Genomic DNA, 72,089 nt, shown 5'->3' with positions numbered 1-72,089 from the left:
CATAAATTTTTAATTTTAAAATTCTTTTCAACAACTTACCTTTCAAAATACAATTCTAAACTTTTTTTCAAAAACTATAGCGATCCCGGTTTGTCCTTCCTTTATTTATTGTATTTCGGACTAGGTTCTGCGGTTGTGTTGTTGTCTCATTCTCATTTCCATCCTTTACTCTTTGTATTTGAGTCTTGGGTTGTGTTGGGCATGTTTGAAACAAGTTGGTTGTGCTTTGAAACCAAAAGTTGATGCCCAGAATTTGGCCTTTACGCTCGAGCGGGGCTTTTGACGCTCGAGCGGGCCCTTTGTTGCTGTTTTTCTGCCCGAGCGGGCGTTTTGACGCTCAAGCATGAATTTCCATCTCCCAGTATTTTTTCTCTGCAGGTCTTCGGACGCTCGAGCGGGAGTTTTGACGCTCGAGCGTGAACCTTTGATTTTGTTACTCCGCTCGAGCGGAGAGTTTGACGCTCGAGCGGGGACCACCGCCTGCAAAACTTCTGCAGATGTGCAATCAACGCTCGAGTGGCATTTTTCACGCTCGAGCGTGAGTCTGTGTCTAACGCTCGAGCGGGACGTTCCACGCTCGAGCGGGGAGTGCAGTATATCAGTCTGAGTTTCACCTTTTTGGATCACTTTTTGATTTCATTTCTCTCTCTTGCTTTTCGAAAACCACCATTGGAGAGCTTATCTCTCTAAAACCTCACATTCTCTCTAAGAAATCATCTAGCCCTAGTGATCTCCCACCTTTGGGCCTTTATAAAAAGTGTTGATCTTGGTGTGGGCTATCTTTTGATCTGAAAATCTTGGAATTTGGAGCACTTTGAGTTTTCATCATCTTCTCCGTTGAGCTCCGAAATTTGAGGTAGGGATTCCTACTCATCTTTATGATCTTTAACCTAAATGTAGGGCTTTTTGTATAAATGGTTTGGTTTGGGAAGTTAGGATTTGTAATGTGTTATATTGAAAAAGAGGGGTTTTGTCTTTTTGACTCATATATATATATTTGGGGTCGTAAAAAGAGATTATTGATGTTGTTTGTGATATTTGAACCTTTGGGTCAATATTTGGAAAAAGAGGGAAAATGCCATGTTTGGGCATATTTGGGTCATTAGTGTAATTAATGACATTTATCATGGAATCATGAAATTGAGTTGGAAATAATGAAATTGGTATGATATGAGATGGAATAGTGGAGTTGGATTTATTAATCACCCACCTTTGAAAATTGTTGATAAATTATCTGTTGATGTAATTACTTTCTGTTTAGAAATAATTGCTTTGGGCTATCGGTGGAGGATAGTCTTGATTGTTGTAGACAATGCATGATGATTAGGTAAACTAAAACGAATCAATTGAATATGTCATCGAATATGACGGTTGGAACAATACATCAAATTTATGTATTGATTGATTATGTATATGATATGTGTTTATATACATTGTACTGTATGAGAGGAGATAGGGGATGTACTCCACGATTTAGGGGAAGATAGGGGATGGACTCCTAAACCAGATGTTGTTTGGGAGGAGATAGGGGATGGACTCCATCGACACAGCAAATATGTGTATCTATTGAAGTATTGATATAGCAAATCTGTGTATCATATGTGAATGTGAAGTATAGAAGTGTTTTGTTTGAGATTGATACAGCAATTATGTGTATCTATTGTGAAGTAGGAAGTGTTTAATTTGAGTTGTTATCTCAAGTGAAATGGAAGTACTGTTGATATGAGATGTAATCTCATTTAAATTGTTTGACCAGGTTCTGAGCCATAATTATGAACTGAGAAATTGGATAAGAAATGGAAAGTGAAATGAAATATGGACACATTTGTCATGTAATTGAAATGGGATATGAATTGATTTATGTTAGTTAAACATTTATCGAATGCTAATGTTTTAGTTATTGCTCATATTATGTTTAGCATATCTCTACTGGACGTTGGCTCACCCTATATGGAACATCATTTTCAGGTTCAGGTAGTATGCCGCCTCCGAGGTCATAGCTTGGATGGTTGTGGGAGTTAAAGACTCTTTTGTTTATTTTTGTGTATTACATGTATATCAAGCCAATGACTTATTTTGTGTAGAGTTAGTACTCTTTCTTTTATAACCAAGTGTTGGCTTGGAAAGTTGTAAGCCTATGGGGCATTTACTTTTGTTGTCAACATGTAATAATTTTGGATTAAACACTCTGATAAATAGAAATATGTTTATTTCTCTCACATTTTATGGATGTCGTGAATGCATGATTTATGGGTTTATTTTGAGGGCGTTACAAAAACTAAACCAAGCGGAACCTTTTTTTTTTATAACTTTTTTTCATCTTTAATTATTTATTTATTTTTAAAAAATGGGAAGTTTTATGATTTTGAATTCTAGTCAATTAGATAATCCATAAAAGTTTAAAAAAAATAAAATCAATTTTACTAAAGGCATAAAAAAAATCACAAAAAAAAAAAAAGTGTCACAAACAGTTTTTTTTTTTTTCAAATTTTTCTTAGTTTTTAGATTTTTTTACACTAAATAGACTGCAAAAGTTTTAAAAAAAACGACACAAATTTGAAAGAGAACTTTTTTGATAAATTCTGTTTCTAAAAGTATTATTCCATTCAACTCATATTCTTTTTTACTATTCCATTAGATTCTATTTGAGGTAAGAAGACCAAAACACTCTCAATCTCTCCTACTCCCTATTAATGTTGATATTTAATGTTGATTGTCATTATATTTTGATAGTTCCCATACATTAGGATGTTGACTACCATTATATTCATATTAATTTGAAATGAATTTTTGTCATTGTATTGTCAATTACATGATGTGAATATTCACATGATGTAATTGAAATGAATATTCACATTAATTTAAAATGAATTTTTGTCATTGTATTATCAATTATATGATGTGAATATTCATACTAAAATATACAAATGTGAACGTTCACATCACAACATTAGATGAGAGAATGTTCACATGTTGTGAATAAGAATGTGCTGTCAATTAAAAACATAATGAACGTTATTTTTAATAAGTTGTCAATTAAAAATAAGAAGGTTTACATGTTATGAACGTTCACATCACTATATTAGATGAGAGAAATTTTTTTGAAAAGATGTTGTGAACGTTCACATCAAATAAGAGAGAATATTCACATTATTTTTAATGTGTTGTCAATTAAAAATATATTCACATCAGATGAGGAGAATGTTCACATTATTTTTAATGTGTTGTCAATTAAAAATATATTCACATTATATAATAATATAAAATAATAACATCAATGTTATTTAATTTATGCATGAAATTTCCTATGCCTTGATCATTTTCCTTCTCTCTCCTCCCCCAATATTAAATATTAATATTAAATATACGGGCATAAAAGTCTAAGAAAATAGTGTAAATCAAGAAAAATGACTTTATGAAATAAAAATATAAATACATGGGACTAAGTGGGTTAAAAAATTCTTTCATAGACTTCTTGGGTTAAATTTTTAAATGGGATTTATCAATAAAAATCCCAATTTGAAAATATATATATACTAAAGACAAAAAAAAAAAAAAATAGAAAAAAACACCCTATTTTGTTTTTAATTTTCAAAAATAATTTTATGAGTTTTCAATTCGTATTTTTATATCTTAAATGATTTTTAAAAAAAATTAATCAATTTTTTTTAATTTTTTGATTCACTTAATTTTAATATACTTATAAAGAAAAAAAATTGTAAAAAAATATTTAAAAAATTCATTGAATACTACAAAATACGAAAATGTATTAACTTTTTGTATTTTTTTTTTTTTGAGTATTACTTGTATTTGCTGATTTTTTTTTAATTTAAAAAAATTCATATATAGTAACTTTTTTAAATGTATTTAGATGAAGTATATTTAAAAAAAAATTACATAAACTATTAAAAAAATTACTAAAAAGAAAAAACTCAATTTTTAAACTCAAATTTTCAAAACTAAACATATTTTTTAACTAGATCTCAAACCACAACTACGAGCATCTCTATCAGATTACTTATATTTTATCTTAAAATATTATTAAAAAATTCATTCTCTATTTTAGGAATCACTTTTTCATCTACTTTCCCCAATAAACTCCTTATTCTTTCTTTATTCTATTAAAATAATATTTTTAATTACTTTTAAATTTAAATTTTTTTTTCATAATAAAGTAATAAATACAAATGCAAGAGTACATGCAAGATTATAGCAGGAAGATGGCAGGAAGAAGTGAAGGAAAACAAATAGGGGCGGTCGACCGATCAAGTTAATTTTGGACATTTTCCTTCTTTAGCTCTAGAACTCTCACGGGATGTCCAGGTGGACGCCCAGGAGGACATCTTTCGCTCCTTCAAAACAAAATAAAATAAGAATTTATCAGATATGAGGGAGTCACTATAGCAATACTTATATTTTGGGGTTGGATAGGAGAACTGCTGGGGATAAATTTTAATAGAAAAACTCCTTATTTTGAATAAGGAGGTGATATAAGGGAAGAGATAGGAATGCTCTAACGGATGGGAAAAAGGAAGTCGCTATAAACGGTACAATTGACAAATTGTACTAATTGAAATTATTGAAGTGCTAATAATGCCAGTATCAAACTTTTTATTTTATTTTATTCTGCGGTCTCGTTTGGAATAGATTATTTTAATATTTTTTTTTTATTTTTTATAAATTATGTGTAAAAAAATAGAAAAAGTGGTGTAATAGCTTATAGTGACTTTTTATTTTTTAGACTAAAATGTATAGTTGACAAACGAGGCCTGAGTATAAAAAAAATATATTTATTCTATTTCGTTTGGGTGATTATTTTAGTTGATAATTTTATAAAAAGATATTTAAAAAAATAAAGAGAGTGATATAATTGAATGTTTTATTTTATTGGTTATTTTAACCTAAATAAGTCCATTTTAGCCCATTCCAAACACCCTAACTCTCATTTGGGATAAATTTTTTTAAATTAATTTTTTTATTATTTAATTACTTTAGCCTGATTAAAAAAATTATGTTTAAGATAATTTTTAATTTTTTTGTAATTGATTTGATGGTTATAAGATAAAAAAATTAAATAATTATAATTTAAATTTGATATTTTATTTTATTAATTTTTTATTTTTATTTTTATTTTTTATTAATTATTTTAATCCCAAACTTGCATCCCAAATAAAGCCCTAGAACTTAACTTGCAACCGGATCTAATTGGGCCTACAATAACATGTTTTGCTATACTACCGTTCTTTTTCTTTTCTTTTTTTTATTCGTTTCTCATCTTTTTTTGGACCAATGAGGACTTGGCACGCGGCAAAGCTTCTCATGGAAACTTTGGTGACCTTCGTCTCCTCTTGATAATTATTGGATGGGAGTTTATGCAAGCCATTTGGGAATTTCAATTTTACAAATCACGTAATTCAATATTAGGGGAATCATATAAAAAAAATTATATGACGTATAATTAAATAATTTTTGGATTATAATACAAAAAATTGTTATAATCTACATCATAATATATTATAATTAACAATATAATAGGTCATAACTATTGATTTGAAGATAACTAGGTTGCATATAGAATTTCTCTTATTGAATACTATTGAAATATTATGTGATATTATTTATGTAGTAATCTATATTAATGGCTCAATGAAAAACCATTGCTAGCAAGTTGAGAAATAAGAAGTAACTAGATTAATACAAGTTACGACTTTATAGTTATCAAGAAATTTTTGGAGATGATATTTTTGGATAAGTGTCATAGTGGTCAAAACAAAATCATATATAATATCAAATATAGTGTGAATAAAATTGAGTGTGTAAGTTTAAGGGTGCTTAGAGTGTCAATGTACTTAGTGAATAGTTATGAGTGTCAATGTGCTTAGAGTGTTATGTGCTTAGAGTGTCAATGTACTTAGTGCTTAGCTGTGTCTAATCTGCTTCCACGATTGTGACTCATTATAAGTTTTCTTTTATTTTGTATTTTGGTTTAATCATTATGCAATGATATAAAACTCAAAAATTAATTAAAAGACAAATGCTCTACTGGCCGAACCGAACTTGATCAATTTTGTTATCAGTTTGGATACAATTCCATCCTCCCTCTAGTATTTGGATCTTCTTCTTCCTAAAGAACCCCTATTTGCAAATCTTGCACTAAAAAATAATACAACAAATCTTCAGACTACAAAAAGAAAAAAATTTCTTAACACAAAAAATACATTAACATGTAAGCCCAAATCAAGCTATTCTAAGAAATTTGCTAAGTGTTGAAAGTGTGGCAAATCTGGCCACTATGCAAATAAATGTCTTACTAAAAAGAAAATACATGAACTTGATGTCTCAGATGAATTCAAAAACCAATTAGAATCCTTTGTTCTTCTGGATAAAGAACCCCAACCCCAACCCCAACCCGAATCTGAATATTCTTTAGACAATCCTTCTGATAATGAATTCCAACTTAATGAAATTGATAATGATATTATTACTTCCTCTAATGACAAACCAGAAAACCATCCTGAAGAATCACACGATTGCCCGTGCCAATCAACAATTGATTATTATAAAGCTATTTTAGAAATGAATGGTCTAAGTATTAATGTTCTCACGACACAGGAAAAAATGACATATCAACAAGAAAATCATCAGTATCACCAAGATTTTCTTCTAAAACAAGGACACGAGATTGTAGATTTTGAACATCAATTTTGAGATTGCAAATCCATTTTGTAAATCTTGGATTGTTGGTGTATTTAATGGAGTAAGAACTTTGTTGACTTGATCGAGAACATCTTTAAAATTATATATATCATATTTTAATTATTTAGTAGTAATAACTAAAGGTGCATATAGAATTTCTCTTATTGAATACTTTTGAAATATTATGTGATATTATTTATGTAGTGATCTATACTAATGGCTCAATGAAAAAACATTGCTAGCAAGTTGAGAAATAAGAAGTAACTCGATTAATATAGGTTACGATTTTATAGTTGTCAAAATATCACATAATGAAATTTTTAATAATTTTTTTTGAGAAATTCTATGATACACACCTTAGTTACGATGTTTGTAATATTCGGTTATGATCTATTATGATGTTAGTAATGACTTAGTTATATGCATTGTGATATTAGTTATGACTTAGACCATCTTCAATAATTTATCAAAATTTTCATCTAATTTGATTTTAAATTTGAGTAAAAAGTTTGGTTTGATATGAATTATTCCAATCATTTTATCAAATTCTTTTTAAAAATCCTCCTTTTATCTCAAAATTTTTTATGTCAAATTTGATGAAAAAAATCATCTTCAATGTTTCATCTTTTTAAGTTTTCATCAAATTCAAATTTGATAAAGGATTTGATGAGTTTCTAATTTGATAAAAAAAAAAAAAAAAATGAATCTCCCTTGATTTGATGAACATTTGATGAAAGGATTGGAGATGACTTTTAAATATTTTTTCATCAAATTTAAATTTGATAAGAGAAATATCATAGATTAGAGATGCCCTTAATGAAATATTAATGGAGAAATTGCAAAAACATATAACAGTGGAAAAATTATTATACTAGAGATGAAATGAATTTATAGTACAATTCTGACACATAGAAAACACTTGCACCATACCCATAGGGTGTGTTTGTTTGAATGGACTGGATAAATGGGGATTGGAATCCACCGGACTGTTAGTTCTGGGATACATTGTCCTTGAACTATTTGATTGGACTGGATTTGTATCATATGTTTATTTAGTCACGATATTAGATGTCAGGAAAAGACTATTTGATAGGATAGGATATGAATCCTATGTTTGTTTGAGATATTATGGAGAAGGATAAATATTCAAATGACTATTTACCATTTTCAATTATTTACTAAGTAATAGCAATCTTAAACATATCTTTAATATTTTAATTATTTTTAACTGGATTAAATAAAAATTTATTTTATTTTATTTTTACACAATTAAATAAATTTATTTTTTAAAAATTAAATAAATAAAATATCAATAAAAATATATGTTATTTTTTTAATCAAATTTTTAAATAAATTTATTTCAAAAAATTATAATAATTAAATAATAAAATTAAATAAAACATCTATTAAAATTTAAATAATGAAATTAAATAAAATATAAACAAAATTTTAAAATAAAACATCAATAAAATATTTATAAAAAATTATTTTAAAAAATTAAATAAATAAAACATCAATAAAAATTAAATAAAATTATTTTATTTTTTAATTGAGACATTTAAATTTTATTGAATTTTACTAAATATAATACATAATTAAATAGTAAAAGGTAAAAATGGTCATTTCACCACCTAATCCCATATCCCATTTTTCCCTCCATTTGTATCCCACCCTCCATGAGACGCAATAGTCCAATGGATTTGGGACTATTAGTTTGGAGGGACTAATAGTCCGATGTCAAAGGGCTGGTTTGGCATACCTCAAAAAAAGCAAAAAGTCATAAAGTTACTAAAAAAATTAAAAAATTAAAAAATTATCACTATTCACAACAAAAAAAAATTATAAAAAAAAAAGTACAACTCACATGTCATGTGAGTTGTACTTTAGCTGCCCACCGTTTGTACAAAAGGAACAGGCGGAGAAGCAAACAAGACGGTGCTATTCGGCCCGTGGGGGCCCATCACAGGTCCCGTTTTGATAATCTAAATCGTTCAATGTGTAGAAATCGTCGAGTAGTATATGCCTGTAAAAAAATCACGTTGATTGAATTTCACTAACTGTATGATCAAATCAGGTTTGTATAAAAAATGAATGTTGTTATAGTTAACGGTTGACAAAAAACTAATCCGATCAGATAGCTATCGATATTTGATCTACGTGATTTTTTACAAGCATATAGTACTCGACGAGTTCCACACATTGAACGGTTCCGATTAGCAAAACGGGACCCGTGGTGGGCTCCCATGGGCCGAACAATACCGTCCAATTCAATGCCTGAAAAAGAGGCAACCATCTCCTATACACGCTGCTAGCTAGGACATCCACCGTACTGCCTATTATATCCTAAGCTTCACCTATACACTAATATATACAATTTTTTAATACACATTTTTTTCATAAAAAGTCAAAAAGTTATCCCAAACAATCACTTTTTTTTTTTTAATTTTTTAGTTCAAAAATTCAAAAAGTGCACTTATTTAGGACATCTCAAACATCCAAAATTTTAAATCAAACAACGGACTATTAATTCTTATGAACTAATAATCCAATCTCACCCCTTAATCCCTTAAAACAAACACCACAATAGAGAATTTACACCATACATATAGTAAAATTACACCACTATAAAAATATCAGAAATAGCTTAGACCCTCAGTGGGGGTGACCCCACCACCCCCACTATTTTTTGATTGACTCAAATTTTTTTTTGTTTTTTTTGTTTTTTAGTCTTGCTGTCACAGCCCCCTACATGGAGGTGGGGGGTGCTAAGATCACCCCCTCACTGGGGGTCCTAGCATTGTTGTAAAAATATAAACAATTTTTAACTATCCCACGAATTTGATATTTCTTCAGTATTAATTATGATATAAGTTGCTTGAGTTGTAAGCGTGTCCACAATGCTATATATCCCAAAATAAAACACAACCCACACAAGGTGGCACTTCAAAATTAAGACTCATACAATTGATTGAAAATATTTCCAAGATTCTTGACTCTTCAAATTTTGCAAATCTTCCGTAAAGAATCCGCCTTGAAATTCTAACCTCCAAGCGTCACTAATTGGCACTCCAGCAGAAGAAGACAAAATCCGTAGGAGATAAGGCCTCTCTTCAATTATCAGAAAAATGCACGCCAAGAAAAGACAAAAGATTATGTAGATATTTGTGTCTGTAATTATTTGAGTCTGTCAGTCATAAGGCTTCTCCTTCACTCACTACTTTAATAAAACAGATAACCCCTACCCTGTTTTATTAAAAAAAAAGCTGTGAGAATCCTTACACGTGTCCTGTAATAAATTATAGTGTCAAAAATGGAGGATTGAATGATGTGCGATGGGGCCCAAAGCAGTACCCGGCATCATTATCTAAACCCTCTATTTTATTTTTATTCGTAAAAAGCTTGTCAAAGTAGGCATATAATTGTATACATATAGTTTTGTCTTTATTAGGAAAGCCTAAGTCTAGGCTTGAGTAGGTTTTGAATTTAGGAAAAGTGGAAAAGTTTGGACGTCAAGCTTTGATTTGGAATTTTGTTTTCATCTTCCTTTTGTATTGTATAAATTGGCATGCTTGCCAACGAAAGAGGCAGAATGAAAAATACCCCTTCACTCTCAAAAACCTCTAAGTGTACTTAGTCTTTTAGAATCTCAGAGTCTGTAATATAATCTTTGTAAGTATATTTCTTATAAATATGAAGTGTGAGTAGTTTCTCTTTTTCCTTAAATATTTCAAAAGGGCAACTCTTCTATTCTAAAAATTTATTTTCTTTTTAAAAAAACTAAGTTTATGGAACGCTTGTTTGCTCATTAATATTACATGCTTTGAACTTTCGTAGTATCTGCTGTTTTCTATTTTGTTATTGAGTGACCTTAGCTGAAGAGCCCGTGTGAGCCGTGGTTAGGCGTTGGAGGGCAAATTGTAGGCAGAAAGGGAAAGGTAAAAAATGAAAAATAAAAATATACGATGTTGAACGAAGCTTAGCTTCAAGGTGGGAGTACATGTAATAAAAACAGACATTGCCTAAAAATAGTTTTTCCATAGAAAAGAATTTTAGAATACAAGAAGAGCAACCCAAGTAGAAATATTAAGGAAATATTGTTCATAAAAGAATTTTAAAAAAAAAATCAAAATTGTATGCCTTTAGATGAAGAACTTGGGATTATAATCAGAATCAGTACTGAGCTTATACAAGAATTAGAAGATCAAAAATTAAGGTATCAATTTCTTTTATCATTAGCATCTGGAAGATCCCTAGAAAATTACAGTTTAAAAATTTCTCAAATAAATAGACCGCTAACTGTAAAACAAGAAGCCTTAAAGCTAGCCATACAATAGCTTGAAGACCTATTAGCATAACTGTAAAATTAATTAGATAATTCTCAGCCCAATTTCAAAATAGTGGTAAACCACTAACTCATCCCCCAAAAAATTTGGTGTCAGAGCAGTGTTCGGTTTTAGGACAGTTTAAGTTAGTTCATGCATTTTGCTTATGGTAATAGAGTAGTTTTTATTTTTGGACATTTTAGTTATAAATTTCATGTTATAGTAGCTTGTAATCATTTTAAAGTAGGAGTTAATTTTGTGTATGAAAAAAGTAGAGTATCTAGATTTAGAACTCAGCAGCCATAACCATCGTCTCAGCATAGATAAAACTAAATTTCGTTGTAATTTTGAAAATACTTGTACACATCAGCTTCATAGTGAACATAACCCTCAGTTAAATAGCATCATAGATTATCAGATTAATTTTGCAGAAAATATTAAAAAGGACATAAATAAAATTCGTAATCTTTTTATTTCATCCATAGATCATCTTCGAAATAATCGTAGCATAATCAAAGATCAAGATAAAAAATTAGATCATATCCAATACCAATGTAGTTCAATATTACAAAAACAAATAGATTTAAATTTAGAAAAATTTCCCACTAAATTAGAAATAGAAACTCTAATTTCAGCCACAAATAATAGCAGCTCAAAACAAATAGAGTTAGAATTTAAACAATTAATTGAAAAAATCCATAGTCAAATAAATCAAATAGCTAAACAAATAGAACAAATCAACCAAATTCAAGATAATCTAAAAAAGAAATTAGAAATTTTAGAACAACTTGTAAGATCTTAGTTTATGAGTAGTGATAAGAAAACTAATAGAGACTACCATATTATTTTAAAACAAGCAGAAGATTTTCATAATAACCCAGAAGGAATCAGTAGCTATCAAGGAATAAATCAGTCAGATAAAATATCAGTAAGACAAAATAATATAGAAATTTTATTTCTTATTAGATTGTGTGAAAATTTTGAATATTTATCAGAATAACTACATAGCTTAGAAAATCGTTTAGCTTCTTTAGAAAAAAATAATACTTCAAAAAGGAAAAGGAGTAGAAGGACAAACTAATAGACCCCAATCTCAGGTAAACGAAGAAGATATAGCCAGATATTTTGAAAAGCTTAAATTACCAAGAAAATCCACCTGTAGAATTTACATAAAATAAAAATGTTTAAATAGCTAATGAAAGGAAGTAGTAGTAAAAAGCGTACTGAAAATGAAGATGTTAAAATGGAAGAATTTATAAATGTAGAACAACAAATAGAAAAATTTAAGAAAGAGAAATTAGAATTAATTTCAGCTAAATATATATATATATATATATATAAGCTAGGTAAAATTCATAAAAAATAATATCTATTTAAACACTATGGTGAGCAGATGATTACTGTAACCCATGAAGATGAAAAAATAGAGCTAAATTTGATAAATAGAGAAAGTTATAAATATGCAGTAAAAGAACACCTTAAAATGACTCATTTAGGATTAGTTGTGGTAGGAATTAAAGCTTTAACCAGAGAAAATTTAGGAACTAAAGTCTTTGTATGTCTTTATGATGATAGATTTAATGATGTAAGACAAAGTATTTTAGGCTGCTATGAATTAGATATGAATTCAAAAGAAGGAATAGTTTATTTTACACCAGATTTCTTACTACCAACCTCGACCTTTCATAAAAAGATAAAACTAGGAATAAAGAGTAGAGGATACAATATGAAAAAGGGAGAAAAAAATTTATTAGTTTGCACAGGATTTTTAGGCTTAGCAGTTTCAAAAAGTAATACCCACTATAGACTTACAAATGATCAAATAGTTAAGTTATTAGGCGCAAAAGGAATAAAGGCATTACCAGCTAAAAAATTTAATTCTGAAGATAATGCAACATTAGATTGGAAATTAGGAGACTTTCTAGGACAAAAGAGATTAGCCCCACAAGATAATTTATTATATCAGACAGTAGATGGAAATTATGCGATAAGATTTATTCAGTATACCTATGTAGTACCAGAAAAGTCTGAAGATAATGAATTTAGCAGTATAGATAGGGAAGAAAATCAAGATAATCGTAGTAAAATAAATCAGTTTTATGTAACGACAGAGGAAAAAACTATGTCACAAAATAAGATATATAATATAGATGAGATAAATTTAGAAAAATTTACCCTAGAAGACATGAATAAAATATTAGATGCTAGATATTATGAATACTTAGCCAGAGGAGATACCCATGACGAAGCAGTGTCATTTTTTGATCAAGAATTTCATACAGAATATGTAGATGATATCATAGAAGATAATATACATCCTAGCAAAATATTTAGAATACCAGAACAATCTAACCTAGAAGATACTTTTTATATGAATACAGAAAGCACATGAACTAATAACCCCCAACCAACTGTAGAAGATCCCATAGAACCAATGCATTATGCAGTAGGAGGAAGAAGACCATTAGCCAGTTCAGGATGTAGTCATGCAGATCCAAATAAAAGCTATGAGTTTCATGGAAAGCGTAGGCAACTAGATATGAGTATACAATTACAGCAAGTCAATAATCAAGAAACCCTTTTAGATTTAGCCAAATTCGACCCTCAGATATGACAGGAAGTAATAGAAAGATGGGAAAAAGATGCAGTAAAAGCATGGATGACCAGTCCCTATGAATCAACTGATATGTGGGAATATATGGAGACACTTCTAGGAGATTCAGCTTATAATATTTATTTAACTTTCAAAGGAAAATATGAAGAAACAATTAAACAGCTCAAAGAATTAGGTAATAACCCGTGGAATTTTACCAATTTTATTAAAGAAATACTTATAGGATATGATCCTTCTAGAGGAAATGATTCTGCTCAAAGCGTAGCATTAACTGAGCTAGACCAAATAACGTTTGGAAGTTGGAAACATATTGTACCTTTTAGTAAAGAATACTTAGCCATAGCAGCAAGAACTGGAAAAAGTTTTGATGAAGAAATAGAAAATAAATATTTTAGAAAATTACCTGGAGAACTAGGAAGAGAAATAGAAAATAATTGGTCAGTTTATTATGCAAGTTTACCAGCAAAAATAGCCACAGGAGAAATAAAAATAAGAGGAACTTTATGAATAGGACCTAGAATAGTTTTTACATTTTATAAACTCAGAGAAAAATGTATAGAAGTTAAAATACAGAAAGATTTGAAAAAATAAAGTTACGGCTTTTGTAGCAGTGTAATATATACTCCTCAGCAATATGAAGATAAATATAATAGGAAAAAATACAAAAAATATGGAAAATATAAAAAAGAAAAATATTTGAAGAAAAAATATAGAAAACCAAGGAAAAAACAAAAATTCATTAGAAAAAGTAGAACTTTTAATAGGACAAATTATAAGAGATTACCTAAAGAAAAAAAAGATAAAAGAAAACAAAAATATGTTAGAAAACCCAACAGTAAAAAATGCAATTGTTTTATATGTGGAGAACCCAATCATTTTGCAAAAAACTGCCCAAAACGACAAAGGCCTAATACTAATAAACAAATAAAAAGACTTCATATTTTAGAAGATTTAGAAGAAGATATAGTTAGTATAAATAGCGATGATTCAGAAGTCTATAGCATAGTCAGTGATTATGAATATCAAATAGAAGCCATAAGTTCAGATAGTAATTCAGAAAGTGATACAGATATAGATAATCTTTTAGGACAACTCAACCAGAAAGTAGGACTAACTCCTTCCCAAGATACTTTCTTTATGATGGAATGTAATGCAGATACTGAATGTCAGTATAATTTTCAAATAGGACTAGGATTTGATACCACTAGATGCAGCTATTGTAATTGGTTTCCAGCCAGAGATAAGAGAGCACAATGTTTATTTATGCAGTATAACCTATTGTATAGTCTGTCTTGAAAATTTAAACATGACACATAAGATAACATTAGGAAATACCAGAGAAGATCATAGTCTAGAAAGCAGAGAATTACATTTAACAATTAGAGATTTAGAATTACAAGTAAGGGAACTCAAGTTACAAATACACGAGATAGAAACTAAGACTAGTTTTGACATAGAATGTTTAAAACTAGAAAATAGACAGCTTAAACAGCAGTTAGAACAATTTCACAATAAGTACCCTTTAAAAGACAAACTGATTCAAGAACATATGAATTCATTAGAATTAGTCAACCTAATTGATTCTCAACCCTTTAGTCAATACTCTCAAGCGCAACCAGATAATACATATTTACCATTTAATTACCCAGTTATACCCAAACCAAATTTAGTTGAGATCTCTTGTGTAATCAAATTTGTAGAAAAGACCCTTAGTATAGATGCCATGATAGATACAGGAGCCAGTAAATCACATATTGAACAAGAAGTAGTTCCACCAGGATGGAGCACAACTTTAACAACCCCAGCTTTAGTTAGTATAGCCGATGGCACTAAACAGACATACACACATTGCATCAATGGAGCACAGATTAGTTTTCATCATATAGGTTTTCAAGATCAGCATATAGAATGGTTCCCTTTACCTCAAGTTTGGATTGGAAATACCCGACAGAATCATCCTTTCATCTTAGGACTTAATTTCATACTCAGTTTACAGGGCGACATGTTTTTTAGCCAAAACAACATTCAGTGTGTTTGGTTTGAGTTTTCTGGATTAAGTTTTTTGAAAATTGATTTTTTTGATTTTCGTGTTTTTTTATTTTTAGTGAATATTTTTTAAATTTTAAACACTTTTTTTTACTTTTTTATATGCACTTTACTTAGATGTATCTAAAAAGTAAAAAAATTATGAAAAAATATTTTAAAAAATTAATAAATACATAAAAATACAAAAAATGTACTGAATTCTTGTATTTTTTTTTTGTAGTTTTGGTATTTAGTGAATTTTTAAAAGATTTTTTTACAATTTTTTTACTTTTTAGGTGTATTTATGTTAGGTGTGTCTAAAAAGTAAAAAAATTGCGTAAAATATTAAAAAAAATTCAGTAAAAACAAAAAAATACGAAAAATAAGAAAGTAGAATTTTCTGAAAAGTGTTTTTTGAAAAGTGGAAACAAACAAGGTGATTAATTTCTTCAAGCGAACTGTACCTACACCCACAACATATGCCCTTAGTACCATCGCTCATTCATTAGAGTTGCGTGCAAAGCGTGGTGGTATCCTAGGAGTAGATTCAATCCCCGCTAGTTTTTTATTTCCTAGTAGAAATATTTTTCCCGAACTAGCCCAAAATATATACCTGATGAGATAACAAATACTTTTTTAGAAAATTTAGACATAGAAAATTATGAAAATCTAGAAGATTTTGAAGAAAAAAGAAACTATTGGAATTTAGAAGATTTTTAGCAAACAATTAACCTAGAATTAATTTTTGCAAAAATAAGAAAATTAAAGAAAAAACCAGTGTACAGAAGAACAAAAAATGATCTAGATGAAATTATAAGATTAGCTGAAACAACAGAAATTTTAGGAGAACAGCCAAAAGAAATAAAATTTTAGCTAACTTAGATACCAAAATAAAACACAACCCACACAATCGCAATTTTTATTTATTTGTAATTGATTCAAGAAGAAAAGAAAAAAAAATAAAAAAGTAAAAATTACGTCTTCAATTTAGGCCAAGTTTGGAAAGACTAAATAAGTGCACTTTTTGACTTTTTATGAAATATGAGTTGGATTTGGGTTGGGTTTGAAGTGATGTGTTAGAGAGGTGATGTGACTTAAATAAGATGATGTGACTTAAATAAGATAGTAACTTTTTGACTTTTTAAATTTTTTGGAGGATGCTAAACTTGGCCTTAGAGATCATGAAAATCTCTAACTTTGGGTCCCAAGAATTTTTGGTGAGCGTGTATAAGGTTGCGTATAGTTGTAAGCGTCTGCATAGAATCACCCCTTTTCCTGTCCTCCTAGCTGTGACTTACACTGGAAGACTAGACTTTTTAAAGTCTTTGCCTCTTTGTGTTTTACAAACAAAAAGCTGTCTCTCTTGTTTCCCATTGTTTTTCCAGGCAATGAGTGTTCTCACCCTGGTAAGCTAGCATTGTCTTCTTGAGTTGAAAAACTTGAAAGAGTTAGGCTCTCCTCCCTCACATGGCTGAACATCCTTGGCCTTTCCCCCTCCCTCAAAAACCCTAGCTACCCCTCTTTCCCCTTTCTCCATTGTTGGTCTCCCTAAGCTTGTATACACTCTCTTTACACTTCTAGACAGATCCCAATGCCCCTCTTGGTGCTTCTGGGATCTAAAAGTGACCATTTGAAGAACAAGGAGCTCTCTTGAAGTCTAGTTCACTTGGAAGACTTGTCAATTTTTTTTGGGGGGTAAAACTCATTCCGTTCATCTCATCTCTTTAATTTTGTGGTAAAAAGTAGTGAACTGTAGGATTTTCTAATATATTTGTAAACATGTTTAGGGTGTTCTTAATTTTAATAGCATTTTGTTATTGTGTAAGAGAATTCTTGGATGAGGAATTTTATGATGTTCCTTGTATGTGCTTTATTTTCAATATTAGGTAATTTCAAAAATCATGAAAATGGGATGTTTGATGCTACTACTTGTTAGATGCCATGCCTAGGATGTTTTATTTTGAAAGTCTATGAAAAATGGAGCACTTGAAATTAATTTATCTTGAATGGCATGTTAGAGCATGGTTATCATAATCATGATGCATATCATAAGATCTTACAATTGTATAACCCCAGTTGGGCCAAACAATCGGGATCACATTAGGATCTTAAATTGTAGAATCGTACCACGATCCTGATTCTACTACAATACCATATCTACAAGTTTTTTTTTTTTTTTTTTCCTTCTTATATATGTATATCTATATAAAAAATTTGACCATAAAGCATCTCCTCTAATAAATTTTAGCATAGAAGATGCCTTATATCAAATTATCATTTTTCTTTAATGATTTTGAAATTATTTTACATACATTATCATTATAGATAAATTTTTATTTCATTTTGCATTGAAATTAGAATCTTACGATTCTCGATCTAATTCTACGATCCGATCCAGGACTCCTTCCCAAAGATCCCACATAGGATCCCGATTTCAACAATCTTGTGTTAGATGGTTGTTAAAATCGAGATCGATCTTAGGATCGGTGAGAGAATCTTGTGAATCGGATTGTAGGGTCGGATAGAAGATCTTAAGTCGTACTTCTTATTAAAAATAAGGTAAAAATGCAAATAGGGATGATACATACTAAAAATAAGGTGAAAAATCACAATTCTACACTATCCCACACTATCCTACTTGCGATCCTACTATAACACCAATTTGGATTGTTTTGACAATTTAGGATTGTATGATCCTATGATTTGGATTGTAATTTTGATAACATTGATGTAAATTGAAATTTTTGGAGAATTAGGTGCAGTCTATGATGATAGGCATCTAATTTATTCAGCTATGCAAGCCCAACAGAGGAAAATAACTTGAAGTGAGTACATATTTTTCATCTTCTTTGTCACAAATAAAAACTCATTCATACCCACAATTTTTTGTAACAAATTTATGCACAAAACTTCTCTTCCCTAACTGTCCTGAATTCTTGCTGCACCATCACACTGTGTAGCAACGTAACAGTGGTATCAGAGCATTGAAGATCTTACAAAACAAAACAGCTAAGGTTTAGGTTCAAAGAATGGCAGCAAGTTCCAGCATTACAACCTTCAAATTTTCGTCAGCCGTACTACCGATTTTTGATGGAGAAAATTATGATTTTTGGAGCACTCTAATGAGAACCTTTTTCATCTCAGAAGATCTGTGGGATTTGGTTGAAAATAGCTACGAAAGCCCTCAAAGCCAAGAAGAATATTCAGCATGGTCGGAGGCAAGGAAGGAGAAGTTGAAAGAACATAAGATGAAAGATGCCAAAGCCTTGTACTACATTCAACAAGCAATCACGAAAACAATTGCTCCAAGGATAATGGCTGCAACAAAATCTAAAGAAGCATGGGAGATTTTGAAGAATGAGTTTCAAGGATCGGAGAATCAGTTATTGGAGCAATCTTTTCAAACAAAGATGAATATGTCAGAGAATAAGGATGGAGGAAACAAGAAACAAAATCAAGGCAATCAATTTCAGAGAGGCCAATCTAATAGTGGCCACGAAAGAGGAAGGGGAGGAAAAAGTCATACTCAATGGCCTGCAAGAGGTATATCACAATCTGAATCTCGCTGTAAATTTTGCAAGAATACTAATCATGGAAGCATGGACTGCCATTTCCAAAAATGCACAAGATGCAAGAATCCTAACCATCTTGAAAAAGATTGTTGGTTTCGTATAAAGGACGGAGCTAACTTTTCAGAAAAGCGTGAATTTTCAAACCAACAGTTCTATCCTTACATCAACACTCAACAAGAAGCACAAGACACGTGGTATATTGACAGCAGATGCAGCAACCATATGATGGGAAACAAGAGCAGCTTTGTTAGATTGGATGAAGGAGAAAAATCCAAAGTAGAGCTTGGAGATGGGAAGATTCAGAACATTGAAGGAAAGGGCACCATTGCTGTGCAAACAAAGGGAGGTAATACCAAGCTAATATATGACTTTTTTTTTGTTCAGAGTCTAACTTAAAATCTATTACTTGAGGCCAATTGATACAAAAAAGGATATTTGGTGAAATTTGATGAAGATGAATGCACTATACTTGATAGGAAGAATAATATGAAATTGTTCGAATAAATATGGCCACTAATAAAGTGGTTACTCTCACAACGCTAGTAAAGGCAAGCTATGCCTTAAAGGCTGAAGACATGGATCAATCTATGATATAGCATTTGAGGTATGGTCTTTTGTCACACTTATCTACAAACCAACCCAACACCCCTATATGTATATGCAAAAATTACTTGCACGCTTTCTCACAAACAATCTCTCCCTAACCTTATATACCATTAATCAAATAATACTCACCCTTCATTTTTATCGCATATTTTTCCTTAATTTGACTCTTTTGTATATTAATTTGTAGAGTATAATTTTGAATAACATTATGCATTGATTAGTTTGTTGGTTTTGTGTTGGGATTTGGAACAAATAATAAATTTTTTGGTTGAAATTCAAAAATAATTTTTTTCGTTGAACTTCAAAAAAAAAAAAAAAAAAAAAAAAAAAAGATAAATGAAGGTTGTATGCTCACCAATATTATTTTTCATTTTGTATTTATAATCCATTCAACTTGTTCGAACCATTGGTTTGAAATCGCCGAAATATTCGAGCAACTTGCTAGTTTTGGACGTGGTTGGCTGGTAGCAGATTAAAAAATTCTCAATTCAGTTGATATTTTTCCCCAAAATCAATCGTGCACACCCCTGCTCCAAAGTTACGTCATCACGTAAAGTTTCACGTGATTGCGCCTTTTTGGGCGTTGGCACAATGCCAGGGGAGGTTCTATTCCCACATCCTATTTTTTTGTTAGTTGACATCATTGTTCAATTCACACACAATTTTGGTTTTTTATTTTTTGTTCAGTTCACACCACTTAATCCCCATAATATCCTCATCTTCAACCTTCAAACCCTAACCTAACCTAACCCTCTCACCTCCTCCCCTGTTGCTCTCCATTACTCCTACCAGTGGTGTGGGGTGGCAGTTGGGGTTTTGTAGTGGCAAGGGGTGGCAGTTGGCGATGGTGGGGTCGGGAGGGAAGGTGTGTATCTTTTGTCATTAATGGTAATTTTTTTGGTGGGGCAAAATTTTAATTAAAAAAAAATGGTGTGAACTGAGAAAAATGATGGTGTGTAGAAGCTCCTCAATGTGAAGGACCACCAAATGACGTCTCTAACAACAAACATTTCTATTAAGGAAGTTTCTTGGAAGGTACAAAGATGCTATTTGCAAGGCATTCACTTAGCCGTCGAACAATCTTAAACCCACTTGGATGGAATTAATACGAATGGCTTAATATGCATAATGAATCCTGGATAATCCAAATCCAAATGCCACTCAAGCCAAGCTTATCTATTTCTTAGTATATATGAAGCTGTTCTATTATGAATTTTTTTAATAAAATATTTTTATTTTTGAACTTAAACTAATTTGGTACTCCATTTTTTAATCAAATTTTAGGAGACCATATTGCCAACTTTGCATAACTTTACTAAGGCAATACTTGTCTAGCCAAACTTACAGAATTTGTAGTTGTTATGTATATGTTAGGATCTTGCTATAATATATTTCATGGTGAACTTTGTTAGAATTAGGAAATAGTGATATTATAATTATAGTAGTGTGTATGAAATCTGTGATTATGTCAATCACAGATTTAATGTCTCTTTTTTATTTTTTTTATCTTCGTTTCCTATTTTGTTCGTCTCCTATTTTGTAATATTGTTTCATTATAAACACAAGGCTCTACCTCATTTATGGGTAAGCCAAAACAATTCTTTTCATCCTTTTTGGTATCAGAACCAGTGTTATTAAAGGCGATTGGCACATCAAGGTGCTAAGGTCTCCTGGTGCCTAGGCTCAAGGTGTAGGTGAGGCGCAGGCTTCACCGAAGTGAGGCGCACCTTATGCGGGAAAAAAAATATAATTTAATATAAGTAAATAATTTAGGGTTCAACATAAATAAAATAAAATGTTAAATATTTAGTGTTTTTTGGAGATAGAAATTAGGGCTAATTTTTCTTCTATCATTGATTTGGAATTGAATGCCCAATGTATTGGCATCTGTAATAAAAGTAGGGATCTTTTGTAGCTGTACCATATTAAATCAATGGTCAGATTTTAAACAAAACCAATTAAAGCATCAATAAAAAAAAGCCCTCAAGACGCAAGCCTTGGGCTGGTTAGGCGCCTTATCACAATCATAATACGATGGGACTTGAAGTTGTTGAGGCGTGCCTTATTGAAGTTGCCTAGCCTAGAACATTACAAGGCGCAAACCTTGGGTCTGGATGGGACTTGGGCCTTAGGCGCACCTTTAATGACCTTGATTAGAGCCAAAGCACATAAACCTTATACCACCCCCTCCTTCCTATCGACCCCTGTTCTTCATTGCCCAACAGTTTCTTCATCTTCTTTCTTCTTCCTCCAGCAGCCAATAGACCTCCTTTCCCCTCTAGACCTCTCGACAGCCTAACCCACTACTCCTAGACACCCGAAACCACTTACCCACCCTCCTATATCCCTCGGCAGGATCGTATTACACCTGCCGGGGGGCCTTGTTGCTGCCGACCATGTCTCATCCTGGCCTAGAATACTTCGACATCCTCTTTAGGGTGGTCTGAACCCTTTCTCTCTCTTTTCCAGGTTGTTGTGCTAATACTTTAAGCATTTTTTTGGACTTTTTTTTGCCTTTTCTTTTTGTGGGCTACCCAGGTTTATTCGGTAGCATTTAGCTGTTGAGTTTTTTCTGGCTTTTCTGTTTGTTTACTCGGACTGTATTGCTGTATTGTTGTCTATTTCATCCCTCATCATCTCCCTATGGATAACTCATCTTATACCATTCCTATTGAAGTATCTATTGCGGTCTCCACCAAACCTGTGCCTATTCCAAGTACTGACTTTTCTCTTTTCTATCACACTCTTATTCATTGTATTATGAGTGTGGTGTTGAATGGGAAAAATTTTGTTGCTTGGAGCCGTCCCCTTAAACTCTATCTTGGGACAAGGGAAAGGCTCATTGGCTTTTATCTACAATTACCCCGCCAGTTGCGACAAACCCTATACATGCTCAGTGGAATATCGATAACTGCACTATATTGGGATGGATGTTCAATTCCATGGAAGATCGGATTTATCATATGTTCCTTTATTGCAATATAGTTTTGAGTTTGTGGCAGGCATTGTCATAGATGTACGTTCATGCTCACAATGATGCACGTATCTTTGAGCTTTACCAGGATAGCCTGGGCCTCTCAGTCCTCTCTTGGCCTTTCTGTAGCTGAATTCTTTGGATATCTTCAGGCTCGTTGGGAGGAACTTGTTCAATATGAGCCTTTGACTGACCTTCCACTAGAAGCTGCCTCCCTTGTGTCCAAGAGGTTTGCCCGATAGCACACTTATCAGTTTCTCGTGGGTTTAAACTCTAAATTTGAATCTCTTTGAATTCAAATTCTAAACACATCACCCATGCCATCTCTTTATGAGGCTTTTGCCATTATTGATAGTGATGAGCATCACCGGCAATTGGTTCAGCCTAATGTTCCTTCAGTCCCTCCAGTTTTAGCAGTTCAGATGGCTCTTGCTGCGAGTTCTGGTTGTCAGAGTTCCATCGGTTCTGTTACTTGTCATCATTGTGGTGTTCCTAGATATGTCAAAGCCCGTTGCTTCAAACTTTATCTTGAGTTGAGGCAATGCCCTTTCTGTCCTCGTGGTCTTGCTCCATGTGGTTCTGGCTCTGCTCGCACTACTGCGTTTGTGGAAGTTACTTTTGCTTCTGAGCCTCCTAATGTCCCTAATCTACAGCAGTTACAGACTCAGATTGGTCAGCTTTAGGCTCAACTTGGGTCCCTCACCATTGGTTCTCTTGGTCCATCATCCTCTACTGTCACCTCTGTTACAGGTACTTCTATTGCTTTCCATGTTTGGTCTGCTAGTCCTTCATGGATTTTGGGGCTAATGATATAGCGACCCCGGTCTTTTCTCTTTAGATTATTGTATCCGGACTTAGGTTCCGTGGATCCTGTCATTACTTATTGGTTGTTGTTGTCCTTTAATCTCTTAGTATTTGAATTATAGGTTGTGTTGGACGGGTCTGTTACAGGTTGGTTGATTGTTGATGCCAATAGGTGATGCCCAGATTTTGGCCTTCACGCTCGAGCGGAGGTTTTAACGCTCGAGCGGGCCCTTCGTTGTTGCTTCTCCGCTCGAGCGGGAGTTTTAACGCTCGAGCGGGATTTTCCATTTCCCAGTATTTTGCTCTGCAGTTCTTCCGCTCGAGCGGTAGTTTTTACGCTCGAGCGTGATCCCTTGTTTTTGCTCCTCCGCTCGAGCGGGGAGTTTGACGCTCGAGCGGGTGCAGCGCCTGCAAAACTTCTGTGAGGGTGCAATCGACGCTCGAGCGGCTTTCTTCACGCTCGAGCATGATTCTGTGTCTTACGCTCGAGCGGGGCTTTCTACGCTCGAGCGTAGAGTCGACTACATCAGTCCGTGATTTCACTTTTCTGATCACTTTTTGACCTACCTTTTCATCTCTTAACTTTTAAAAACCGCCCCTTGAGAGTCTCTCTCTCTACTCTTACCTTCTCTCCAAGATTTGATCTATTTTCGGTGGTCTTCTACCCTAGTTCCTTTGGAAGAAAGGTAGAGCTTCACGAGATCTTTCTTTTAATCTGAAAAAGAGAGGATTTGGAGCACTTTGGATTTTGGGTCATCATCTCCATCTTCTCTATTTTTAGTTGTGATCTTCAAGGTAGGGATTTCCTACTCTATTCTATAAGCTTTGTTCTAAGTTTTGGTATTTTAAGATGTTGAGGTCACTTAGATAATTTTGGGAAAAACCCTAGTTGTATTAATTAATTAATTTGTAAAATTAATTTAAGGGAATTGGGGAATTTGGTTAAATTCATGAAATTGATGAATTCATAGATTAAATGGTGTAGTTGGATGATTTAAATCACTCACCTATTAAATTGTTGACATATTTATTTCCAGTCTAGAAATAACTGTTTTGGGCTATCGGTGGAGGATAGTCGTGATTGTTGTAGACATTGCATGTGGATTAGGAATAACTGAAACTAATCACATTGGTTAAGTCATTAATTTTGACTATTGATTTAATACTGAAAATACGTGTATTGATTGAGCATTGCATTTGCATATTGTGTGGGAGGAGATAGGGGATGTACTCCACGGTTTAGGGGAAGATAGGGGATGGACCTCTAAACCGGATTTTTGTTTGGGAGGAGATAGGGGATGGACTCCATTAGCACCATTTTTATGTGTGCTTATTATATTGAAGTGTTTTTACATGATTATTGATACAGCACTAAAATGTGTATCAAATGGGAAGTATGAAGTGTTTTGATATGAGCATGAGTCTCATTTGTTTTGTTGATATTGGAAGTAATGCGACTATGATATATAATTCACTGTTGTACGTTTGGCCAGGTTCTGAGCCATGTTGATAATAATGGAAAGTGAAATGTGTCTTAGACATTAGTGTCATGAGACTGTTTAATAATAAAATTGATTATCTTGATTAACCATCTATTGAATGCTATAGCTTTATTCAATGCTTATATTTGGTTTAGTATTTTTCTACTGGGCTGTGGCTCACCCTTTATGGGAACATCATTTTCAGGTTCAGGTGATAAGCTACCTCCACGGACATAGCCTGGAAGGATTTGATGTTTGGGATTTTGAAGACTTGTCTTTAGTTATATGTTTTATTTTGTTATTTTTTTTGGGATTTCATGTAAACATTCAAGCCTAGGGCTTAACTTGTAAATGAGTTAGTACTCATCTTTTTTTGTGTCCAAGTGTTAGCTTGGAAAGATGTAAGCCCTTAGGGCATTTATTTTGATGTTGCAGGACGTTACAAGTAATGTCTGTCAATAAGAATACTCTGATGACTAACTCAAATGATTCGTTTTCTTTTATAAATGCATGTTGATGTTATGGTTATTATGGGTTTATTTTGAGGGCGTTACAACTTGGTATCAGAGCGTACCGGGTTTGAATACTTTGGGTACGTGGGAAGTGATTAGTATCACAATGGGTTCGTCTCGTTTGATAGAGACTTAGTGTAATGTTATATGCTTACGTGATAACATGTTTATGTGACTATGTGGGTATGGAATGTAGTTTCTAGGATGGTGATTTGACCTTTGAGTTTCTAGTAGTCTTGTTGGAAAGGCACTTGATCACTGCTGCTTCCAACCGGAACTATAGTAACGCATTGGGACTATCATTATCCGGAAATGAAATTCGTAGGTGCTTATGTGATTATGTGCTTACGTGGAATGAATTATTGTTGTCCATTGTATTAGGACGCGAGTGTTTAGTTTTGGCACATTTATTAATGTGCTAATGTCTTTGTTTCCTTTATTAGGATGTCAGGACGAGGACGAGGACGCGGTAGGCGTGGTAGGCCGGGTAGGCAGGAGGTGCCTGTGCCACAGGAGATTCCGATAGTTCAGGAGGGAATTGGCCAGGCCAATGTGGCCGAGCCAGTAGGCCAGCAGGCTTTGGGCGCTTTAGCTCGAGAGATAGCGGGGGCATTCAGGGAGTCAGTAGGCATTCTCAGAGCTGAGAATCAAGCTCAGGCTGGTATTGCGGATGCAGGACCTTCCTTTCTGAAGAGGGAGTTCTTCCGGTCCAATCCGGATGAATTTTTGGGTGATCCTAAAGAGCCGCTTAAGGCAGATGAATGGCTCGAACAGACAACGAAGACGTTTGAGATGCTGGGCATCGAAGACGAGGGGTTGAAAGTGACCTTGGCATCTTTCCAGTTGAAGGGGGATGCGGGTCAGTGGTGGAAGTTTACTAAGGGGCGTATAGGAGGTACGTGGGAGGCTTTTGTGAATGCTTTCCAGGAGAAGTTTTTATCTCCGGCAGTTAGGGAGAAGCTGCGAGATCAGTTTTGTCAGCTTAAGCAGTCGAGTTCTTCTGTGGCCGAGTTTGAGGCTGCATTTACTAGCTTGTCCAGGTTTGCACCTGAGTTAGTGGCGTCTGAGGAACGCCGCTGTATTGAGTTTGAGAAGAAGTTGAGGCGTGGCCTCAAGCTGAGAGTTGGGGGAACTATGATTCGGGATTATGGGCGCATGGTTGATGCTGCAGCCCATATGGAGATCATGATGCAAGAAGAGGAGGAAGGGCAGAAGGGCTCCAAGAGGAGTCAGGATAGTCAGAGTGATGGTAGGAGACAGAAGGGTTTTAATCCCCAGCAGTCTCATGGTAGCTTTTCGAGATCGACTTTTCCTGTACCGAGTGCTAGTTCGGGGAAAGGCAGTCAGGGAGACATTACCTGTTTCAAGTGTGGCCAGTTGGGCCACAAGTCTCCAGTTTGTCCTCAGAGGGGAGGAGTTCAGAGAGCAGCATCTTCTTCGGCTCGATCTCAGAGCCAGAGTCAGGGTAGAGGTCAGCCACTCTCGTGTTATCAGTGTGGTCAGCCAGGGCATATGAAGAGGTATTGCCCCCAGTTGGGTGGCACACCTGGTACATCTGGTTTGAGGCAGATTCAGGGTCAGCAGCCAGCTCAGTCGGGCCAGGCCTCGAGGGCTAATCAGGGGGCTTCATCGTCTCAGTCGGTGCAACAATCTTATGCTCCTAGGGGTGAGCAGGTTGATCAGAGGTCATCTGGGCGCGTGTATGCTGTTACCGCGCAGGATCTTGTACCGGCTCCATCTGTTGTGAGAGGTACTTTCTTGTTTTGCAACTCGGTTGCTAATGTTTTGATTGATACGGGTGCATCTCATTCCTTTGTGTCTGCTGCATTTGCATCTGTTTTGGAGTTGGAGTTAGCACAGTTAGCACCTCCTATTTGTGTAGTGTCGCCTCTTGGGGGTGAATTGATTTTGAAACACGGTGTTAGGGGTTGTGATATAGAGGTTGATTACCATAGAATCCCATTTTCCTTTGTAGTTATGCCTATGAGAGGTTTCGATGTTATTTTGGGTATGGACTGGTTATCGTCATACCGGGCAGTTATTGATTGCTACCGCCAGAGAGTCACTTGTTGTACCGTGAATGGTGAGTGTTTTCATTTTCTGGGGGACCGTGTTGGTAGTGTTATGCCACCGGGGTATGTTCCGCGAGGACGGAGTGAGCTTAGTGGTCTACTTGCTAACCTTTCGATTAGTGAGGACGGTGAGACTCAGATTGTGTTGCCAAGGGTGGTGTGTGAGTACTCGGAGGTTTTTCCCGAGGATCTTGTTGGTTTGCCACCGCATCGAGAGATTGAATTCTCTATTGACTTAGTGCCCGGCACGACGCCGATTTCTATGGCACCTTATCGTTTTGCTCCAGCTGAGTTAGTTGAGTTGAAGATCCAACTCCAGGAGTTACTAGACAAGGGTTTTATACGTCCTAGTGTTTCGCCTTGGGGAGCACCGGCCCTCTTTGTTAAAAAGAAAGGTGGTGCTTTGAGACTTTGCATAGATTATCGGAAATTGAATCGGGCTACGGTTAAGAATAAGTACCCTATGCCCCGTATAGATGATCTGTTCGATCAGTTGAAAGGTTCCCGTTGTTTCTCGAAGATAGACTTGAGATCAGGTTATCATCAGTTGAGAGTCAGGGAGGAGGATATTCCAAAGACGGCATTCCGTACGCGGTATGGCCACTATGAGTTTTTGGTGATGCCATTTGGGCTCACCAATGCACCGGCAGTATTTATGGATTTGATGAACCGGATATTCCGGGAATTTCTAGATCGTTTTGTAGTCGTCTTCGTGGACGACATCCTTATCTATTCACCTTCAGAGGAAGAGCACGAGGAACACTTGAGGGTGGTGCTTGATTTACTTAGAGCCCATCAGCTTTATGCTAAGTTTGGGAAGTGTGAGTTCTGGCTAGAGGAGGTGAAGTTCTTAGGCCATGTAGTTTCTAGGGAAGGGGTGTCTGTTGATACATCCAAGACAGAGGCAGTGCAAGATTGGGTACAGCCTAAGAGTGTGTTTGAGATCCGCAGTTTTCTGGGATTAGCTGGGTATTATCGCCGGTTTGTAAAAGATTTCTCCAGATTAGCTTCGCCTTTGACTAGATTGACTCGGAAGGGAGTCAAATTTGCTTGGAGCGAGACTTGTGAAAAGTCGTTCCAGGAGTTGAAAGTTAGACTGACCACTGCTCCAGTCTTGATTATTCCGGAGAGAGGGTTGGGTTATGCAGTCTATTGTGACGCCTCACGAGAGGGTCTTGGTTGTGTGTTGATGCAAGAGGGGAAAGTGGTTGCCTATGGCTCACGTCAGTTGAAAGTTCACGAGAAGAATTACCCTACGCATGATTTAGAGTTAGCAGCTGTGATATTTGCCTTGAAGGTTTGGAGGCATTATCTTTATGGTGAGAGATTTGAGGTATTCTCGGATCATAAGAGTCTGAAATATTTGTTTACACAGAAAGACTTGAACTTGAGGCAGAGGAGGTGGATGGAGTTCATAGAGGATTATGACTTTGAATTGCATTATCATCCGGGAAAGGCCAATGTGGTGGCCGACGCCCTTAGCAGGAAACCTGTTGGTGACATAGCTAGTGTAGCCATTCGAGAGTGGGAGATGTTAGGTGCACTTGGAGAGTTTGATTTGCTTTTGGGCGAATCCGTTGAGGCTGCGGCCTTGTTTTCTGTTGTTGCACAACCTACACTTGTGACTCGAGTGTTAGAGGCTCAGAGGGGCGACCTTGAGATAGAATCCCTCCGTGAGAAGATTTCTGGTGGGAAGGTTGAGAAAGGTTTGACGGTGTATCCCGACCTGAGTGTGAGATACCGAGACCGTCTATTTGTGCCGGAGTCTCATCGAGAGGAGGTACTCCGAGAGTTTCATCATTCACGCCTTGCGGTGCATCCGGGAGGTACTAAGATGTATCGGGATTTGGGTCGCCAGTTTTGGTGGCGGGGTATGAAGAGAGATGTGGCAGCTTTCGTATCTAAGTGCCTTACTTGTCAGCAAGTGAAGGCTGAACATCAGAGGCCAGCGGGTTTGTTGCAACCCTTGCCTATTGCTGAGTGGAAGTGGGAACACGTCACTATGGACTTCGTTGTGGGTCTTCCAAGAACTCAGCGGGGTAGTGATGCTATTTGGGTGGTTGTAGACCGGTTAACTAAGTCGGCGCATTTTATTCCTATGCGCGTGAGAGATACGGTAGATCATCTTGCCGACTTGTATATTCGGGACATAGTGAGATTGCACGGAGTTCCAGTGACGATCGTCTCGGATAGAGATCCTCGTTTTACTGCCAGATTATGGCAGAGCTTGCAGAGTGCCTTAGGCACTAAGTTGACCTTTAGCACAGCTTATCATCCTCAGACTGATGGGCAGTCCGAGCGTACTATTCAGATCCTTGAAGATATGCTTCGGGGTTGTGTTCTTGACTTTAGCGGGTCATGGGAGAGGCACTTGCCATTAGTGGAGTTTGCCTACAACAACAGCTTCCAATCTAGTATCGGTATGGCACCGTTTGAGGCCTTATACGGCCGACCGTGTAGGTCTCCTGTTTGTTGGGCCGAGGTGGGTGATGCACCTCTGTTGGGTTCGGAGTTAGTGAGGGAAACGACGGAGAAGGTTGAGCTTATCCGTAAGAGGCTTGTTACAGCCCAGAGTCGTCAGAAATCTTATGCCGACCGTAGGAGGAGACCTTTGGTGTTCGAGGTGAGTGATCATGTCTTTTTGAAGATATCACCAAGACGGGGATTGATGAGGTTTGGGAAGAGCGGGAAGTTGTCCCCTCGATTCATTGGTCCTTTTGAGATCCTTGAGAGGATTGGCGAGACTGCTTATCGTTTAGCTTTGCCGCCGCAGTTGTCCGGAGTACATGACGTGTTTCATGTGAGTATGCTTCGGAAGTATGAGCCGGATCCATCACATGTATTGGATTGGACCGATTTAGTAGTTGATGAGGATGTCTCGTATGAGGAGAGACCGGTTAGGGTCTTGGATAAGCGGGATCAAGTCTTGCGAGGCAAGGCCATTCCTTTGGTGAAAGTTTTGTGGAAACATCACGGGGTGGAGGAAGCCACATGGGAACGTGAGTTGGAAGTCCGCGAGAAATATCCGGACATGTTTATTGATTTGTAATATTGTCGAACTTTAAAGCTTTTTATATATGTCTTAAGCTGTACAACATTTAGAATGTTTTGGTTAATGGAAATATTTTGGAACTTGCCTCGAAATGGAAGTTTAATGGAACATTGTATATATTGAATATATTGAAAATTGTTGAAATTGAAAGAAAATTGCATAGTGTTAATGCAGGTTGAGATATATGTTTGTTTTGCATATTGTGGCATGCCTCTTAGTTGAGAGATGGAATGGCCGGTGTTGGGTCAAGTTGTTTATTATTGAGTTGACATATTGTTGGAATTTGAGAAAACTTGTTTTTAAAACCTTGTGCTTAATTTCGGGGACGAAATTCTTTTAAGGGGGGGAGGTTATAGCGACCCCGGTCTTTTCTCTTTAGATTATTGTATCCGGACTTAGGTTCCGTGGATCCTGTCATTACTTATTGGTTGTTGTTGTCCTTTAATCTCTTAGTATTTGAATTATAGGTTGTGTTGGACGGGTCTGTTACAGGTTGGTTGATTGTTGATGCCAATAGGTGATGCCCAGATTTTGGCCTTCACGCTCGAGCGGAGGTTTTAACGCTCGAGCGGGCCCTTCGTTGTTGCTTCTCCGCTCGAGCGGGAGTTTTAACGCTCGAGCGGGATTTTCCATTTCCCAGTATTTTGCTCTGCAGTTCTTCCGCTCGAGCGGTAGTTTTTACGCTCGAGCGTGATCCCTTGTTTTTGCTCCTCCGCTCGAGCGGGGAGTTTGACGCTCGAGCGGGTGCAGCGCCTGCAAAACTTCTGTGAGGGTGCAATCGACGCTCGAGCGGCTTTCTTCACGCTCGAGCATGATTCTGTGTCTTACGCTCGAGCGGGGCTTTCTACGCTCGAGCGTAGAGTCGACTACATCAGTCCGTGATTTCACTTTTCTGATCACTTTTTGACCTACCTTTTCATCTCTTAACTTTTAAAAACCGCCCCTTGAGAGTCTCTCTCTCTACTCTTACCTTCTCTCCAAGATTTGATCTATTTTCGGTGGTCTTCTACCCTAGTTCCTTTGGAAGAAAGGTAGAGCTTCACGAGATCTTTCTTTTAATCTGAAAAAGAGAGGATTTGGAGCACTTTGGATTTTGGGTCATCATCTCCATCTTCTCTATTTTTAGTTGTGATCTTCAAGGTAGGGATTTCCTACTCTATTCTATAAGCTTTGTTCTAAGTTTTGGTATTTTAAGATGTTGAGGTCACTTAGATAATTTTGGGAAAAACCCTAGTTGTATTAATTAATTAATTTGTAAAATTAATTTAAGGGAATTGGGGAATTTGGTTAAATTCATGAAATTGATGAATTCATAGATTAAATGGTGTAGTTGGATGATTTAAATCACTCACCTATTAAATTGTTGACATATTTATTTCCAGTCTAGAAATAACTGTTTTGGGCTATCGGTGGAGGATAGTCGTGATTGTTGTAGACATTGCATGTGGATTAGGAATAACTGAAACTAATCACATTGGTTAAGTCATTAATTTTGACTATTGATTTAATACTGAAAATACGTGTATTGATTGAGCATTGCATTTGCATATTGTGTGGGAGGAGATAGGGGATGTACTCCACGGTTTAGGGGAAGATAGGGGATGGACCTCTAAACCGGATTTTTGTTTGGGAGGAGATAGGGGATGGACTCCATTAGCACCATTTTTATGTGTGCTTATTATATTGAAGTGTTTTTACATGATTATTGATACAGCACTAAAATGTGTATCAAATGGGAAGTATGAAGTGTTTTGATATGAGCATGAGTCTCATTTGTTTTGTTGATATTGGAAGTAATGCGACTATGATATATAATTCACTGTTGTACGTTTGGCCAGGTTCTGAGCCATGTTGATAATAATGGAAAGTGAAATGTGTCTTAGACATTAGTGTCATGAGACTGTTTAATAATAAAATTGATTATCTTGATTAACCATCTATTGAATGCTATAGCTTTATTCAATGCTTATATTTGGTTTAGTATTTTTCTACTGGGCTGTGGCTCACCCTTTATGGGAACATCATTTTCAGGTTCAGGTGATAAGCTACCTCCACGGACATAGCCTGGAAGGATTTGATGTTTGGGATTTTGAAGACTTGTCTTTAGTTATATGTTTTATTTTGTTATTTTTTTTGGGATTTCATGTAAACATTCAAGCCTAGGGCTTAACTTGTAAATGAGTTAGTACTCATCTTTTTTTGTGTCCAAGTGTTAGCTTGGAAAGATGTAAGCCCTTAGGGCATTTATTTTGATGTTGCAGGACGTTACAAGTAATGTCTGTCAATAAGAATACTCTGATGACTAACTCAAATGATTCGTTTTCTTTTATAAATGCATGTTGATGTTATGGTTATTATGGGTTTATTTTGAGGGCGTTACAAATGATCATATGATTGGTGAGTTTTCTTTTCTTTTCTTTCCTTTCCTGAACCCACCATTGTTGCCCAATCTGTGTCTTGCTGATGGTTCTTGCTCTTTTGTCCAACATAAGTGTTGTGTCTTTATTCCCTGATATCAATTTATCTTCTATGTTGCATGTTCCCAAGTTTGCTTATAATCTCTTATCTATTAGTCGTCTTGCCAAAACCTTTAACTACGTTATCATCTTCTTACCTTCTTCGTGTCTTTTACAAGACCTGAATTCGAAGAGCGACGGGCTATACTACTTTGGGGATCCATCAGACAAGCCTTCTTTGACTTTAGCCAGTTTTCAGGCATCTGTTTTGCCTCCTATATCTTGTGTTTTTTCTGTTCAAACTTTAGAGTTATGGCACACCCGTATGGGTCATGTTAACTTTCAATATTTATGTTAACTTTTCCTTTTATTAAATAAAGCTTGTAAGGATTCTAAATTTCATTGTGTTACTTGTGAATTGTCTAAACATATCTGTACTAGTTATATGCCACATGACACGGGCCCCTAGTGCTTTTGATCTTATGCCTTCTGATGTTTGGGGTCTCTCTCCTGTTCTTGCTTTTTTGGGTCATCGTTATTATGCGACTTTTATTGATGATCATACTAGATGCTCTTGGGTCTATTTACTTCACTGCAAGTCTGTGTGTTTCCCATTTTCGTTCAGTTTTTGCAAATGGTTAAGACACAATTTCGTATAGTTGTTAGGAACATCCGCTCTGATAATGGTGGGGAATACATCTCCAACAAGTTTCATTTCCACCTTAATCGAATGGTTATTCTTCAACAACTTACATGTTCTTGGACCCCTAAACAAAATGGTGTAGCTGAACTTAAAAACCGTCATATCATGTCTGTTGTACGTTGTCTTCTTCGTGGTATGCATGTGCCCAAGTCTTATTGGCACATAGCTATTCTTACTGCTGTCTATCTCATTAATAGAACTCCTAGTTGTGTGTTGCATGGCCTTACCCTATTCCATATTCTTATGCCTAATACTACCCTTTTTCCTTTTTTACCTCGTGTTTTTGGGTGTACATGTTTTGTTCAGGACTGGTGTCTCACTTGCACTAAGTTATATGACTAGTTTGTTCGTTGTATTTTTTTGGGGGTATTTTTCCATGTCTAAAGGATATAGATGTTTTGATCTCGTGTCTCGTCACTTTCACCGCATTTTGGATGTTAAATTTTGTGAGAATCTTCTTTTTTTAGGCCAAGTTTGGCAACCTCAATATAATTCATCTTTTTATCTTTTTATTTTTTTTCCATTACATCACCTCTCTACTTTTCTGTACATCTTTTCGTAAAAAGACAAAAAGTGCACTTATTTAGGTCATCCCAAACAACCCCTTATACTCCGAGTGTCCGCCCCGTGGCCATTTTGACAAGATTGCGGATGAGGTTTCTTCCTTTCTCATCTTCCACCTTCGCCTCCTTCCCCCATTGCAGGTATACTCTCGTTGCCCTTATCCTCAGCCCCCTCCTGCCACCTCTCTGAATCTTAGGTCAGGTAATTCTTCCCCTTTACATACATCTCCTTCCCTTCCTCTTCGTAATCCTCCTTGGGATTGACATCCCTTCGACAGTCGGGTATCTGTGTAGTACTGATCATCCCATTTCCCAGTATTTCTCCTATGACAAGGTTTCAGACTCGTATCATTCTTTCCTTGGCAAGCTTGAGTCCGAGTCTATTCCTCGGTCTGTGTCAGTGTCCCTTCAGAATCTAAAATGGGTAGCGGCCATGCAGACTGAAATGGCAGCTTTAGAACAGAATCATACTTGGGATTTGGTTCTTTTACCTTCTAGCAAGAGTACCGTGGGTTGCAAATGGGTCTTTGCTATTAACTATTTGCTATTAAGTACCTACCTAATGGCTTCGTTGACTGTTATAAGGCCCGCTTAGTGGCCAAGGGCTTCACTTAAGTTCCTGGCAAGGATTTTGGTGCTACCTTTGTCCCAGTTGCCAAGCTTACATCCAAGTTTTTACAAAGCGGTTTACGTAATGGTTATGGTGGTTATCGCCACCTGTTACGGCCGCTTTTGCAGTGTGATTGAGATTCACAGGTGTGTCGGCCGTAGTAGCTGTAATGGCCTGTTACGCACCATTACGTAACGGTTCCGAACTGCTTCTTTCGAAAAAACACAAAAAAATAAAGCTGAAAATAGGAGAGGAGGGATAGAGAGAAGAAAGAAGATAAAGAGAGAAGATGGAGGAGCAAGAGATAGAGAGAAGAGGGAAGATGAAGAATATGTTATTGATTTGTTGAAGCTGTAAAACCTACGCTATTCTATTCAGCTGCTATTACTCAACCATTTTGTTTTTGTGTCTATCTATATATTGTTTGAAAATAATAATAATAATAATAATAATAATAATAATAAGTGTGGTCATTTTCTATTTGGTTTGGTTAAAATATGTATATATATATATATTTAGAATCTTATTTATTCTCTTACTTTTTGTCATTGTTTATCTTATATATAATAGTTAGTGATTGATTTTTTATATAATATAAAGTCATTAATTATTAAAATAAAATGTAAAAAACTTAGTTTATAGTGATTTAAAAATATGAAATATATTGAATCATACTTAAAAATTTACAAAAATTGATCAATATTTATTTTAAACCCAATAAATATGATTATGGAAAAAAAATATGCGTATCAGTAAATTTTTTTCAAATTGTGCGAAAAATAAAAAAATTCACAGTTCCGGTTACCGCAACCATTATGCTACGGCCTTTACACCCTGCAACCGCAACCGCGCCACCGCTACCGTTATAGCGATCGCAACCGCTTTTCAGAACCTTGCTTACATTTGTTCGTCTACTCATCTCCCTTGCAACATCCCATTCTTGGCCCCTTTATCAGCTTGATATCAAGAATGCCTTTCTACATGAGGATCTTCTTGAGATGATTTATATGGCCCCTCTTCCTGGTTTTCAAGCTGAGGGGGAGTATTCGGAGAAAGTATGTCGACTGTGCAAGTCTTTGTATGGCTTGAAGCAGTCTCTACGAGCTTGGTTTGGTCGTTTCAGCTTAGTCATCATCTCCATGGGTTTTGTTCAGTGCCATTCAGATCATATGTGCTTTATCTGTCATAATTCTGCTCAGTGTATAGTTTTGTTGGTTTATGTGGATGATATCATTCTTATCGGTGATGACTTTTTAGGCATTGATCAAGTAAAACGGGATTTGGGGGACACCTTTGATATAAAGGATTTGGGGAACCTCAAGTATTTTCTAGGGATTGAAGTGGCTCGCTCATGGCAGGGGATTTTCTTATCTCAAAGGAAGTACACTCTTGACTTACTTAAGGATACTAGTATGTTGGGGTGTAAACCTGCTTCTACTCCTATGGATCCCAATGTCAAGCTCACATCAGAGTCTGGCGAATTACTAGAGAAACCAGGCATGTATCGGCGTCTTGTTGGGCGTCTCATCTATCTGACCATTACTAGACCTGACTTGACATTTGCAGTTACTGTGGTTAGCCAATTCATGCATGCACCTCGTGCAAAATATCTTGATACTGTTCATCACATCTTGAGATATTTGAAGACCTCTCTTGGCTTGGGATTGTTTTTCACAATTGATCCTCAATTTGGACTCTTCTATTTTACTGATGCTGACTATGAAAGATCTAGAACGGATAGGCGTTCTAATTCTAGCTTATGTACTTTCTATGGTGATCATCTTATATCATGAAAAAGTAAGAAGCAAGCAATTGTTTCTAGGTCTTCTGCAGAAGCTGAGTATAAGGCTATGACAAAAGACACTCGTGAGATTCTATGGCTACGTTCTATTTTGGCAGAGTTGGGATTTGAGGAGACTGCTTCTGCGTCTTTGTTTTGTCATAATAAGTCTGCTATTATGCTGTCTTCTGATTCCGCCCTGCATGAGCATACTAAGGGTTGGTTTGTGATGTTCTAAAAAAGTGCACTTTTTGACTTATTGGCTTATATGGGTTGGGTTTGGGTTGGGTTTGATGTGATGTGTTAGAGAGGTGATGTGATTTAAATAAGATGATGTGACTTAAATAGGATAGTGACTTTTTGACTTTTTGTATTATTTAGTAGATGCCAAACTTGGCCTAAGTATATAGAGGTTGATATACATTTCATTTGAGAGAAGGCTCGGATTGGTATTGTGAGACCATCCTTTGTCTCTTCTTCTGAGCAGTTAGCAAATATGTTTACCAAGTCTATAGGCCCAACATTACTCCAGTCGTCTATCGGCAAGCTGCGTTTATTGAATATCTTCACACTAGCTTGAAGGGGAGTGTTGGAATTATGAAATATTAATTATAATTATTGTAGTGTTGGAATTAGGAAATAGTGATATTGTAATTGTGGTAGTGTGTATAAAATCTATGATTATGTCAATCACAGATTTAATGCTTTTTTAATCTTCGTTTCATATTTTGTTCGTTTCCTATTTTGTAATATTGTTTTATTATAAATGTGAGGCTCTACCTCATTCATAGGTAAGCCAAAACAATTATTTTCATCCTCTTAACTTAATTATATTTGGTTTTGTATCTTTAAAACAGCCATGGAAGCTTCAACTTCTTCTGAGGTTGACTTTCAGATTCCAGCCAATTCCCGCATACCACTTTCCGTTCCATCTGGGGATGAAGTCGAATCAGCCATCTCAAGGTTTACAAGGTAAGTTAGTAGAAAAATATTGGGTTGGGAACTATTCTTATGTGGGTTTTATTTATTTGGGTGGTTTTTTTTTTTTTTTTTGATAAATAAATTTATTTGTGTAGTTTTATGTTTACAACTTATCTATGAAAGGCAAAAGAATATTCATCAATGTTCTTTCTCTACTTATTAATCCACGTGTCGTGCTCAGTGTTTCATTTTTATCCCATGTTTGGATAAAGAGGGTTGTGTAGCTTGAAAATCCCTGTTTATCCCTCACTAGCATGAAGCTTAATATGAATACGTGAATAAGTGCTAGGGCATTCCCTATAAGTAGGGCTACAAATGAAGCAAATAGTTCATGAATAGCTCGAGCTTGGGTCATTTAAAGCTCTTTTGAATATGGCTCGGTTGCTAAATGAATGAGTTCAAACAAAATTTTTCAGTTCATTTATTAACCAAGTTGAGCTCAAGTAGACCAAAGGTTGCCTCGTGTAGGCTCATTAACACAAATGTTTTATAAATTAATATTCATTTTTAATAATATATTTTCATTTATTTAATTTATTTTGGTATTTATGTTTGGATTTTTTGCATATTTAAATATTTGATAAATAAAACTAATCGCAATATAAGCATTACTTACATTTTGCACATATTTTTCTCTTATTCTCTAAATTTGCATGTTAATTCAAGTTTTAATTTTCTTTCAAAGCTCAAGCTTTACCTCGGCTCTTTCAAATAATCGAGTTAACTCAAGCCGAGCTTGAGTTTTGCAAATATTAGATGAGTTGAGCTCGAGTTCGATTTTTTAAGCTCCACTGAAGCTAGGCTTGAACTCGAGATCAACAAATTTTCAACAAGCCAAGCTCCAACATCACAAAGCTTAGCTCGATCCATTTGTAGCCCTATTTGTAAGGAATTGCTCCTTCCTTTAAGCGTTTCAAAAAATGGGCAAGGGACATCGCATCAGCGCTCAAGTGCAGTAACAAGGCGGCAAAGGTCTTAGTGTTTTACTAAATTAGCATGGTTCAAGAAATTAGTCTAGGATTGTAGGTATAGATTAGCAATGTCAAATATACGAACACAAATAGGTAAAACTATGAAATTAGTAAATATTATTATTAGAAGAAAAGAATATAGGATGTTTACAAGAAACTAAATTGTAAGAGTGTAATAATGATGTAGAAGAAAAAGTTAATGAAATTTGTGTATAAAATTTACCATACTACTGGAAAAGATAGACATAGAAATGTAGTAATAATTGTAATGAAGCATCTTAAAGATAGGTAGAAAAAATATTGTTTTATAGAATGTATAAAATTGAAAAACAGATGGTGAAATCTAAAAAGTGAGGAATTAGAAGTATTTCAGGATAAAATGTTTAAAGAAGCAACGTGAAGTTTGGACGGTGATATACTTAAATTTTGCTTAGTCCTTGACCCAAAATGCCACTCTCATTTTAACAGGCTCTGGAACGAGATTCCAATTTGGTTGTGTATCCTTGAAGACAAGCTTGTTCCTAACATTCTGAATTGTCCACAAAATTGCAAATGGAATCACTTCCCATGTAGCACTAACCTTTCTAACATCCTTGAAGACAAGCTTGTTCCTAACATTCTGAATTATCCAAAGAACACTCAATATTTGACACAAAGAAATTAAACAAAACAGGGCACCTACCTTTGATGCAGGATCTTTAAACTTTCAACACCAAAATAGGGTTAAATAAAGTGAGAAGGTAGGCTGAATGTTTATGGGAGGTTTAGGACTGAATGGGACTAGGTTTTGGTGTTCTAAGGTAGAGTTTGGAGAGCTTAAATTTGAGTTAGAGACAGGACAAGTTAGCTGGATTTTAGGCAGAGAAACGTCATAGAAAAAAATGGTAGATAAAACAAAGAAAACTAGGCAATCACGCCTAAGTTCTTTGGCAATCACACCCAAGGGTTAGGGTTGCATCACACAAACCCAAAGAGAGATGTATCACACATCTTTACATATAGCAAAGCTTTCTTATTTCAATAATGTTGTCCTCAATACATTGTGAGCTTACATATTTATAGGCATCTCAATACAATATATGACTAATACAAAATTCAAAGTAAAAGATACACATTAATGAGATTTTCAAAGTAAAAATATGCTTGGACTTTATTGGTGGCTGGTGGCTAAACTTTCAACATTAACATGCTGAAAATTGGACTTTATTGGTGGCTGGTGGTTAAATTTTCAACACTAACATGCTGAAATTTGGCTGTGTTTTAGACATCATTATTAGGCTAATTCTAGGGTAGAATCTTGCCAAATAATAATATTAGCTTTTGAATTTGGTTTCCCTCTCCTTTTGTAATATATATATATATATATATTTTCATATTTTCTAGCCATCTTTTTTGTATCATTCTCCCTTCGTTGGAGAAAACTCATCCTCGAGTTTTAAAGTGTTGGAGTATTAGAATCCACAAGTTTTGAGATTCATTATGTGCATTATGGAATGACAAATTTTGAGATTCATATGTATGGAATGACAAGTTTTGAATTTTGAGATTGAATCCACAAGTTTTGAGATTCATAATGCACATAAGTTGTCCTTCATGATACTCAATATGTATGGAATGACAAATTCAATATAAGGAGTTGAAACATTCTTGAACTGATCCAAATCTGGGGCTTTAAGATTCATTATGTGCATTATGTTCCCATTTGGCTCCACATGGCAGTGTTTGTAATCAATATTTTCACCCAAATCATTAATTGTGGATCCCAAACTTTCATTCTCCTTTTCAACCAATGCTTCATCATGCAGTTCAACATTACCATCCCTTTGGAAAATTTCAGAACCTGTCGTAGAGAATTTAGGTAGCAAATTTTTGACCTGTAAAGCCATATTAGGATCAATATCAGCAGCTGGTTGCTGTAATTCTTTAGTCCCTATAGCTTGTGTGGCCTCCGAGTCTTCTATTTGGACAACAGACGTAACTGTAGGCTCCAGGAACAACTCTCCTGACTCTAAATTAGACTCAACCAGTAGCTTTTTCTTATTTGAAAACAAATCAACTTGCTTCTCCGACTCTGCAATCACGGCTACTGCAATACATGAAATATTGGATTCATTGCTTTGTTCTTGAGCCTCTTCAACAACAATTACAGGAGATTGATAGATTTCTTCTGAATCAATAATAACTGCCGTTTCATTCTTCGAAATCTGGCCATCTTTCATCGCGTGCAGATTTTGATTGTTCTCCTTGTCTTGCAACTTTAACTGTGTAGGGTTATGATCCCTAACAACATTTGGCTTTGGCACATCTTCTTGTGAATTTCAGCACCTTTTTGTGGCACTTGAACCCTTTGTTTTGAAGTTTTTGTTCGCTGGTCTTGTTGGACAGCCTTTGTATTTTGCATATGCTTCAAAACAGTACATACCTCCATAAGTTTTATGATAGACTCAAATTGCATGGCAGTTTCAATAGCATCTTCAAGATTTTCCAAATATACATGAGACATTTCGTCTTTAATTCTAGATCTCAACCCACTTTTGAAACAAGCAATAGTCATCCGTTCACTTTCTACCACTCCAGATTTGATAAATAGTTCCTTGTATTTTCTTGCATAATCGATCACACGAATAGCACTTTGCTCAAGTGCATACTATTGATCAAGAAAATCCTTCTGCAGATTCCTCAGTCAAATTCCTTCTCTAGGAAGCGCTTTACCCTCTTCCCAAGTCAATCTACTTGGGTAGGATCTCCCATAATGTGAAAACATCATAGGATTTTCCGTCCCATAAAAATCTGAAACTTCTTTGTCATGGGGAATGCTGTGGCACATAGGATCTTCCACTTTGTAAGAACATAGTGGCAAAACCATAGGCTCTGATACCAAACTGATGCAGGATCTTTAAACTTCAGCACCAAAATATGGTTAAATAAAGAGAGAAAATAGGCTAAATGATATGGGGGGTTTGGGGACAAATTGTGGCTAGGGTCTGGTATTCTAAAGCAACGTTTAAGAAGTTCAAAATTGAGTTTTGAGACATAATCAACAGGCTAGATTTAATGTGTAAAAAAAAAAAAAAAAAAAAAAAAAAAAAATGCAGCCAAGGTAATGAAATAAAGCATGTAAAGAAAGCAAAGAAAACTAGGCAATCACACCTAGGTTCAAGGGCAATCACACCCAAGAAGAGATGTATCACACATCCAAATATATAGCAAAGCTTTCTTATTTCATTCATGTTGTCCTCAATACATTATGAGCTTACATATTTATAGACATCTCAATACAATAGAAGACAAATACAAAATTCAAAGTAAAAGATACACGTTAATGAGATTTTCAAAGTAAAGATATGCTTGGACTTTATTCGTGGCTGGTGTCTAAACTTTCAACATTAACATGCTGAAAATTGGACTTCATTGGTGGCTGGTGGCTAAATTTTCAACACTAACATGCTGAAAATTGGGTGGTGTTTGAGACATCATTATTAGGCTAATTCTAGGGTAAAATCTTGCCAAATAATAATGTTAGCTTATGAATTTGGTTTTCCTGTCCTTTTGTAATATATATATATATTTTCTAGCCATCTTTTCCGCATCAACCTTCCATTGCAATGATTTCTTTCCTGATCCTGGATGAATTGTATGAAGATGTGCTATAAGGAAGCCAGGAATTATTCAACTTGCCTGATTTGCTGCAGATAATTCTCCTCCAAAGTGCATTCCTTTGTGTGCCAAATCTCCTCCACCATATCATCAAAAGACATTCAATTCATTTCCCTGATTTTTCTGGTTCCCAATCCTCCAACCTCTTTATTTTTTGTAACACTTTCCCATTTGTGGTATACAAATGCGATCATCATAGCATTATTGTGCCTTTTTACTGCAAAGTGTTACAATGTAGCAAAGGGAGAGAAACAAAGTATTACAATATACCAAAGAGAGTGAAATAGAAGAGTTATGGAGAGAATAGAACATCAGTACATGATCTCGGCTTTCTTCTAGTTGTACTCTAGTGCTTCATGATTTAGACTTGTTATCTTCTTCAATAGTTCACGTATTTTACATATATATATATACAACTTTCTATACATTCATTCAGAGAGTACAATAAATGTCTCGGAGTGTGGTTTTGTTCTGCACTAGTTGATTTGGGTTCCCTTGCCTAGTTTGGATATGAATGCATGTGATCTTAATCCTATCTTTCATATGACACCTCGTGCAGTACTTTGCAATCCGACACTGGATCAGAAGTCGGTTCACTTCCATTGATTTCAAGCGTTGATGGTCTAGGAAAGCTGCAATCTGTTGTAGGAATGACTTTTCAAAATGCTTTTGAATTGTTGGGCAGAGCCAAACCCATTCAGGTGCCTTATTCTGCTTATAATTAGTGTTTTGAAACATTTGTTCTTCTCTTGCACTTGGACAAGAGCCATTTCCCACTTGGGGATTGCATTAACTCTTGAATCATGTCCTAAAAGACATTATGCTTTCAATGATGTGTCGCAATTAATGAAACGAGGTACACTCACAACCAAGGTTTTAAATAGCACAACCAAGGTAATGTTTGACACAGCTGTAAAAATTTAAAAATCATACTCTGTGAAAAGAACTGCATAGCAGTGAACTGGCCTGACATATCATCTCTGAATCGGGTATTGAATCCGCTATGAAGCGATACATATTGCGAACCGATCGATATGCATGCGATTTTTATTCCCACTGATACACCAGAGTTTATCGGTATTAAAGGCCAAAAAACCAATTCGTATCGCTGGTATTGGTATATATCATTCAGTATTTAAAATCATGCTCACCACAACATGTTCCAAAGTGATCATTGTTGAATCCTTTTGAATCATTTATATGACCAACTTGCCCATCATTGTTGAAAAAAAGTATGATTTGGGTTTGAATATAAAGGATAAAAGACCCTTAATAAAATCACACACAAAGAACGTAAGGAATATTATTTGCTAATCTTTTGAATTAGGTAATCACATGACAAGGAGTTTAAAGTTTTAAGCAGCTATTGTCATGAAAATTATTTTCATCAATTTATGTCCTCTAAATCTATTGTGCCCACTTTGTATGTAGAATTTGCTCAAGGCTGTTGTAACTGATGTAAAAATGTGGAATGCTTTTCTAAACAATAAAGCAGTTCAGGAATTCTTGCGGCAGCTGGAGACAGGTTCACAAATGCATTTATTTATTAATGGATTCCACCATCTTTTCTTATCATAATTGGTTTACCATCTTATTTGTCAACATTGTATTAGTTTAATGGATTTTATCACTCATGTTTATTACCAATGCAGTATTAACACACATGAGATGTTAAGCAAAACATGATACAAAAATATAATCATTGTAGTAATATTGTTAAAATAATTGTACATCTTTCATAATACATGTTCTGAAGAGAAAGAGAAGACGAATGCCAAAAGATATTATTCTCATAGAATGAAAATCATAACCAGATCATACATTAGTTTATCTATATATACTAATCTAACAAAATTATCTATCTAACAAATATCTGACTTACCAACTGAGTTTGTTACAAGAGTTTTGCTAACATACACCTAACCTACACACGTCTATACACACTATAGAGCTGCAGCCTTGTGATAGAGCTGCAGCCTTAGCATTGCTTCTGCAGTTGCTTGTGTTGCTAATCTTGGCAGACTTAGCAGCTTTAGCAGTTGTGGCTGCTGCTGCAGCTGCGGCCTTGGTCTTAGTTTCCTTGGTCTGATCTACAATCTTTGAACCATTGTTTGAGCCATGAACTGTGCAAGGTACATTACACTCGTCTTAGTTTAATTAAATATTAATCACATTAACAAAACCTAGGATGATCGATAGAAATCCAACCTTAAACTGATCTTAAATGTCTGGGACCTTTCCTATATATCATGCTAAGATGAATTTTTGCTTTGATTATATTTTGTTTTCTCCAAAGTGGTTGATTAATTTTCCATCATTGGTCTCATATATCCTAATATTATTTATTATTTGATGAAAATGTGGACTCGGTGTCTACTGTCTAGTAGTTACAGAAAGGAAAAAGTTAGGGAGTCTAAAAACAAATGTAAAAATTTATTAAAAAATAAAGTGTGTGGTGTAGATTCAAACTTAGTGTAATGAAATCACATCCAAAATAAATTTAGGTTTTACATTTCAAAAATTTTATTTTTTGACATTTTTTAAGTAACCTTTTTGTGCTATGTAATATTATTGTTGCAAAAATATTATAAGAAGAGATAGTGAATATATTATCTCACTCAGAGGCAATAAGGAGCAGCAATTCGCAGACACAGGCCATTTTTGATTCATTGTATTTACTTTTATGATTTTAAATATCGATCGATATGTATTATAATTTATATCAGCTTATACATATCAGCTTTTAATTTCTCGATATTGATACATTTATCAATTGATAAATATCGACTTTTTAAATTTCTCAATATTGATACATTTTAGTTCACTGATAGCAATAAAAATTAGGGCAAAATACAGTCATTGCCCTTGGTATATAAATTTTGGTCATTGTAACTCTAATTGCATTGATTTTACTTTGACTTTGTCACATTTTGTCAATTTAGTCAAATCATAACAATATTTAGAAATTAGACTGAAATGAAAGAGTAAACTAGCCAATTTATTCTCATCAGAGTGGTTGGGGGGTTGGCGTCCAATTTGAAATGGTCCATTTCTTTTTGAACAGACTATTTTGGTCTTGATGTCTATTCAATTTCTTAACAAATATTATCAATTGGACTAAGTTGATTTAATTTGAAAAATTAGAGGGACCATTATTATAATTGGGCCTAAAAATTATATGCATGTAGACTAGAAAAGTGGGATGGTGCACATCCAAAATGAATCTAGTCTATACATCTAAAGGTTTTGTTGTTTAAGTATTTTTTGGGCTATGTAATATTATTGTTACAAAAATAGAAACAATGCCAAATATTACACATTAAAGTGAGATGGTGCATGTGTTCATTCTTAGCATACTTTTTTTCATATTTTATTCTATGCCTTTTTTTTTTTTTTCTAACACTTTTTAGAAGCATCTAGATTAGGTGCATCTAAAACATTAAAAAAAAAAAAAAACCAAAATATGAAAAAAGTTCACTAAAGAGCAGAAAATTCGTCTAAAAATAGTTTTTCAAACAAAACAGAAAACTTGCATTTGAAGTAATTTTTTGGGCTATGTAATATATTGTTACAAAAATATCATTAAAAAAGTTAGTGAATATATTATCTCACCTCTTCAGGTGCCAACAATGTAGTGACAAATCTGAGCAGCAACCAGCAGACGGACAACCTCTCCATTCAGCAATGGTCATCAGGTCTTTCTAACTTCACTGTATTTCCTATGATTTTAAACATTGAATGATGTTTAATATCGGTCGATACATGTTGATCTTTTTGCTTCTCGATTTGATACATTCCAATATACCAATTGATACATATGGATTTTTTGATTTCTCAATATTGATACATTCCAGTGCATATATGGTGGTAATAAAAATCAACACAAAATCCAATTTACCCCATTGTGGTTTGGTCCTGTAGCACTTTACTGCCTTATCGTTCAGAAATACCGAAATATCTCCTATATGGTTTTGGACTAAAGTGAAACCGTTGCTTTTTCATCCAAATTGGCTGAAATTGTCGTACATGTGCCAAGTTTGAGAGTTGCAATGATTTTTCACATAAATAAAATTGAAATAATGTTGTAAAATGACATTTTTACCCATGTGTTTGCATAATGAAATTTTTTCCTCAGTCGTCGTCGTCTTCTCCATACCTTACAAACCCTAACAGCCAGCCCCTCCATGTCGCCTTTGTTCTCTCCCTAGCCTTAGCCCTAGCCCTAGCCCTAGCCCTAATCCCCTCTCCCATTTCCAACGTCCCTTGCAACCCCCCTCTCCCCTCCCCAGCCCCCTCATCATGATCCCCTCAGCCGTGAAAAAAGTTTTGAAAAATCAAACGAAGCAAAGCATTTGTTTTTATTTGTGCAATGTAATATCATTGTTATGAAAATAGCATTAAAAAATGTAGTAAATATATTATCCCACGTCTTCAGGTGCCAACAACATAGTGAGAACTCCGAGCATCAACCCTCAGACGCACAATGACTTCTTCAGTCAACAACAATCATCAGGTTTTTCTAGCTTTATTGTATTTCCTATGATTTTAAATATTGAACGATATAATACATATCGGTTCATACATGTTGATTGTTTTGTTTCTCGATATTGATACATTTCAATATACCAATGTCTTGATTTTTTGATTTCTCAATATGGTGGTGTAGTAAAAATTAGGGCAAAATCCAATTTAACCTCTTGTGGTTTGGCCTTGTAGCACTTTACCCGTTTATGGTTTAAAAGTAGCCAAATATCTCTCCTATGGTTTTGGACTAAAGTAAAATGGTTACATTTTTTGCCCAAATTGATTGAAATTGTCATACATGTAAATTTTGCGAGTTGGAATGATTTTTCATTTAAATGAAATTCAGTTAATGTTGTAAAATGACAATTTCTACCCATGTGTTCACATAATGAACTTTTTGCTCCCACCATCGTCTTCTTCTCCATACCGTACAAACGCTATCTCTAATAGGTAGCCCTCCCTGTGGCACCTTTTCCCTTCCTAGCCCTAGCCTTACCCCTAACCCCATCTCCCATTTCTGACCTCCTTTATGACCTCCTTTTCCCCTTCCTAGTCCTCATTGTAATCCCCTCTGCCACGACTCCCTCTCCCATTCTGATCCTCCATTGCTCCAATGTATATAATTGTATATATATATTACTGTGTATATTATGTATGTATGTTGTGTCTGCATATACAGTTAAATTAATAGGATTTGTTAAGGATAAGATTATATTGTTAAAGATATCAAAATATATGAAGATTTCATGATTTGTGGTCATCATGATTTTTTGTCTTTAATTTATTTCATTCTCTTAACTAAAGGGATTTGATTATATCTCCCTCCATATATATATATATGGTGTACCATGTAATCAAGAGGATGAAGTTGAGTGAATGAAAGATGTAGCCATAGGCAATTTTCCTTCAAAAACCCTAATTGACATTATCAATTGGACCAAATTGACACAATTTAAAATTAAGGATTAAAATCGAACTAATTGAAATTACAGGGACGAAAATGACACCACGATAAAAATGCAGGGATTACTCATGTAATTTGCCTTAGTTTTTAGAAAGAGTCCATGTATTCAAGGTTACAATTTTTGTCTGACAAAAGCAATCAGACAAGCTTTCCAATTTGTTATTTTTGCTTTTAATTGCTGCTTCACCAATCTTATTGATTACCCTACTCGTATTTGTTGCATGTTTTGGTGCTTTGTTATTGATTGGATTAGTTTGTTATGCTCTTAGGTATCCTCAATTATCTCATCTCTTGAATGCTCTTGGAGTAATGTTCTATACCTTATGTTACAACCCTTTTTTTTCTTTTCTTTTCTTTTTGTCTTTTGTTTTTTGTTGTTTTTTTTTTAGGATTGCTATACATCTCTGTTTAATATCATGAGGGTATGACAATTATTTCTAAACAAAGAATCAATCTTACATATCCAGTGATACAAAATGGTGACAAAAAAAAAAACCAGTATAGCATTTTAAGTTCTTTTTTTAATTTTTATTCATGCAGCTCAACAGGAAAGTTCAATGACCAATGCATTGGCAAAGATCCTTGGGACAGTAATTAGGTTTGTGGAACCGATATTGACGGCATTCAACTTCTTTCGAGATTACCGTGGAGGTGGAGGTGGAGGTGGAGGTGGAGGTGATGGACGTGGACGTGGACGTGGACGTGGACGTGGACGTGGGCATGGGCATGGTGGAGGTCGAGGTGGAGGTGGACCGCAAAGTGAATTTTACAATTGTTTTCTAGATGATGAAGAGGAATTGACAAAAAACTATACTGAAGTGGTATTCGTCCTTGCCATCGTGCTGAAGTTGAGTATAGTACTAATGCGCTTCCATGGCATTCGATGTTGAGTATTCTACTACTACTATGCCCGTGTTATTTGTTATTCTTAAGTCTAAGAATACAGAAACCAAATGAAGAACTGGACATGGAAGATATATAATAGAGAGGATTGTTTAGAAGTGGATCCCACTTATAAATCTTGTAAAATTCTGTCCATTCATATATTTCCGTTGTCTAATTCTATGTCTGGTTTTTGTGCTCTTGGACTTATTTGCGGACGTGCGTGGCTGTGCTTTGTTGTCATAAAACAGTAGACAATTTTACCGAAGGGTGACATGCACCTCTAAAACATGATCGTTTGTAATTTTGTTATGCCTTATATGCTTGAACTTTTTAGTGTGTTTAATGTCCATTGGGACTTAAATCATCTCAACAGGGATTGCTTCTTGTGCTGGGTTGTTTGTTGACCTTTTAGGTTTGTGCTTTACAGAGAGCTTACTCTTTGGGTTGTTTTTCTGGAGTCATTTTGTGTGTTTTTATTACCTATAATAATATAATAATAAACACAGTACTAGTGGCTGTTTTTAATTTTCTCCAATTGGCATAATATGTTTTATGTGGTTGGTTCTGTATTTGTAAGTCATTGCTGCTCATCAATTGTTTTCCTCCTTTTTCTTTACCGAATTCCTAAATATTGTGTTTGGGTTATGAATTTAAATAGGAATTTAGAAAAGAAAAGGAAAAAAGTTGGTGAAATATATTACACTCACATTTTTTCTTTTAGTTTTTAAAATTCTATCCAAATTTATGATTCAAACACAGCTTGAAAATTCAATCAAAATAAATCATACTTTATTGAATCTTCATACATAGAGGCTGTTTTGTGCATCTTATACAGAGTTGCTTGCAGTGGCGACTCCAGGAATTTTTGTCAGTGGTGTCAATCAAAAACTTAAATATCATATATCTTACAGAAAATTCACATTAATTATTATATCACATATGGAGAAAAAAAATCAATAAATTAATTTAAATTTTAAAATTATAAACAAAAATATTTTAATATATTGATACTATTATTTAAGCAAAAAGACATGCTAATACACGAGCTTTTACAATTGACCACGACGAGATTTCATATTTTGAAATCATTGTATAATAAGCTCATTATCAACACTATTAAATAGTGGGTTCAAAAGAGTAGGATTTAAAACTATGGGTTCAAAGTTGTATTTTAATGGGTTTAATTACTAATTTTTTTTTTAAAATTTAATATTTATTTAATAATAATAATAATAATTCAGCTAGGGGTTCGGGTGACACCCCTGGCCAAGCCTTGGAGCCTCCCCTGGTTGCTTGTATGTATTTTTTTGTTATTATGTTAGTGTTTAATGTAGTTTTAACTTATAATATTTTAAATAACCTTAAAAAAAATTGACTTCTGAAAAGTAAGGAAAGAGTTGCCTTTTACTGCTTATTGTTTTATTAGAAGTTACCGCAAATGTGCAGTCTTTGGGCATCACCTCTAACTGTAAACAACCTATCAAAGCAATAATATCCAAAACAAGATTAAAACATATTTAATGTAGTTCTACCTGTACAAAAATAAATTAAAAAATTAGATATAATTTTCTATATGATGTAGGATCTACAAAAATGTAGGACCTACACTACAACATATTTTCAGATCAAATTCTTTAGTCTTTAAAAGTAAATTTTGTCGCAAAAGATAGAATCAATTTTTATTATCGTGAGAGTAGTTGTTAAAAAGTTTTTTCGCAAAGTAAAAAACAAGGTTTTTAACGATAAAATTTTAAAAATGTCACTAATAAATAGATTTTTAGGAACAAAATAATCTGGTTTTAAAATAGTTTATTTTTTGAGACAAAAAATTTGGTTCAAAAAGAATAATAATTTATCACTAATGTCCAATTTTCGTTACTAAAAATATAATGACGACACTTTTCACAATAAAAATATTCAATCCTTAAAAAATAATTTTGTTCTTAAATTTAAGTATCTAAAATTTTAATTTTTTGTAATGCTACCTCATGTGAGTGTTGTGTCCGATTTTAATATTAATTTTTATGTTTCTAGATTCTTCTATTTATTAGGGTATTCAATGTAAACTGCTATTTAATTATAGTGGGATTTAAAATATTTATAATGGATGTGTTAAAATAGTTGTTAAAGTGTGTTTTGGGGTCTCATCATAAGAAAGCCATCTCTTTTTTTGAATTTTTTTATTTTTTATTTTTACGGACTTTTTTTTCAAAATTATATCAATATTTTTTATTTGCTAGATTCGTCTTGTGAAAACAAATTTAAGTAAATTTTTTTTAAAAATTCTAAAAAAAAAAAGGGCCAAAATAGACCAAAAAACTCCACTATTTTTTGGCTTATTTGTCTTTTCTGGATTTTTTTTAAATATTAAAATATATACAAATAATTTTTCAATTAGTCTTATTGAACTGAATCTAGAAGCCTAAAAAAGTGTGTAAAACTTTTTGAGGAATTTTAAAACTTCACTAAAGATGAAAAAAAAAAAAAAAAAAACCAAATAAGCAAACTCCGCCTCCGTTTGGGAAGTGGGTTGACTTTTTGGCTTTTTTGACTATTTTAGCCTGGGCTAAAAAGTTTAATTTGGAAAGGACTTTTTGACTTTTTAAATTTTTTGACTTTTTTTATGAGAGAAGAGTGTAATGATTATGGATTGGATGTGATGTTTTGGTTGTTGTGGCTAAAATAACCTATTTTATTTTTTGTGACTAAAATAGTCAAAAAAACCTAGAAACCTTCTTCCCAAACGGTGCCTCCAAACACCAGTAATAGTGGGGTCAATTTTGTGTCAAGTGTTTGGTAAATTTAGTGAGTGTATGGATATTCTAAATGATAAATTCAAGCGTATGTTAAATTAGAATAGAACCCGCTTAAGTGTGTAAACCTTCAAGAATAAAAAGGTAAATTATGAATAGATTTTAATAGTTGTACTTAATTTTCATTAAATTTTATTGAAAAAGTTTTAGTAAAATCGTCGCTAAAAATAATTTTTTGTAACATTTTTTTACACATGTCTCGTTAAAAATTGACAATTAGTAACTTTTTTTATTATGATTTTTATAAATTGTAGTTAAAATTTACAATTAGTGACTTTTTTTGTGGCGAATTTTTCAAACTACTGCTAAAAGTTGAAAAGTAGTGACTTTTTTTATGACAATTTTTTTAAACTCATGCTAAAACTTATTATTAGCCCTAAGGTAACACATCACCTGTATGTCTGAATATACATCACAATCAGTGACAGAGCCAAGAATTTAAATTAGAGGGGACATTTATTAATTATAATATTTAAAAATTTTACAAAAAAATTTCACATAAATTTTTACCATTGATTTCAAGAAAGACAAAAGAAAAATAATGTTATTTGTAATTAGTGTATCATGGATAATATTAAAAAAAGTCATGGATATAAAGTTTTAAAATAAATTATATAATGATAAAGTAATTTTTTTATACAAAAAATGCATAAAAATTTGATATAATATCATACCACGTCATCATTAACATGTGATATCACAAACTAATAGTAAAGAAACACATGGAGGATGAATGCTACATGTCAAATGTAACTAACATTTCAATAAATTATATATTTTCATTTGAGATTAATTATGTTTGCATGTCAATAATGATAGACATCACCATTATATTAAAATTTTCATAAATAATAATATCGTAGTCACTTTATTTTTAATCAAAATAACCATTATTGTTCTCATAATTTTAAAAATGTCATTGACATTTAAAATAATATTTTTATAATTTTTTTATTTAAAATATTTTCTTTATGTTTGTCCAAAAAAAAAAAAAACAATTCCAAAACTTAGGGGGGGGGGCACGTGACCCCCCTAGACCCTTGTTAGCTCTGCCCCTGATCACAATTCACACCTAAATATCTCTACCTTCAGAACACTAGAGACATCCATCTTCAGAACACCATAGATTTCCATTGTCGGCGTTGAAGATCCCCATCGTCAAAGAAGGATTTCGTTTGGCTAGTGCATTCTCATTGTTTCAAATCTCCATTGCCGTTGTTTCGCCATTAGCTTGTCGGTGCATTGTCGTCATTTTAGATATTCATCTTCACCGTCGTTTCACCATTGTTTTGCTGGTGCATTGTCGGCATTGAAGATTTCTCATTCTCACTCTTGATTCACACCTTGATATGTTTTTCCTATGTTTTTTTTTTTTTTATTTGCTTACCGATTCAACTTCCATAAAAATTTATTTCAAGTTTGGTTCAACTTTGATTGTCTAAACATAATATTATCGTAAAAATTTTAAAAAAAAAAATTGAACAAATTGGATATGGTCAAAATATTTATGTTGAACAAAATAAATACGTTTATACTTTATATGTTGAACAACTTTAACTCGTTCAGACTTATTATGTTGAACATGTTTTATATGTTTATTTTTATTCTGTTGAACATATATTAAATTTTATGTTATTTATTTTGTTTTGATTTTGTTTTGTTTTTTTTTTTTTTTTTTTTTTGTAAATGTTGAATATATCTACTTTTTGGAAAAAAAGAAAAGAAAATATAACAATAACAAATTAAATTATTGAATTGAATTAAATTTGAGAAATGAAATTCTTAAGGAATTAAAATGTTCAATTTTTTATGTATGAATATTTATAAATTATAATTTGGTCAACCTTAATAATTTGAACAAAATTGTTTTGTTCGAATAAAACTAATCGAACATTGTATAAAAGTTTAACTTGATTATTCAAACACGTGACAAACAAAGTTATCTTCTCAACGACTATACGAACGAGATAAACAAAAAACTAAAAAGCTAAGTAGTAAATTGACATTTTCATTGTTGCATTGTTCGAAATCAACAATCTTAGTGTCATCACTACAAGAAATTACACATTTGGCGACTAAATTTGGCGACCAAAATAAAATTAATCGCCAAAAGGGCATTCCGGGGGCAAAAATTTAAAACAGCCCCCGAACCACCATGTGGCTCTCACAGACAGCTTTCCCATGACAAATAGGACATGTGACAACAGACGAAATGTAATTCAGACCCGTAGGTTGGGAGTTTGAGCCGAAAATGCCTTAAACTTAGTCGAAAAAGGGAGTTCCGGCGGCAAAAATTCAAAACAACCCCCTCACCACCGTATGGCTCTCACAGATACTTCCCCATGACAATTAGGACTTGCAACAACCGATGGAATGTAATTAGGATGCGTAGGCTTGGAGAGTTTGAGCCGAAAATGCCTTAAACTTAATCGAAAAAAGGCATTCCGGGGGAGAAAATTCAAAACAGAACCACCATATGGCTCTCACAAATAGCTTCCCCATGACAATTAGGACCTGTGACAACCAACGGAATGTAGTTAGGACGCGTAGGCTTGGAGTTTGAGCCAAAAATGCCTTAAACTTAGTTGAAAAAGGTTGTTCCGGGGGCGAAAATTCAAAACAGCCCCCAAACCACTGTATGGCTCTTATGGACAGCTTTCGCATGACAATTAGGACCTGCGACAACAAATGGAATGTAATTCGGACCCGTAGGTTGAAAGTTAGAGCCAAAAGCGCCTTAAACTCAGTCGAAAAATGGCGTTTCGGGGTCGAAAATTCAACACAGCCCCTGAACCACAGTATTGCTGTCACGGACAACTTTCCCATGACAAATAGGACCTGTGACAACAGACAAATTTTTTTTCAGACCCGTAGGTTGGGAGTTAGAGTCGAAAATGCCTTACATTTAGTCGAAAAAAGCATAACACTTAGTTTAAAGAGCGACAACTATATGAAAATAATATCCACCTATTCTAATAATTGCCTTTGTATATTTATAGGACGAAGAAATTACATAATAGATTGTTTGTGCAGTTGGTTGGAATAAATATTGCATGATACATATATATATATATGCTTTTATTTCCAAGAACACATTTCTAGATTGTGTTGGAAATGGTTATAAAATTCTGGATAAAACCAGAATATTTTCCTAAGTTCAGTCTATTTTTTAGGTGGGCCCCGAGTGTCGATTTACTCGGGTCAAAGTGGTAACGCGTTCTATGCCGCGTTGTGATTCACGTGGTATATTTGGTTGCTTAAAACCATTACCGAGTGAATGGGAAATTGAAGCCAAAGTGTGCTCCATGGAAATGGAGTTTTGGTGGAAATTTCTTAAGGTGGTAAATTGGCTTGTCCCGCATTGATTTGGTGGGAAGTTTTGAAAGGGTTTATAAGGCTTAGGGTAAGATACTTGGGGTGTGCCCCAAGGGGTACCCAAGTGTTTTAGAGGGAGAGGTTATGGGCAAAATGGGCTAGACCCATTGGACCCAAAAATCACCACACACGCGCGCGGGTGCGTGGTGTGGTGTGTGTGGTTGGGTTGGGCTTCTAATCTTTTTGGGCCAAAAACATTTGAATTTAATTTTATTTTTTATTAAAATAAAATCCAGAATTCAAATTAAACTGGTTTGGATTTATTGTTCATCCAAACAGGGCCCTTCCCGTTTTCAAACAGAATTAAACTGTTTTGGATTTATTGCTCATCCAAACAGAGCCCTTCCCGTTTTCAAACAGAATTAAACTGTTTTGGATTTATTGCTCATCCAAACAGAGCCCTTCCCGTTTCTATCTGTTTGAATAAACAGATTCAAATCTGTTTAAATTTGAATCTAACAGGTTTTATACCTGTTCAATTCAAAACCAAGAGTCACCTTTGCATCTATAAATAGACTAGCCTCCCATTTGGATTTCATTCCAATTTTTCGTACTCCATCCTCTGCAAATTATATTCTTCATCTTGCTGCATATTATTTCCGAAAGAAAGAGTGTAAACACATAGTGTGTTCGTAAGGCAAACAATTAGTAGTGCTGCTATTGTTTGTGGTAAGATCATTTCATCCTGGGAGATAGACGTCCAAATTCTGAAAGCACCGTGGAGAGGACGAATCTGTCTTAAGGACACAGTGTTAAACACTGGACTTGATCAGAAAAGTTATTCAAATAAATTAACCAAGTAAGTTGTTTAATTTTATTCTGTTTTTATTTGTTTATTTAATCAGATTTTATTTTTGTTTTTGTAACAAAATAAAATCTGTGGTTTTATTTATTTATTTGTATTTTGAGTTTGATTTTTGTAATCAAATAAATTCTCTCATTTTCTCTATTTCTTTTATTCTTGTTGTTGTTTTGTACACAACAGAATTTAATATTTTTAAATACAGTGAAGATTGTCCTACAATCTTAAGACAGAATCCTTTTTGGGTATCTTCATTGTATTTAATTTTCTGTGTTTTCAAATTAATATTCTGGTTGGAAAAATAAATAGTGATTTATGCTATTTGACAGATAGTAGTAATATACTGTCTCTTTTCTTTGACAACAACTAGTAGTACGATACTGGTGTCATTAACAATTCAGAATATTATTTGGTATTACAGAAAATTCTTGTGATATTTTATTTTTCTAGTTTTAGTAACAAGGAAAATAAAATTATTTTGTTGTTATAATTTATTTTCTGGTTTTAGTAACTAGAAAATTAATTTGTGTTTTAATTTTTTCTGATTTTTGTAATCAGAGATTATGGCTACTACAACTGAAACTGCATCTGGCAGTGGTACTCCTATTGTTACACCTACATCGGTCCCTATCCAGAACCATGTTCATGTACCAATCAATCATGGAGAAAAACCGGAAAAATTTAACGGTACCGAGTTTAAGAGATGGCGGCAGAAGATGCTGTTTTATCTTACAACTCTTAATTTGGCCCGGTTTCTCCATGAAGAGGCTCCAGCACTTAAAGAGGGTGAAAGTGATCGACAAGTTGTTGCCGCTGTAGATGCTTGGAAACATTCAGATTTCCTATGCAGAAACTACATCCTAAATAGCCTTGACAATATGCTGTATAATGTATACAGTCCTCTAACAACAGCAAAAGAATTGTGGGATTCTTTGGAGAAGAAATACATGACAGAAGATGCCGGCACGAAGAAATTTGTCGTCGGTAAATTTCTGGACTTTGTTATGGTAGACTCCCAAATGGTAATATCTCAAGTTCAAAGTTTTCAAATAATTTTGCATGATATTCATTCAGAAGGTATGTCTCTTAGCGAGTCATTCCAAGTCGCTGCTTTAGTGGAAAAGTTACCACCGGCTTGGAAAGATTTCAAAAATTATTTAAAACATAAACGCAAAGAGATGACTATGGATGAATTAATTGTAAGATTAAGAATTGAAGAAGATAACCGAAAGGCTGAAAAGAGGAATGGGAAAAATCCCATTGAGTCCAAGGCTAATGTGGTTGAACAAGTTCATAAACCACATAACAAAAAGAGAAAGTTTACTAGAGATGGTCCTAAACAAGGCAATAATAGCAAGAAGTTCAAAGGAAAATGCTATAACTGTGGCAAAACTGGACATCGAGCTTCTGACTGCCGCCGCCCTAAGAAGGATCATGGAAGTACAAGTAAGAAGACCACCAATCAGGTCAATATAACAGAATTGGATTACATCTCTGACGGAGTGAATGACATCAACCTCTTTGCTGTGGTGTCTGAGGCTAACTTGGTTGGAAATCCCAAAGAGTGGTGGGTTGACACTGGAGCAACTCGTCACATATGTGCGGACAAGAAGATGTTCACTACCTACAATGAGGCTGCAAATGGTGAACAACTTTTCATGGGAAATTCTTCTACTTCTACTGTGGCTGGACAAGGGAAAGTGATCTTGAAGATGACATCAGGGAAAGAATTGACCCTCAACAACGTACTGCATGTACCTGACATCCGGAAGAATTTAGTTTCTGAGTCTTTGTTAAGTAAAAATGGTTTTAGGCTTGTATTTGAGTCTGATAAATTTGTATTAACAAAGAGTGGTATGTATGTTGGTAAGGGATACATGAGTGATGGTCTCTTTAAGTTGAATGTAATGACAGTTGTACCGAAAGTTGCTATGAATAAGAATAACACATCTTTTGTTTATATTCTTGAGTCAAATTTATGGCATGGTAGATTAGGACATGTGAATTTTGATGCTTTGCGTAGATTAATTGGTTTAGATCATATACCAAAGTTTGAAATTAATCCTAATCATAAACGTGAAATTTGTGTAGAAGTGAAACTAACTAAGGCTCCATTTAAATCGGTTGAAAGAAAAACCGAACCTCTAGAATTAATTCACACTGATGTATGTGATTTAAAATTTATTCAAACTAGAGGTGGCAAAAAGTATTTCATAACATTTATCGATGATTGCACAAGATATTGTTATGTTTATTTACTTAGAAGTAAAGATGAAGCCTTAGAAATGTTTAAACTCTACAAAACAAAAGTTGAAAATCAACTTGGTAAAACCATTAAAATGGTTAGAAGTGATAGGGGTGGTGAATATGATGCACCATTAAATGAATTTTGTGCACAACATGGCATTATTCACCAAACTACAGCCCTTTATTCTCCACAGCAAAATGGAATTGCTGAAAGGAAGAATAGAACCCTAAAAGAAATGATGAATGCCATGTTACTAAGTTTAGGCTTACCACAGAACTTGTGGGGGAAAGCAATATTGTCTGCTAATTATGTTCTTAATAGAATACCCCACAAGAAAACCAACAGCACTCCTTATGAATTATGGAAAGGTCGATCGCCTTCCTACAAATACTTAAAAGTGTGGGGGTGTTTGGCAAAAGTTGAAGTTCCTGTTCCTAAAAAGACTAAGATTGGACCAAAAACAATAGACTGTGTGTTTATTGGTTATGCTCAGAATAGTAGTGCATATCGGTTTCTGACTTATAAATCAGAAATACCTGATATAAATGTGAACACTATTATAGAGTCAAGGAATGCTGTGTTTTTTGAACATGTCTTTCCTTACAAGAAAGGACAGGAATTAAGTTCACAGAAAAGAACTTATGATTGTACACAAAGTCAAGAGACTAATGACAATCAAACACAAGAGACTAGTAATAGTCTCGACCAACAGGATTTACCTAATGATGAACCAAGACGAAGTAAAAGAGCGAGAACATCAAAATCCTTTGGTCCAGATTTTCTGACATACTTGTTAGAAAATGAACCTCAAAGCTTTAAGGCAGCAATGACAGGTCCTGAAGCACCTTTGTGGAAAGAGGCTGTTAATAATGAAATTGAATCCATTATGCAAAATCATACTTGGGAATTGGTGGATCTTCCACCAGGTTCTAAACCTCTTGGATATAAATGGATATTCAAGAGAAAAATGAAAGCAGATGGTTCAATTGACAAGTATAAAGCAAGACTTGTTGTTAAAGGTTACAGACAAAAGGAAGGTCTGGACTATTTTGACACATATTCCCCTGTGACAAGAATAACATCCATTCACATGTTTATTTCTATAGCAGCGTTGTTTAATTTAGAAATACATCAAATGGATGTTAAGACAGCTTTCTTAAACGGTGATCTAAATGAAGAGATCTATATGGAACAACCCGAAGGGTTTGTAGTATCAGGGCAAGAAAAGAAAGTTTGTCGACTTGTAAAATCTCTTTATGGATTAAAACAAGCACCTAAGCAATGGCATGAAAAATTTGATCATGCAATGCTTACTAATGGGTTTAAGATAAACAAATGTGACAAATGCGTCTATGTTAAAAACACTGACCAAGGATATGTCATAGTTTGTCTTTATGTGGATGACATGCTTATCATTGGAAGCAGTCAAAACATGATCAAATCAACTAAGCAGATGTTTAACAAAAGATTTGATATGAAAGATATGGGGGTCGCAGATGTTATATTAGGAATGAAAATTACTAAAACATCTGACGGATATGCATTATCTCAATCTCATTATATTGAGAAAAATCTTGATAAATTTATCAAGGATGATTTGAATTTAGCTAGAACACCTGTAGACATCAGTCTTTATTTATCAAAAAATAAAGGTGATGCAGTGTCTCAGTTAAAATACTCCCAAATCATTGGAAGCCTAATGTACCTAATGAATTGTACTCGTCCTGATATAGCTTATGCTATCAGTAAATTGAGTAGGCACACTAGTAATCCTGGAGAAGACCATTGGAAAGCGATCATTCGGGTTCTTAGATATCTAAGATTTACTCGTGATCATGGTTTGAACTTTACTCGATATCCAGCAGTACTCGAAGGTTATTGTGATGCCAATTGGATATCGGATACTAAAGATTCAAAATCCACTAGTGGATATGTCTTTACTCTAAGAGGCGTTGCTGTTTCTTGGAAGTCCACGAAACAAACTTGCATCGCACGATCCACAATGGAATCCGAGTTCATTGCTTTAGACAAAGCAGGTGAAGAAGCAAAATGGCTTCGTCACTTCTTAGAAGACATTCCAATGTGGCCAAAACCTGTGCCAGCTATTTGCATTCATTGTGATAGTCAATCTGCAATAGGCAGGGCACAGAATCACATGTATAATGGTAAGTCACGACATATTCGTCGTCGACATAATACTGTAAGGCAATTGTTGTCAAACGGAATAATCTCAATAGATTATATAAAATCTAAAGAGAATATTGCGGATCCGTTAACAAAAGGTTTTGACAAAAGAGCTAGTGTATAGTTCATCGAAGGGAATGGGATTAAAGCCTATTGCATAAGAGTCGTCATAATGGTAACCCTACTTATATGACTGGAGATCCCAAGAACTAAGTTCAAAGGGACAACTAAGTTATGTATGGCTCACCAGAAATCACCAAGGGATTAAAAATTCCCTACCCATTCCTATGGTGAGAGTGATATCTGCAACATATGTTGTATGCAGGGGTATAAAGGATAAACTTTGCTTTTAATGATTACTTATTTCTTGATTAAGGTAGAAAATCAAGACGAGTATAAGGAGATACTCACAATAAGAATCACCTATATGAGTGTTGCACTGGGGCCGGTTCTATGAGAATGAAAAGGCTAAATTCTCTAGAAACACTTATGAAAACCAGGCGCGTTCAAGGCCAAAATGAACACAACAGTGAGAACCACGATGTGTTAGAAGATATTTTGTGTGAAATCTATTGTCTTGGCTTACACAAACGGTTGAACAATTCAAGGCATCGCGTCCATTGGTTAGCCAGTAAGTCCGATAGGCTATCACTAGGGAAGGTTCAAGGCCGAAAACTACCTATCCTGATGCAAGATATTTTCGACTTATACTCTTTCGTTAAAATCTGCATATTGTTGCATTTCCGTTGTCATCAAATTCCATTCATGTGGGGGATTGTTGGAAATGGTTATAAAATTCTGGATAAAACCAGAATTTTTTCCTAAGTTCGGTCTATTTTTTAGGTGGGCCCCGAGTGTCGATTTACTCGGGTCAAAGTGGTAACGCGTTCTATGCCGCGTTGTGATTCACGTGGTATATTTGGTTGCTTAAAACCATTACCGAGTGAATGGGAAATTGAAGCCAAAGTGTGCTCCATGGAAATGGAGTTTTGGTGGAAATTCCTTAAGGTGGTAAATTGGCTTGTCCCACATTGATTTGGTGGGAAGTTTTGAAAGGGTTTATAAGGCTTAGGGTGAGATACTTGGGGTGTGCCCCAAGGGGTACCCAAGTGTTTTAGAGGGAGAGGTTATGGGCAAAATGGGCTAGACCCATTGGACCCAAAATCACCACACACGCGCGCGCGCCGCCGCCCGTCCGTCCGGTCGGGCGGGCTGGGGTTGGGTTGGGCTTCTAATCTTTTTGGGCCAAAAACATTTGAATTTAATTTTATTTTTTATTAAAATAAAATCCACAATTCAAATTAAACTGTTTTGGATTTATTGCTCATCCAAATAGAGCCATTCCCGTTTTCAAACAGAATTAATGTAACGCCCTCAAATATAAACCCATTAATTATATATATCATCAGCATGCAATGTTAGAGAGGAAACATTTCATTATAATATTCATCAGAGTCTTACTAAATAAAAGCATTACATGTAACCTCAAATTAAATGCCCTACAGGCTTACATCTTTCCAAGCCAACACTTGGACAGCAAAAGTATGAGTTCTAACTCAAATCCAAATAAAACCCTAGGCTTGAGTGTTTACATGTACTAACAAATAAAATCAAACAACTAAAAATAGTCTTCAAAATCCAAGTCCCTTCCAAGCTAAGTCCTTGGAGGTAGCTTATCACCTGAACCTGAAAATGATGTTCCCATTTAGGGTGAGCCACAGCCCAGTAGAAATATACTAAACCAAATATAAGCATTGATTAAAGCAATAGCATTCAATAGATGGTTAACCAAGATAATCAATTACATCATTATACAGTTTCATGACATTAATGTCTAAGACACGTTTTACTTTCCAACATTATCAATATGACTCAGAACCTGGCCAACCCTACAACAGTGAACTATATATATCAAATTTACATTCCTCCAATGTCAACAAACCAATGAGACTCAAGCTCAAATCAAAACACTTCATACTTCCAGTTTGATACACATTTTAGTGCTGTATCAATAAAAACACTTCAATATAAATAAGCACACATAAAAGTGATGCTAATGGAGTCCATCCCCTATCTCCTCCCAAACAAAACCCGGTTTAGAGGTCCATCCCCTATCTTCCCCTAAACCGTGGAGTATATCCCCTATCTCCTCCCACACAATACAATGTATGCAAACACATAACATATACAACACACAGTCAATACACATAGGGTTCGTTTGGTTTGTATTTCTGAAAAAATTTTGAGAAATTTTCTCTACAAATAAGTTTTTAAAAGTAATCAAACCAAACAAATTTTTTCAAAAAAATTTCTCAAAACTTGTAAACCAAACAAGTTTTCCAAACAAATCCCTCTCTCACACACATCAAACCAATCACTTTTTTCAAAACTCTCTCTCAAAATAATTTTCCAAAACATCTTTTGCAAAAAACCAAACCAAACAACTTTTCGTACTTTTTATCTCTAAAACACATCTCTCAAACACAAACCAAACATACTCATAATGTCTGTATTAATTCAGCAGTCAAAATTGATGACTTAATTAATGATTAGTTTCAGTTATCCCTAATCCACATGCAGTGTCTACAACAAGCACGACTATCCTCCACCGATAGCCCAAAACAGTTATTTCTAGACTTGGAAATAAATATACCAACAATTCGATAGACAAGTGATTTAAATTAACCAACTACGCCATTTAATCAATGAATTCCCCAATTTCATGAATTTAACCATATTTTCCCAAAATTACCAAAGTATCCCCAACATATCAAAATACCAAAACTTAGAACAAAACTTATAGAATGGAGTAGGAAATCCCTACCTCGAAGAAAACAACCCAAATGGAGAAGACAGAGATGAATACCCAAATACCAATGTGCTCCAAATCGCCAAATGTTCAGATTAAATGAAAGCCCTCGACTCCCTCTATCTTTTTAATAAAGCAACTAGGGTAGAAACACACTCTAAATAGATCAAACCTAAGAGAGAAGGTGAGTAGGGAGAGAGAGAAGTCGGACCTAGGGTTTAGAATCAAAAAGAAGATGAAAAAGACTGATCAAAACCCGCTGCTGCGTATATAAACTGGACAGGCTCGCTCGAGCGAATACATGGTCGCTCGAGCGACCAGACACAAGAAAACCTCGCTCGAGCGAAGAAAAGCTCGCTCGAGTCAAGAATGCAATACTACAGGTCTATACTAAACGCAAACTCTCGCTCGAGCGACCAAACTCCGGCTCGAGCGAAGAACCAAAAACAACTGCTCGCTCGAGCGACTAACTCCTCGCTCGAGCGAAGATCCAAAAATTCTGGACAGCAACACTTGGTTTCTAAACTCAACCAACCTAAAACAAACCTGCCCAACACATCCTAACTCCAAAAGAGAAAATAAGGGACAACAACAACAATTATACAATGACAGACTCTACGGAACCTAAGTCCGGATACAATAATCAAATGGGAAAAGACCGGGGTCGCTATAACCTCCCCCCCCTTAAAAGAATTTCGTCCCCGAAATTAAGCATAAGTTTATAAAAAAAAACAAGTTTTTCTCAATTCCCAAAGATATTATATAACAATAATTAACAGCTTGACCCAATACTGGTCATTTCATCTCTTTATCAAGAGGCATCTCACAATATATATATAAAACTACATATATCTCAACCTGTATCATTATTATGCATTATTCCTTTCAATGTTAGTAATCCCTATATCATATTCAATTGCATGATATATACAACACATTCAGCAATGTAATCAACATATGCAATGCTACACTAAACTTCTATAATGAAGCAAGTTTCAAGATACACCCATTTACTAAAACATACTCAACGTTTTACAACTTAAGACATATGTAAGGCTCTTAAGTTCAACAATAATACAAAATCTAAATACAAGATTACAAATCGATAAACATGTCCGGGTATTTTTCGCGGACTTCCAACTCACGTTCCCAAGTGGCTTCCTCCACGCCGTGATGTTTCCACAAAACTTTGACCAAAGGGATGGTTTTGCCTCGCAAAACTTGATCCTGCCTATCCAAGACCCGAACCGGTCTCTCCTCATACGAGACATCCTTATCAACCACTAAATCGGTCCAATCCAACACATGTGATGGATCCGGCTCATACTTCCGAAGCATACTCACATGAAACACGTCATGTACTCCGGACAACTGCGGTGGCAAAACTAAACGATAGGCAGCCTCGCCAATCCTCTCAAGAATCTCAAAAGGACCAATGAACCGAGGGGACAACTTCCCGCTCTTCCCAAACCTCATCAAACCCCGTCTAGGTGATATCTTCAGAAAGACATGATCACCCATCTCAAACACTAAAGGTCTCCTCCTACGGTCGGCATAAGATTTCTGACGACTCTGTGCTGTAACAAGCCTCTTACAGATAAGCTCAACTTTCTCCGTCGTTTCCCTCACCAACTCCGGACCCAACAGAGGTGCATCACCCACATCGGCCCAACAAACAGGAGATCTACACGGTCGGCCATACAAAGCCTCAAATGGTGCCATACCGATACTAGACTGGAAACTGTTGTTGTAGGCAAACTCCACCAACGGCAAGTGCCTCTCCCACGACCCACTAAAGTCTAGAACACAACCCCGAAGCATATCCTCAAGGATCTGAATAGTACGCTCGGACTGTCCATCAGTCTGAGGATGATAAGCCGTGCTAAAGGTCAACTTAGTGCCTAAGGCACTCTGCAAACTCTGCCACAACCTGGCAGTAAAACGAGGATCTCTATCTGAAATGATCGTCACTGGGACCCCGTGCAACCTCACTAAATCCCGAATGTACAAGTCGGCAAGATGATCTACCGAATCTCTCACGCGCATAGGAATGAAGTGCGCCGACTTAGTCAACCGGTCTACAACCACCCAAATAGCATCACTACCCCGCTGAGTCCTCGGAAGACCCACAACGAAGTCCATAGTGACGTGTTCCCACTTCCACTCGGCAATAGGCAAGGGTTGCAACAAACCCGCTGGCCTCTGATGTTCGGCCTTCACTTGCTGACAAGTAAGGCACTTAGATACGAAAGCTGCCACATCTCTCTTCATACCCCGCCACCAGAACTGGCGACCCAAATCCCGATACATCTTAGTGCCTCCCGGATGCACCGCAAGGCGTGAATGATGAAAATCTCAGAGTACCTCCTCTCGACAAGACTCTGGCACAAACAGACGGTCTCGGTATCTCACACTCAGGTCGGGATACACCGTCAAACCCTTCTCAACCTTCCCACCGGAAATCTTCTCACGGAGGGTTTCAACCTCAAGGTCACCCCTTTGAGCCTCTAACACTCGAGTCACGAGTGTCGGCTGTATAACAACAGAAAACAAGGCCGCAGCCGCAATGGATTCGCCTAGAAGTAAATTAAACTCCCCAAGTGCACCCAACATCTCCCATTCTCGGATGGCTATACTAGCTATGTCACCAACAGGTTTCCTTCTAAGGGCATCGGCCACCACATTGGCCTTTCCCGGATGATAATGCAACTCAAAATCATAATCCTCTATAAACTCCATCCACCTCCTCTGCCTCAAGTTCAAGTCTTTCTGTGTAAACAAATATTTCAGACTCTTATGATCCGAGAATACCTCAAATCTCTTACCATAGAGATAATGCCTCCAAATCTTCAAGGCAAATATCACAGCTGCTAACTCTAGATCATGCGTAGGGTAGTTCTACTCGTGAGTTTTCAACTGACGTGAGCCATAGGCAACTACTTTCCCTTCTTGCATTAACACACAACCCAGACCCTCTCGTGAGGCGTCACAGTAGACTGTATAACCCAACCCTCTCTCTGGAATAATTAATACTGGAGCGGTGGTCAGTCTAACTTTCAACTCCTGGAACGACTTTTCACAAGTCTCACTCCATACAAATTTGACTCCCTTCCGAGTCAATCTAGTCAAAGGCGAAGCTAATCTGGAGAAATCTTTCACAAACCGACGATAATACCCAGCTAATCCCAGAAAACTGCGGATCTCAAACACACTCTTAGGCTATGCCCAGTCTTGCACCGCCTCAGTCTTGGATGTATCAACAGACACTCCTTCCCCAGAAACGACATGGCCTAAGAATTTGACCTCTTCTAGCCAGAACTCACACTTCCCAAACTTAGCATAAAGCTTATAGGCTCTAAGTAACTCAAGCACCACTCTCAAGTGTTCCTTGTGCTTCTCCTCAGAAGGTGAATAAATAAGGATGTCGTCCACAAAGACGACTACAAAACGATCTAAAAATTTCCGGAATATTTGGTTCATCAAATCCATAAAAACTGCCGGTGCATTGGTGAGCCCAAATGGCATCACCAGAAACTCATAGTGGCCATACCGTGTACGGAATGCCGTCTTCGGAATATCCTCCTCCCTGACTCTCAACTGATGATAACCCGATCTCAAGTCTATCTTCGAGAAACAACGGGAACCCTTCAACTGATCGAACAGATCATCTATACGAGGCATAGGGTACTTATTCTTAACCGTAGCCCGATTCAATTTCCGGTAATCTATACAAAGTCTCAAAGCACCACCTTTCTTTTTAACAAAGAGGGCCGGTGCTCCCCACGACGAAACACTAGGACGTATAAAGCCCTTATCTAGCAACTCCTGGAGTTGGATCTTCAACTCAACTAACTCAGCTGGGGCAAAATGATAAGGTGCCATAGAAATCGGCGCCGTGCCGGGCACTAGGTCAATAGAGAACTCAATCTCCCGATGCGGTGGCAAACCAACAAGATCCTCGGGAAAAACGTCCGCGTACTCACAAACCACCCTTGGCAACACAATCAGAGACTCATCATCCTCACTAATCGAAAGGTTAGCAAGTAGACCACTAAGCTCACTCCGTCCTCGCGGAACATACCCCGGTGGCAACACATTACCAACCCGGTCCCCCAGAAAATGAAAATACTCTCCGCTCACGGTACAACAAGTGACCCTCTGGCGGTAGCAATCAATAACTGCCCGGTATGACGATAACCAGTCCATACCCAAAATAACATCGAAACCCCTCATAGGCATAACGACAAAAGGAAATTGGAATTCTATGGTAATTAACCTCTATATCACAACCCCTAACACCTTGTTTCAAAATCAATTCACCCCCAAGAGGTGACACTACACAAATAGGAGATGCTAACTATGCTAACTCCAACTCCAAAACAGATGCAAATGCAGCAGACACAAAGGAATGGGATGCACCCGTATCAATCAAAACATTAGCAACCGAGTTGCAAAACAAGAAGGTACCTCTCACAACTGATGGTGCCGGCACAAGATCCTGCACGGTAACAGCATACACGCGCCCAGACAACCCCTGATCAACCTGTTCACCCCTAGGAGCATAAGATTGCTGCACCGACTGGGACGATGAAGCCCCCTGATTGGCCCTCGAGGCCTGACCCGACTGAGCTGGCTGCTGACCCTGAATCGGCCTCAAACCAGATGCACCAGATGTGCCACCCAACTGCGGGCAATACCTCTTCATATGCCCTGGCTAACCACACTGATAACACGAGAGTGGCTGGCCTCTACCCTGGCTCTGGCTCTGAGATCGAGCCGAAGATGATGCTGCTCTCTGCACTCCTCCCCTCTGAGGACAAACTGGAGACTTGTGACCCAGCTGGCCACACTTGAAGCAGGTAATGTCTCCCTGACTGCCTTTCCCCGAACTAGCACTCGGCACAGGAAAAGTCGATCTAGAAAAGCTACCCTGAGACTGCTGAGGATTAAAACCCTTCTGTCTCCTACCATCACTCTGACCATCCTGACTCCTCTTGGAGCCCTTCTGTCCTTCCTCCTCCTCCTGCATCATGATTTCCATGTGGGCTGCAGCATCAACCATACGCTCGTAATCCCGAATCATAGTTCCCCCAACTCTCAGCTTGAGGCCACGCCTCAACTTCTTCTCAAACTCAATACAACGGCGTTCCTCAGACGCCACTAACTCAGGTGCAAACCTGGACAAACTAGTAAATGCAGCCTCAAACTCGGCCACTGAAGAACTCGCCTGCTTAAGCTGACAAAACTGGTCTCGCAGCTTCTCCCTGACTGCTGGAGATAAGAACTTCTCCTGGAAAGCATTCACAAAAGCCTCTCACGCACCTCCTATACGACCCTTAGAAAACTTCCACCACTGACCCGCATCCCCCTTCAACTGGAAAGATGCCAAGGTCACTTTCAACCCCTCGTCTTCGATGCCAAGCATCTCAAACGTCTTCGTTGTCTGTTCGAGCCATTCATCTGCCTTAAACGGCTCTTTAGGATCACCCACAAATTCATCCGGATTAGACCGGAAGAACTCCCTTTTTAGAAAGGAAGGTCCTGCATCTGCAGCAACATCCCGAGCTTGATTCTCAGCTCGGAGAATGCCTACTGACTCCCTGAATGCCCCTGCTATCTCTCGAGCTAAAGCGCCCATAGCCTGCTGGCCTATTGGCTCGGCCACATTGGCCTGGCCAATTCCCCCCTGAACTGCTGGAATCTCCTATAGCACAGGCACCTCCTGCCTAACCGGCCTACCACGTCTACCGCTTCCTCGTCATCGTCCTGACATCCTAATAAAGGAAACAAAGACATTAGCACATTAATAAATGTGCCGAAGCTAAACACTCGCGTCCTAATACATTGGACAACAATAATTCATTCCACATAAGCACATAATCACATAAGCACTTACGAATTTCATTCCCGGATAATGATAGTCCCAATGCGTTACTATAGTTCCGGTTGGAAGCAGCAGTGATCAAGTGCCTTTCCAACAAGACTACTAGAAACTCAAGGGTCCAATCAACATCCTAGAAACTACATTCCATACCCACATAATCACATAAACATGTTATCACGTAAGCATATAACATTACACTAAGTCTCTATCAAACAAGACGAACCCAATGTGATACTAATCACTTCCCACGTACCCAAAGTATTCAAACCCGGTACGCTCTGATACCAAGTTGTAACGCCCTCAAATATAAACCCATTAATTATATATATCATCAGCATGCAATGTTAGAGAGGAAACATTTCATTATAATATTCATCAGAGTCTTACTAAATAAAAGCATTACATGTAACCTCAAATTAAATGCTTTACAGGCTTACATCTTTCCAAGCCAACACTTGGACAACAAAAGTATGAGTTCTAACTCAGATCCAAATAAAGCCCTAGGCTTGAGTGTTTACATGTACTAACAAATAAAATCAAACAACTAAAAATAGTCTTCAAAATCCAATTCCCTTCCAAGCTAAGTCCTTGGAGGTAGCTTATCACCTGAACCTGAAAATGATGTTCCCATATAGGGTGAGCCACAGCCCAGTAGAAATATACTAAACCAAATATAAACATTGATTAAAGCAATAGCATTCAATAGATGGTTAACAAAGATAATCAATTACATCATTATACAGTTTCATGACATTAATGTCTAAGACACGTTTTACTTTCCAACATTATCAATATGACTCAGAACCTGGCCAACCCTACAACAGTGAACTATATATATCAAATTTACATTCCTCCAATGTCAACAAACAAATGAGACTCAAGCTCAAATCAAAACACTTCATACTTCCAGTTTGATACACATTTTAGTGCTGTATCAATAAAAACACTTCAATATAAATAAGCACACATAAAAGTGATGCTAATGGAGTCCATCCCCTATCTCCTCCCAAACAAAATCCGGTTTAGAGGTCCATCCCCTATCTTCCCCTAAACCGTGGAGTATATCCCCTATCTCCTCCCACACAATACAATGTATGCAAACACATAACATATACAACACACAGTCAATACACATAATGTCTGTATTAATTCAGCAGTCAAAATTGATGACTTAATTAATGATTAGTTTCAGTTATCCCTAATCCACATGCAATGTCTACAACAAGCACGACTATCCTCCACCGATAGCCCAAAACAGTTATTTCTAGACTTGGAAATAAATATACCAACAATTCGATAGACAAGTGATTTAAATTAACCAACTACGCCATTTAATCAATGAATTCCCCAATTCCATGAATTTAACCATATTTTTCCAAAATTACCAAAGTATCCCCAACATATCAAAATACCAAAACTTAGAACAAAACTTACAGAATGGAGTAGGAAATCCCTACCTCGAAGAAAACAACCCAAATGGAGAAGACAGAGATGAATACCCAAATACCAATGTGCTCCAAATCGCCAAATGTTCAGATTAAATGAAAGCCCTCGACTCCCTCTATCTTTTTAATAAAGCAACTAGGGTAGAAACACACTCTAAATAGATCAAACCTAAGAGAGAAGGTGAGTAGGGAGAGAGAGAAGTCGGACCTAGGGTTTAGAATCAAAAAGAAGATGAAAAAGACTGATCAAAACCCGCTGCTGCGTATATAAACTGGACAGGCTCGCTCGAGCGAATACATGGTCACTCGAGCGACCAGACACAAGAAAACCTCGCTCGAGCGAAGAAAAGCTCGCTCGAGCCAAGAATGCAATACTACAGGTCTATACTAAACGCAAACTCTCGCTCGAGCGACCAAACTCCGGCTCGAGCGAAGAACCAAAAACAACTGCTCGCTCGAGCGACTAACTCCTCGCTCGAGCGAAGATCCAAAAATTCTGGATAGCAACACTTGGTTTCTAAACTCAACCAACCTGAAACAAACCTGCTCAACACATCCTAACTCCAAAAGAGAAAATAAGGGACAACAACAACAATTATACAATGACAAACTCTACGGAACCTAAGTCCGGATACAATAATCAAATGGGAAAAGACCGGGGTCGCTATAATTGAACTGTTTTGGATTTATTGCTCATCCAAACAGAGCCCTTCCCGTTTTTATCTGTTTGAATAAACAGATTCAAATCTGTTTAAATTTGAATCTAACAGGTTTCATACCTGTTCAATTCAAAACCAAGAGTCACATTTGCATCTATAAGTAGACTAGCCTCCCATTTGGATTTCATTCCAATTTTTCGTACTCCATCCTCTGCAAATTATATTCTTCATCTTGCTGCATATTATTTCCGAAAGAAAGAGTGTAAACACTTAGTGTGTTCGTAAGGCAAACAATTGGTAGTGCTGCTATTGTTTGTGATAAGATCATTTCATCCTGGGAGATAGACGTCCAAATTCTGAAAGCACCGTGGAGAGGACGAATCTGTCTTAAGGACACAGTGTTAAACACTGGACTTGATCAGAAAAGTTATTCAAATAAATTAACCAAGTAAGTTGTTTAATTTTATTCTGTTTTTATTTGTTTATTTAATCAGATTTTATTTTTGTTTTTGTAACAAAATAAAATCTGTGGTTTTATTTATTTATTTGTATTTTGAGTTTGATTTTTGTAATCAAATAAATTCTCTCCTTTTCTCTATTTCTTTTATTCTTGTTGTTGTTTTATACACAACAGAATTTAATATTTTTAAATACAGTGAAGATTGTCCTACAGATTGTACTATCTTAAAATCATGTTAAAACATTTTCCCTATTTCTGACTGAATTGATATTTTGTAACCAATTTTATTTATTATTATTTATTTATTTATTTTGTAGAAGGCTTTGTTGCGTGAACTTGTGTATAATTCATTTTGGCGTATGGAGAAGAAATTTCACTTTTGTATAGAACTAATACTTTTTGTCGTCCTCGGCTTTTGTGTAGTTCAATATTACTGATACAAAAAACTTTTGGCAAGCAACTGATAATTACTGGCGTGGTGCGTAGATGACCTTCTGTCGTGGTACATATATGACCATTTGTCATCGTACATATATGACCATTTGTCGTGGTACATATATATGACCTTTTGTCGTGGTACATATAT

At 35.6% G+C, this 72,089-nt stretch overlaps 1 protein-coding gene across 3 annotated transcripts; it reads left to right on the top strand.

Moving 5' to 3' along the window:
• The first annotated feature begins 16,896 nt into the window (after positions 1-16,896).
• Positions 16,897-49,349, top strand: LOC114304214 (uncharacterized). Of its 3 annotated transcripts, XM_082916521.1 has the most exons (9): positions 16,897-17,352; positions 18,414-18,482; positions 18,618-19,575; positions 37,700-37,814; positions 43,011-43,152; positions 43,883-43,976; positions 46,072-46,146; positions 46,887-46,964; positions 48,480-49,349. In XM_082916521.1, exons 3-9 carry the CDS (start codon positions 18,687-18,689, stop codon positions 48,827-48,829), a joined length of 1,743 nt encoding a protein of 580 aa, XP_082772647.1. In that variant the 5' UTR covers positions 16,897-17,352; positions 18,414-18,482; positions 18,618-18,686; the 3' UTR covers positions 48,830-49,349. The 3 variants fall into 3 exon arrangements, with proteins under 3 accessions (XP_082772647.1, XP_082772649.1, XP_082772648.1); XM_082916523.1 differs by lacking the exon at positions 46,887-46,964; XM_082916522.1 differs by lacking the exon at positions 18,414-18,482 and having other exon boundaries at positions 16,915-17,352.
• The last annotated feature ends 22,740 nt before the right edge of the window (positions 49,350-72,089 follow it).

Source organism: Camellia sinensis, chromosome 2 (assembly GCF_055761805.1).
Source record: "Camellia sinensis isolate YWXY chromosome 2, ASM5576180v1, whole genome shotgun sequence".
Taxonomy (NCBI): Eukaryota; Viridiplantae; Streptophyta; class Magnoliopsida; order Ericales; family Theaceae; genus Camellia; species Camellia sinensis.
Note: the sequence above shows the minus strand (reverse complement) of the source record. Positions and strands in the feature narration are given on the sequence as shown.

Coding starts and splice junctions, on each gene's coding strand:
- LOC114304214 (XM_082916521.1), top strand. CDS start 18,687: ATGGCAGCAAGTTCCAGCATTACAACCTTCAAATTTTCGTCAGCCGTA. Junction 37,815..43,010: donor GCCATCTCAAGGTTTACAAG/GTAAGTTAGTAG, acceptor CACCTCGTGCAG/TACTTTGCAATCCGACACTG. Junction 43,153..43,882: donor GCAGAGCCAAACCCATTCAG/GTGCCTTATTCT, acceptor CTTTGTATGTAG/AATTTGCTCAAGGCTGTTGT.